We start from the raw sequence: 72,089 nt of genomic DNA on the forward strand, positions 1-72,089 counted from the left end.
CCTCAAAGCATATCACCATCAAAGGATGCTAGAAACACATTTGACACCTATATTATTCCTATGGCCATCAAATGTTTTGCTTGACAAAGTCTTAGTGAAGAGATTTATCAAGTTCACTACAAAAGGTAGTATATCACTCCAATACACTATCTCATGAATCAAATGGTACTTTCCCACATTATGTTCACCCTTTTGATGTTTTCTTAATTCTTTAGACTATGCCACTATTCCACTATTTTCATAAAACAATGTCATGGGTGATAAAACCAAGTATACTACCCTAAGTCCTATGAGGAACTTCATAAGTCAAACGACTTCCTTTGCTACTTTAGAAGTTGCAACGTACTCAACTTCCATAGTAGAGTCAATAATGCAAGATTGTTTCACACTCCTCTAACTAATGGTCACACCACCTAAAGTAAATATAAAACCAGAGGTAGACTAATGAGGATCCTTATTAAATTGAAAGGCTAAATTTGTGTACCCAATGGATACTAACTCGTCACTTTGGAACCCATGCATATAATATCTAGTTTTCCTAAGATACTTGAGTATATGATTGACAACCATCCAATTTTCTAGGCCTAAATTAGATCAATATCTACTCACCATACCTACCACAAAGCAAATGTCCAGTTTAGTATATAACATTGCATAATGAGGCTACCCACTACTAATACATGAGGTACTACTTGCATGCGCTCTTTCTTCTCATGTGCCTAATCTTAAGAAAGAGGAACTCCATGTTGGAAGGATAGGAAACCCTTCTTAGAATCCTAAATCACATGCTTAACCAAAAGCTTGTCAACGTAGGTAGCTTGAAATAGTAAAATTTTCCTATTCTTGCGGTCCCTTAAGACCTTAATCCCAAGAATATATTGCATTTCTCCCAAATCTTTCATTTGGAATTGAGTAGAAAATCATATCTTGACTAATAACAATAACTTTACATCATTCACAGTCAGTAGAATGTCATCAACATATAAGACCATGAAGACCACCATGTTTCGCTGCTCTTTCTTGTACACAAGGTTCATCCTTGATTTTAATTAAATTCAAAGATCTTGACTACATGATCAAAACATCTATTCCATGAGCGAGATACTAGCTTTAATCTATAAATGGATTTATGCGATTTTCATACCAAATGTTATTAGCCTTTTATTATGAAACCATCCAATTGCATCATGTGGATGCTCTCGTCAAAATTGGCATTCAAGAATATTATCTTGATATCCATTTACCATATCTCATAATCGAGATGTATCACAATGGATAGGAGCATAGCTATTGGCAAGGTCTCCTCATAGTCAAAGCCAAGTTTTTTACTATAACCCTTCGCTACAACCTAGCCTTCTATGTCTCAACCTTTCTATTTGTTCCGCTCTTTTTCTTCTAGACTCACTTGCACCCTATGGATTTTATCCTTTTAGGTACTTCTACAAGCTCCCAAACTTTGTTGGAATGCATAGATTCTAACTCTACCTCTATAACTTCTTGTTGAAGATGTGCATCGACATTGCTCATTGCTTCATCGAAATCCATGAGATTGATCTTATTTTCCTATGGAATTGTCTTTTTTTTTTTAATTAAAAAAAAAAAAACTCTTCCAAATACATGAATCAGTTTAGTTACACAATCTTCCCATTACAACAAGGCATTGATGTACTAGAATAGTCAAGAATGGTTAGTATTGGACCCATAGTATTATATGCTATGATGAGAGTGTCAATTAGTATGTTTCAATCAATATTACTCCTAACCTTATTACTTATCATATAGTTATCTTTCACAAATATGACATTTGTATTGATAAACACCTTTTACATCTTATTATAAAAGTGGTAACCCCTTGTTCCTTTTAGACAACCTACAAAATCTTTTGACCTCGATTCCTGAAAAAGCAAAAGTCCAATAAAGAACACCTGAAAAGGGATGGGGATGGGGAGGAGGAGGGGAGAGGGGTGGTTAATGGGTGATTTAAAAATTTCAATAAAAATTTATATGTTATACCCAATTCTTTTACCCTACAAGATGTTAGGGATAATCTGTTCAATTAATTATAGGCAATTCAAACATAAAAGATATAAACAATGAGGCACAAGATTTTTTACGTGGAAAACCCCCACACTAACCATGGAGATAAAAAACCATAAGGTCTAAGACATACTAATCTAAATCCACTATTCAAAATCAAGTTACATGGATTTACCTAACGCTATTTTTCTTTAAAGACTTACTCTCCAATACCTACAGCTTGATTCATGTCCGCATCACAACTGTTAACATATTATATCTAAGCAATGGAAACAACACCATTTTTTTTTACATGATCTTTTAGGGTCAAAGTAGTAACCTTTAGGTTTGGATGTTCCCAAACCTTAAATTCCAAGTGTTGAAGACGACCTTGAAGTTGTTGGAAGTCTCGTAAACCCACAATCTTCCGCCTAATGACTCAATCTTGTTCTTAGCACACTTCCCATGGGAAGGAAAAAAAGTGGAGGTTATGATTCTCTTTCTCTCTAGATGGTGGAAGACAAAAGTTAAAAAAAAACCCTAACCCCTAAGGGGTATATATAGAAATCCGAATTGGGCTTAAGTCACTTAATCTACCCTAAAATGGGTCATAATTGATTAATTAATATAATATGGTATACTAATTAATCAATTAACCCAATCCAAAGACTTTGTTCACTTATCCCTATGCAACCTTGCATAATTATCAAAATGCCCTTATCCACAAAAGTGAACGTAGAGCTAATCCAACCCTCATAATTCATGCTAACAAGGTATATGACTTAGAGCGGAGATCATTGGGACCCATTGGAATACTGGCTTCCTCATAATCCAATTTTGAAGTTGATTCAACATCCCATTATAAAAAATCAACAGAACTCCAGTATCTTATATAAATAACAACGAGACACTAAGTAGTTTGGTTTGTGACCTACTATCCACTGCATGCAAACCCCCTATGAATTGGTGTTTGTAATCTAACAAGGTAGTGCTATCACTTATCAAAATTACCTCCCAAATCCTTGAGTTTTAGATCTCACGTATGTCAAGTTCCATTAAAGGAATTACAGTGGCCACAAATTTCATGATCACATGTCCTTTGGATCACCCAAAGGGACACACTATCTCAATCCTATGAGATATCATGGTACCTATATTGAGAATATCTATTGTCACTAGTCTCCATGAATAGTGACCCAATCCATAAGGATATATGACCACTTTAGGTCTCACCCAAAGGTCAAAGCCTTCTATTGATTTTGACACACATTCAATATTCTCTCAAGGTTGAGAGCCCATGCAGTATAGTAGCTTGGTGAATCATGACAATTGATAGCCTTGCGACATGATTCACCGTAGCTCTTGTCTAGTGTGCATCACATACACTAGTGCATCCACCATGGGAAACCCATCCCAACGACCAAGACAAGTCATCCCTCCAATTAGGAAGTGATGCACTACAATCTCTACTAGATTGCCCAAATCCATGAACTAACTGTTGATAACTTATCAATTACAAAGAACCCATGACTTGTATCTTTTGTGTAACTCCTAATGCACCCAAGTCATGTACAATATAAAAGACATGGACTAGATTCTCAAATCAATGTCAATACACCAAACGGATAGTAGAGGGATAGTTTAGTCTAACTTTGTTACATCACGTCTTGCTTTTAGGGGCTTAATCCCAATAACAACAACCTCTTGTTTCTCTCAAGTAAATCCTTCAGCCACTCTAAAGGGACAATGGTCTTCAACCTAAGATTTAAAGAATAATCCTTGAATGAGAGATCAAGAATGGTGTGACACTTTAGGTTTTCTCTCTAGGAGACCTTCTCTAAAGAAGTAAAGGTCTCTCAACAATCTATCTCCAATCTCATTAAGATCTCTGACCCTCTAGGGGTTATTAGGGAGGTATTTATAAGCAAAAGCCTAAAGAGTTTTGGTTTTGGAAGGTTTCTCAATTAAGATTGTGAAAAACTTGGTAGAAATTGCATGATCACTTGAACCAACTCATGGATTGCTTGAGCACATCGAGTGCTTGAGCGACATGGCTTACTTAAGTGATCCTGAGCGCTTGAGAGCTTTAGGATGATTAAGTGGTCCTGCTATTTTTTAAAAACCAAATTTAAATCATTTTAAGTTCAAAACAAAAATTGCCCTCTTAATACCTCAACATAGCCCAATTTTCCACAAGCCAAACCTCTTTAGACGTAACTGTGACTTCCCGATTGGATGAACAACAACCTTTGTTCTTCAACGGAAATCAAGTCACTATCTAAAAAGACTTCTATGACCAAATATAAGAAGGAACAAAATTGCTAACAACTATATAAGACTTACTATCCCAATAATCTCTTATTTTGGCAATTTTGAGACAAAACATCGTTACATAAACCCACCCGAACTCTCATATGGGCCAAGTGTGTCTAAATATGCCATATATCCCTAGATGGGTCGAGGTGTGTCTAAATGGGCCAAATGTGTTTACATGGGCTAACATATGTCTATATGGGCCAAATGTGCCTAGAAGTATACCTAAATGAACTATCCTAAAAAGAAAAAAGAAAAATTCTAGATCTAACTCAGAGTTTCCAAGGGTCACAATAAAGGGCCAGATAAATCTCTCAACCATAGTCTCCAAGGTGGCTCAAAAAGATAAGTTGTATCATTAGCAATGTGCCACCAGGGAACTATTATGGAGCACTAAAAAAGCACTCAATAGGACATGTGCCAAGGGGAAAAAATAGAGGGTCTACATCTATATGATGCAACTAGACGAATTCATAGCAAAAGGCCAAGAGCAACCAAGGACAAAAATATATAGATATATTGGCGATATATCAACGATGTATCATTGATATATTGTGTATTGAAGAATATGAATATGATATATAGGTAAGATATATCGACTAATGGAAATATAAAAAAATATCAAAAAATATCGACTATATATCAATGATATACCAATGCTTTCTAATATATCGATGATACAAGCAAAAAAATCGTCTTTGAATGGAAAAAAAATTGTATAAATTTTTTATGATATATCGGAGATATATCAATGAAAAAATGGTGATGTCTAATGCCCAAAATTTTTAATTTTATCCAATGGGTTAATGTTGGATCAACCCAACTAGTCTGTATATGATGACTTTTTAATATTCTCTAATGGGCCAAAAGATGGATGAGATCTAACGACTTAATATATGTCAATTTTTAACTTTAGTATTGGCCAAATGTAGACTTAGGCCTAACCTGCCCGTCTATTGTGGCCAACTGTTGTATAAGGCAACATCTTATGCTCTTATTTACACAAAATGAAAAAATCACACATAAGATAAGGTTTAAAACAAATGGGTTATGTCATTAAGCCAAACTTATTTTATAGTATATATGTGCTTAGAATTGTTTATAAATATGATTATTATACGTATATTTTTATATATTATAATATATTTTATAAATTAATTAAAATAAAATTATTATAAATAATTTAATTTTAATTATCTTGTAATCTATTTTGTATACTAATTAAATATAGGACAAATATAAAATCATAAATAAAATTATCAATATTTTTAAATAAAAATATTTTGTTTCAAAATGTACCAATATTTTTAAATAAAAATCATAAATACATTTGAATCACATAATTAGTACATTTGCAATAATTTAGTTTTAAATTAATGATTTAATTTTATTTTGATACTCAAGTGTAATAATAGCCTATTGAGAATAAATGAACTTAGTACATTTTTAAATTGAATTTAAATTATTACATTTTTATAATTGATTAATATATTTTCAATAGATGTAAGGAAATTAACTTAGCATTAGTAATACATTTGAATCACATAATTAGTACATTTGTAATCATTTAGCTTCATAATGAGTGTACACTTACAAAATTCATATTTCTTATCGACCGACATGATATAATTAAATTTAATATCACAAATCATATCATACACATATCAATTTCGTCAACAAAACAACTTTAAAATATCTGTTATACTTCTAATTTCATTTCTAAGAGTATTTGTTTACATTTCCATGAGTTTTGATTAATTTTTTGTCCACCGATATTTTATGTCAAAATATTCGTCAATATATCTCCCATATATCCATAAAATTCAAGTATTGATATATTCGTGATTACCGATATTTTCATCATTGAGAGCAACTTGTGTGCAAGTTGCTTAAATTCATTTATGGATTAAAGCAAGCATCTCGTTCATAGAATAGAGGTTTTGATCAAGTTATCAAGACTCTTGGTTTTGACCAAAACAAATATGAGCCTTGTGTATACAAGAAGACGCAAAGAAGCATGGTAGTGTTTTTGGTCTTATACATTAATAGCATTCTACTCATTAGGAATGATGTAGGGTTATTATTATCAGTCATGATCTGACTATCTACTCAATTCCAAATGAAAGATTGGGGTAAGACGCAATGCATTTTTGGGATTAAAGTCCTTCAGGATCACAAGAACAGGAAGATTGTGTTGACATAAGCTACCTATATTAACAAGCTTTTAGTCAACTATGAGATGCAGGACTCGAAGAAGAGTCTACTACCCTTCAAGCATGGAGTGTCTCTTCTCAGTATTAGTGTCCTAAGACAGTTAAGGAAAAAGATCGTATAAAGGTAGTACTCTATGCTTCAATAGTGGGTAGCCTTATGTATGTGATGTTATGCACTAGATTGGATATTTGCTTTACTATAGGGATTGTGAGTAAATATAAGTCCAATATAAGCATGGAGCATTGAATGATTGTCAAGCATACACTCAAGTATCTTCAGAGAACGAGATATTATATGTTGATGTATCATTGTAATGAGTTGTTACCCCTTGGGTACATGGATTCAGACTTTTAGTCTGATAGAGACTCTTACAAATCTATCTTTGAATTTGCATTTACACTAGGTGGTGAGGCTATTAGTTGGAGGAGTGTGAAGCAATTCTATATTGTTAACTCAACTACAAAAGTTGAATATGGTGTTGCTTCTGAAGTAGCAAAGGAAGTCATTTGACTTCGGAAGTTCCTGATGGAACTTAAGGTAGTACCCTTGGATGTATCACCCTTGGTACATTTTTGTGACAACCATAAGGCAGTGGCATAGTCTAAAAAACAAAGAAACCATCAGAAAGGTAAACACATTGAGAGGAAGTATCACTTAATACGTGAGATAGTATTTAGATGAGCTATGGTTGTGGAAAATATCGATTTTGTGGAGAACTTGGCAAATCTCATCATGAAGACTTTGTCTTCTAGTGTCTTTAATGGTTACAAGGATAACTTAGGTGTCAAATATGTTTTAAGCATGCTTTAGGGCTAATGGGAATTTGTTGGGATTAAACATTTGAAAGCATAACATGATGTAACAGATTAAGATTCAATTATCAATTATTTTTTTCTGTATTTCTCAGTTTCCCATTTATTATCCTATTTGCATTAATTGGTTGTCTAAGTATACATGCCCTTATTGCTTACATTATACATCACTTAGGGGCATTATGAGTTATACAGAGGATATAAGTCATGGGTTCCTTGTAAAAAGATAAGTTGTCCATAGTCATTCATGGATTTATGCAATGTAGTAAAGACTGTAGTTCACTATTTTCTAATTGGAGAGATAGCTTATCTTGGGCGTTGGGATGGTTTTCTCGTGGTAAGTGCACTAGCATATGTGATGTACACTAAATAAGACCTTCGGTGAATCATGACGTAAGGCTATCGATTGTCATGATTCACTAGGCTACTATATTGCATAGACTCTCAACCTTGAGAAGATATTAAGCTTATGTCAAATTAAAAAACAAGAGACTTTGACTTATGGGTGAGACCCTAAGGTGGTCACATATCCCTAAAGATTGGGTCACTATTGATGGAGGCCGGTGATGATAGGTATTCTCAATAAAGGCATCATGATATCTTATGTGATTGAGACAATGTGTCTCCTTGGGTGATCCAAAGGACATGCGATTTAGAAGACTATGGCTATAGCGTTTGCTTGAATAGAAACTTGACATATGCTCCTTAGAGCTAGGGTATGTTAATTAATCATATAATAAGTGGGATATGTAAATTAAGGATTGGAGAGGTAATCTTAAAAGGTGATAACATTACCTTATTATATTATAGACACTAGTTCATGGGGAGTTTGCATCGTGACATTGGCCTATTGATCTAAAAGTCAATTGTCAAGATCCAAGGAAGAAATATTAGACAAAAGATCTTTAGGCCTTCAAGGTCATCTTCAATACTTGGAACTTAATTGGGAACATCAAAATCTAAAAGTTAGTATTTTAACTCTAATAATCAATTTTTAAAATTGGAATTGTTTCCTTTATACATAGATCTAAGATGTCAACACAAACTTGATGAGTCTCATAAGGGATGAGATAGTTATGAAAAATTTACATTTCTAATAATTATCTCATGTGATAATAAGGTAATTAGACTTATCAAAGTATAATCACTTATCCCATTGGTTCTATAACTAGAGTTCACCCTTCATCTCTCAACGTATCAATAGATTCAGAGTGGTTATAGTATTTCTATGAAGTGTCTTTCTCTCCCTTTCTTTTATATTAGTCTTTAGAGTTTTACAGGTTCTAGGATGTGGAATTGGGTGGTTGCTCTCATAGCACTACTCTCTTGAATATCAACATCTTAAGAAGGAAACACACAAAGGATCCACTTTTCACTTCCATTTATGCACATCAAATATTTATGTTTGATTCAAATTTATGTTGTTGTAACCTAATATCCTAAAATTTAGTTAAATTTACATAAGCTATGAATTTGAGCCACGTTAAAATTTGGGTTATAGAATAAAATTATAAACATATGGAGTGGGCTATAAACAAATGAATCAAGGTACAAGCAAATCACGTCAAGAAACAAATAAATGAATATTAATGAATAATGAGATGGGATAAAAGTATAAAAAAGAATGAGACAGGTAAACGGACCTTAGTAACGGCACGGTCCACTTGGGTGGTGTAGCTGGACCCCAAGGCAAGGCAGCAGTATTCCAGCGAGCGAGCGAATAGGGTGCGAGGTGGTCATCGGAAGGAAAAGGCGCTTGTCTGCATGTACTAAAAAAGTAATTTTCTGGCATTTTAGTTCCATTCAAACCCACCACCCAATTCCCAAAATGCACACTAACCCACCACTCTCCGCTTCTCTAAAACCCTCCATCACCAACACCACCCCACCGATCTCTGCCTCTTTGAAATCCTCCTCCGCCCCTGCCAGCTCCACCACTCCATGGGAGTTGTTTGACGCTTGAGCCAACACCACCCACCACCCATAAGGCCATAACCCACCCCCACCACTACTTCGACCGCCCATCAAACCACCACCCACTAAGGCCACCGCCACTTGAGATTAGACTCCACCACCACCACCACCACCACCCGTCACCCATCTCCACCACCACAGCGCATCGATCATCTGTACCATCGCCAGCCTTCACCACATTTTCTTCTACTCTCCCATTCAGCCTGCTGGTCTTCTCTTCTCTTCTCTGCTTCTTCATTCTCAAGGTGATCCTTTGTTTAAACTACTAGTATTCATTATTATGATTTTCTGCTTGCTCGATCTCATGCATGTAGAAAACTGTGGCCAGATATGTACATGTAAATTGACCCCACCGCCCCCCTTTATTTTGTTTTCTTTCTTTCTTTCTTGTATGTGTTTTGCTGCCTGTCGAAACATTTTGCTTCTTGTTTGCTCTCTTGCTTTTACCTTAGATCCTGAAGAGTGTATAGCTGGGGTAATCCCAAAAGAGGGTTTCTTCTTGTGGGTCATTTCCCTTTTGTCTACTGTTTAAATTTAAATTAAATATAAATGATTTTTTTTTCTCCTGTCTTAGTCATTTGGGGAGAAGAAGGACAATTACTGAAAATTGCTTGAGAAATGAACTAAGTTTTAGTATGCCATTTTGATGTAGCAAAGGAAAAAGGGAAAGGACAGAAAAGGAAATGAAAATAAAAGACGAAGTGTGAGCTAATTAAATCTTTTAAATAAGGAATGAAGAGTTTGAAAACGTTATAAATTTTTATGCTTGTTAGATTCCATTTATGTTACATTTTCCATCTCAACCAAACAAGAGAACATGAAAGTCCTTATGATTTTTTTGCTTTTGCCTATTTGTTTCTGAAATCCAAATGGAGTATGAATAAACTTTCATTACATCACATTTTATTTTGCACTCTAAACATTCTTTGCTTGATCCATAGAAAGCTTTGCACTTACTGGTTTTACAGTGGAAAAAGAAACACCAAACATGAAGTTCTTGATTTATGGATATAAAAAGAAACATTAACTTATAATGCCTTTTTATTTAAAATGGCCACATTGAGGAAATAGGATAAGGCAGTTCTATCCATTGCAACATCAGCACACCACTGACTACCGTTTATTTGTGATGTTTAATCTAATTCCTTACTTGGAAAAAATCGAAATTATCACTCAAGATTTCAATAAATGGTATGATGATTTCAAAAATATCAGATTATTCCTTTGGATTATGCCAACCATCAAGACATAGATTGATTGGACCTCCCAAGCTCTGATGTCACCATTGGGGTTGTAATAGTGGTATCTTGGATTGTATTGATAAGTGAAAAGGAATTAGAACAAAAAAAACTGAATGCAATAGGAAACAGGGTAATATACTAGAATTTTTGTATGGTTCATCCCACAAAAAGGCTGTCTACAAGCAAAGACGCTCTAACAAGCTTCCCTAAATCAATAGACACTGCAAAAATATGAAGTTTCTTCAGGAAAAATAAAGAAGGAAAGGAAAAATTGAAAGAATAAAGAACCACCAAAGAGGATCATTAGAACTTCATGATAGGGAGTTGGAAATGGTGGATTCTTTCATGGAGAGCAACCTTAGCAAAGGCTAGAGAGAATGGGGAGGATGAAACTGATTTAGAGACTAGGGGTATGGGGGTTGTTTTCATTTTTCTCTTAAATCCTATTGCAAGGCACTTTCTAGAAGTGTAATTACCCTTTTTTTAGCAGCGGAAGTTTGGGGTTATAATGTACCCTCGAAAGTTTATTTCTTCATTTTCACAGCTATGGGGAGAAACACCTTAACCATAGCAGGGAAAGATATGAGTGAATTGATGTTGCATGTGTAAAACGAGAACAGAGATATCCAACTGCCTGCTTATCCATTTTGTGCTCTTCAATGTTTGCCCTGTTTGGGGTTGTTTGGCTTTTGCTTTAGTATGCAAACATTGGCTGATTCGAATGGGAATTTTATAAAGGAAAGAAGGAAAGTATGGATGATGGCCGCTGTTTCTCTATCTGGATAACTAAGGAGTGAGGGATTGCCAAATCCCATGCCATTTAGTGCTGAGATTAAAGTATGTCTTCTAAATCATTTTATATATTTGGTCATTGGATTCTTTGGTGTGCATCTGGGTGGAGTGGGTGAGGGAGGAAGATTGTCCTTTATGGAACTCATAGGTAGTTTTGGGGAGGTTTAGTGCCATTTATTCAAGTTTTTTTTTTTTCTCTTTTTCTTTTTCCTCTTGACTGTTGCTTGTATATCCCCATGTAAATAGGGTGGCATTGCTTTTTGAGTTCCTTTTGATCATCTTATTTCAATCACTAATGCATTTTGTTTTTAGCTCTTTAATTGGATTGCAACTACAAATTGTACATTCTGTGAGCCCATGATGAGTACAACTCATGTGACATTTTAGCTGTGTTTTAACCATAAAGGCATCATAAAATTTAATTTAGTTATACCTCTTCTTTTTGTGTGTACTATTCACAGTTTTTTAGTTAAATGTGGTATTACCCCATCAGATGTATACTGGCTGTACTGGATTGACAAATCTAATCATTCAAACTGTCACACAGTTTATTCTATAACCGTGGTAAAATTTTATGCTTATTTATTATAATTGAATTTTTTACCCTTTTCCAAGAAATGTCCTGAGCTTATTGTTGTGGATTTGCAGGTCAAAATGAATGCAAATGAAGTTTCTGCTAATGTTCATGATCATGGTAAGGTTGTCGATCAACAAAAGAATAGAGTTCAATGTAACTACTGTGCTAAATCAATGAGTGGGTTCAGCCGGCTTAGATACCACTTAGGATGTGTAAAAGGGGATGTAACCCCTTGTGGAGAAGTACCTGAAAATGTGAAGGAACTGATGAAAACCAAGTTGCTTGAACTGAAAAGAGGCAGTCTCGGCAAGGAAGTGGGGACCTTGGAATACCCAGATCTTCCTTGGAAGAGGAAATGGTATCCTAGCCCAAGTGCCATTGAGCATAGAAAGCTCCAAACCACCCAAAAAGCTGGTTCAGATAGCAGAAAGGATGTACAGAAGGACACAGTGTCAGAAAATGGAGTGACCAAAGAGGTTTCATTACCCAATGGAAGAAGAGGTTCACAAAAAGTTGAGGATCATAAAGAAAGAGAGGATTCATCATCAAGGCAAGCCAAGAAATGCATTGGTAGATTTTTTTATGAATTGGGTACTGATCTCAGTGCTGCAACATCTCCTAGCTTCCAAAGAATGATAACTGCTGCTCTCGGTTGTGATCAGATTGGGTATAAGCTTCCTAGCTGTCAGGAATTAAAAGGCTGGATCCTAAAAGAGGAAGTGAAAGAGATGCAGCAGTATGTGAAGGATGTTAGAAACTCATGGGCAAACACAGGGTGTAGTATCTTATTGGATGGGTGGATGGATGAAAAGGGCAGGAACCTTATTAATGTTCTAGCAGATTGCCCAAAGGGCACAATTTATATCCGGTCATGTGATATTTCAGCCTTTATTGCTGATGTTGATGCCTTACAGTTTTTATTGAACAAATTATTGAGGAGGTTGGGGTTGAAAATGTTGTTCAAATTATCACATATTCAATCTCAGACTGTATGGCAGCTGCAGGCCAGAGATTAATGGAGAAGTTCCGGACGGTGTTTTGGACAGTTAGTGCATCTTATTGCATAGAACTCATGTTAGAAAAGATTGGGATGATGGATCCCATTAGAGGAATATTGGATAAGGCCAAGGCCATTACAAAGTTCATTCACAGTCATGCAACAGTTTTGAAGCTCATGAGAAATTATACTTCTGCTAATACCCTGGTAAAACCATCAAAAATTAAATTGGCAAAACCCTTCTTGACTTTAGAGAATATAGTCTCAGAGAAAGACAACCTGCAAAATATGTTTGTCTCATCTGGGTGGAACTCCTTGATCTGGGCATCTAGGGAAGAGGGGAAGAGGGTAGCTGACTTAGTGGTGGATCCCGCTTTCTGGACTGGGGCCATAATGGTCTTAAAGGCAACTATTCCTCTGGTGCGAGTTTTGAGTTGGATCAATGGGAGTGATAAACCCCAAATGGGTTACATATACGACACGATGGACCAAGCAAAAGAAGCTATTGCAAAGGAATTTAAAGATAAGAAATCTCAGTACATGCCATTCTGGGAAGTGATTGATGAGATTTGGAACAAACATCTATATAGCCCTCTCCATTCTACAGGTTACTATTTAAACCCGCATTTCTTCTATTCAAGTGACTTCCATTGTGATGCAGAGGTTGCCAGTGGTATCCTGTGTTGTATCGTCCGTATGGTACCAGATCTGCATGTTCAAGACGTGATAGGTCTACAGCTTGATAAGTACTTATGGACTGAAGGTGCTTTTGCCCAAGGAAGTGCCTTTGACCAAAGAACTAATATTCCTCCAGGTTAGAAAAATGCATTTCCTTCTGATTCTTTGCATATTCCATTAGTTTGATTTAACTACAAACCGATTCTTATGATTTGTATTTGCTATCAATTTAATTATAGTCTTATGGTGGTCTCATTATGGCCGACAACATCCTGAGTTCCAAAGATTTGCCACTCGGATTCTAAGCCAGACATGCGATGGTGCCTCGAGATATGAGCTGAAAAAGAGCTTGGCTGAGAAGCTGCTGATGAAAGGAAGGAATCCTATAGAGCAACAACGATTGAGTGATCTGATATTTCTTCACTATAATCTGCACTTGCAGGGTTTTAAGTCAAGATTAAACGCAGACATTGTGCTTGAAGAGATTGACCCAATGGATGATTGGATTGTTGAAGAAGCAAAAGAGAGTTCGTCTCAAAATGGTGACACAGCATGGATGGACTTGGATTGTGAAGATAGAACCATCATTGAAGATTTAGTTAATGGAAGGGGACCTTCTAGCATTCGACCAAAGGTAGAGACTCGGTAAGATTAAACAGATGAGTTTTGTTTTGAAGCATGATGTTTTCTCATATATAACAGTATTCTCTTTTTTGATATGTATACGTGTATTTGTGAAGTTACCTACATGCATTGCTAAATTTTTTAATTCCAAGAACATGGATTTTAGTAAGCCATGCTTGTTAGGGATTAAAGTTAATCTCCTCCCTTGCACAATCACTTTCACAACTAAAGGGGACAGAATTTCTTGAACCTAAGTTCTTTGACCTACATAAAATCTGATACGTTTTGCATGTTGCTTGCAGCTAGAAATGATTTCATAGAAGAGGTCTACATGGAATTTCCACATACCCATCCTAGAATTTCCACTTCCAGAATGATTTATTATAACCAAAAATCAATTACCTCTCCTCGCTCCTACTATCTCAGCTTCATGTATATATTTTGCCTTTCTTTCCCAATATGAAGGTTTTATCCATACCTATCTCAAGTTCTAACTCATCAATAACCTTCTAAAAAATCTTTGACTAAATGTGATTTCCAATTAGTTTCCTTCTGACTACTCCTATCTAGAAATCTAAAGCTCCACCTAAGGGCCTTGGCTTGACTAGTGGCCAATAAAAAGGTAAATATTAATGACAACTTGAGAGGATAAGGCCTTTCAAGGCCCTTTACCCCATGCCATGTAATATGTTTAGATAGCATGGAGACCATGTATCACTTCTCTCTTCATTGTTCAATTGCAATGAGGATTATGGCCCAACTTATTTGGGTTAGCTGGTATTGCTTAGGTTCATCAAAACAGATATCTTAAGCCTACAAATCATGCTTTTAAGGGGATTTGTGGGTCAGAGGTAGGGTGCATTTTGGAAAGAGAGGTGTATGGCACTATGCCTGCCATTGTTCAGGTGATTTGTTTGGAAAGGGATGTCAGGAACATTAAGGACTAGTGGAGCTTTTCAGTCTTTGTGAGACCCTATCCGCTATCTCACCTTTGATGGTTGTGCCTAGGTAATCTACAACAACTAGGAATTAGGAGTGTAATTAGAGATTGTTGTGGCAGTGTACTGAGAGCCTTCTCCAAGTTAGTGGAATTCGACTAACCTAGCCATTGAGATCAAGAGTTCAGCAGTGTTAGAAGGCTTGAAAAATGCATGTTCTTTAGGGCCTAGCAATCTTGAAGTGGAAGGGACTTGGTCATTGTTACCTACAAGGTGTCTGAAGGAAAGAGATCCTTTTGGAAACTGAACAGTCACATCCAAAAAATTGTTGACATTTTGAGAGGATTGGACTCTTTCTTGCACTCTTTGCATTGGGATATTAGCTTCCCCCACAATCTTCAAGAGACCTTACCTAGTCCTACCCCTTATCATTGCCCAATAGTTTTAGATACCAAGCCATTCAAGTGGGAACTGGCCTCATTTAGTTTGGAAAATATGTGTTTCCTTCACCCTTATTTCAAGGAGTGTAATGGTACATGGTGGAGGTCCAAGTTGTAGGATGGGAAGGTTATAAATTCATGAAAGAATCACAAGGCATCAAAGCAATTTAATGAGAAGACCTTTGACCAGTTTAATCATTTGATACGTTGGAATCAGCTTTATGAACTGAAGGCTGGAGTTGGTCTGAGAATTAGTAGAAGTTCCATTGAAGGATAAAGCTTGCTTGGTCTTGGAACAGTGTTATAAAAGCATGTATGGGGCACAGTTTAATGGAGAGGACTCCAACGTCTAGGTTAGACATCTATGCTACCTTGTAACTATATTCAATATCATCTAGTGTTGGAGTCTTGAAATTCCACCAAGCACCAATAGAAGGAAATGAGGATGAGAGAAACAAAATTGACAGTATGAAGATGAAGCCACAACAGAAGAAGATCGATTGCTCATAACCGCTTTTGAATATGACTTTCACCAACCGCACCATCACTGTTATCATCACGTAATCCTTTGGGAGAAAGAAAAAGAAAAGAGAGATACTTGACAACCATTCCATGTAGAATGTTCAACATGTATAAAGGATCTGTTTATTACCTCAAGTAAGAACTGTTCTCTGTTTCCAGAAAGTAGTGAGTAAGTAGCTGGAACAAGGAAGTGTTTTACGTTGCTGCTTGGTAGCATAGTCATATATAATGAGCAGGGTCTTGACCTTGGTCTTTTTCATCTTTAGATGACTGTTTGCTCTGGCTATGGTTTTCGTCCCCTTAGTTGTTTACATGGAATTAGTATGTAATTCAATTCCTGTTTTCATGTGTTAATCTGCTCCTCTGATACCAGGTCTTGACTTTTTGAGGGCTGGGTTTTGTGCTCTGTGGAGTAGCATCCGGCTTTTTTTTATGGAGGATGACTTGGTAATGGGGGGGTGAAGTTTTTTGGTATGTAATCATATCATCACAAGCTCTTCGGGCGTTATTCGCATTTCTATCCATAAGATTTTTTTCAACCCTTGATTGTAAATACTAACTTGGGATCAGCTTTTATTCAACAGATTATGATGACTATTATAGAATTTTACTGTTTTTACTTTTACCACCTTTATCAAAATATTATTAGAAAAAAGAAAGTACTAAAAAAACAAGCCATTTTGAACTTCATAGGAAGAAATATAATCATTATTAGTGGTAATTGGACGCACTCTCAGTAATATAAAAATTTATTAAGAGGATTTTATTTGAATTTCACCTTTCTGTCTTCTAACCCCGAAATTCCCAAAAGGGAAATGCAAAATATCTTATAAAAATCAAGGATAAACAAGATGTATAAAATATAAGAGAGAGAGAGAGAGGGAGATTAGGGGATAAGCTAATATAAAAATGCTAAAAGCTCCATTAAACTTATAATCCAAACTAAGGTGTTATTTGTCCACTCGTTTGTCAATAATTTAAACTTCAGACAAACAAAGAATTCATAGGATGCCTCGTATATTTAAAATCTCTGAAGCAACACTAAAGGAAGGAAAAATTCAAAACACCCAAGGCATTACTCCCTATCATGTAATGGCATTGAATGCTTATAATATACCTTTAATCGGTACTCATATAGTGACCAAAAATATCCAAATCAGCTTTATTGTAAAGAATATAGATCGCTTGGTATAACAAATAGTTTTGGAGACCAAACGTTCTCTTGTTGGTTGTATCAGATGTATAGCTTAGAATGCAGAACCAGTTCCCTTAGCTCTCCCCATTAAGACATCCTTGGCTTCATTTATCTTGGAAGCCAGATAATGGCTTCCACCGCTATCAGGGTGGTTTGCCACCATCACTCTCCTGTGAGCCTCCTTGATCTTCTCCATCACAGCATGTTCTCTGATAAGTAATAAAATTAAAGGGTTTTCCACAACTCAGTATACATGTGCAAAAAGAAGAGGATAATCAAAGAGTTGATGACTTTCTACTGCAGTTTTTAATCAGAACAAGATTTCATTGCATCATAACTCAAAAAAAGTATAAAAGCAACCCCAAAGGAAAAATTCACTATAATAAACATGGTTGAGGTCAGAGACTAGGTCCATTAGGAGCGGACAGATTTAATGTGTGAAGCCACCGAATGAAAACAGAGTTAAACGGCATGAATAAACAAGAAAAATGAGCTTTTCATTTAAACGATTTAGCATGTATACCAAAATAAGTGTTGGGATCACCCAACTGGTCAATTTGGACTGGCAGATTGATCCCAACCTATGGCAAGGAATGCAAAGTGCAATGACTTGTTACAATTATCTGACCCCGATGCAAGTAACCCAGAAAAGACTTAAGGAGTAAACTGAGCAAATACCTGACACCGAGAATTAATGCTGCCTCACGCCTTGTCATGGAATGCTGAAAACCACCCTCATAAAATCTTCGAATATGAGGAACTGAAGGGCGAGCTTTGAATGCTTGCCACGCTCTAATCATATATCTACCTCCCAAGGCAGCAGTTGCCACAGTAACACCTAGAACTAAAGGAGACTCCTGGCCAGGGAAAGATGAACAATTGAAGATAAGACTTCAATAAAATTGAAATACACCCTAAACCGATTATCCTCTTGACTGCATGCAAGACTTAAAAGATTTGCAAAATCATTCTGCTGTCATAGATTATCGAATTCAACTCCAAGCCAACCACCTAAGAAATGCTTTCTTTTATCTTTTTATCTTTTTTTTTTTTGATTTGTGACTGTCTGCCATGGGTTATACAGCTTTTTTAAATGGTTAGCAGAAACATTGAAATCAATACAACAATAAGTCAAAAACAACAATGAAGCCTTACATTTATACAATTTAGATTTTCCAACATAAGTTAACGTCTGTCATACTTGAGCTCTTTCATGGTCATGTCATCCTCTTTAAAAGTTGCTGTCTTTTCTTACACATGACACCTGCATCCTACTTCTTATTAGTCTTTTTCTCACCTTAGATCCAAATCAAATCTCATGCAACCTGAATTCTTTTAAAGCCCTACATTTCCATCCTCACACAGGTTCTCCCCATGAGTATATTGTCAACTCTGCCTAATAATGTAAAAACCCTTTGCTGCGAAGGAATCCAATGCTAGGCAGACCCCACTTGGCATCTATATTTTGAAAACTATTATAATGTTGCTTTAAATGTATCTAATACATCTTGCTTCTAGGATAGGATGAAAGATGAGATAAACTTATAGAGAAAATTGGCACCTTAGTTCTCATAACAATCCAATGTGAGGCACAAGCTTGTATTTTCCAACCATGCAAAACTTGGAAAATGACAGCACCTCATCAAAGTTCTCATAACTCACTGGATTATTGTGGCAAATACAGATAGCTAAATCAAAGTTTTCCCCGTGCGCACCAAAGGCCAACAGTATATGAAAGACATTTTTACTTGGGGTCATTTTTAAAAAGTTTATCTTTGGGAATCCAAACATAATGTTTATCTGAACATACATTTTATATTACACAACTTTATATTGGGAATTACAACCGTGGCTTCAAGGTATGAATCTGGAAATTAAGAGAAAAGGGCAACCCCCCTCTTCATTGATTTTACATTTTAAAAATTACAAGCACAGAGAGAGAAAGAGGCCTAGGATGAAGGAGAAAAGAAGAGAGGATAGAAGACGACAAGAGAAAAGGTGGTACTACTTGCACCCATCACTTCAGACTGAATATTTAGTACTCAACAAGCCTCAAAAGCCTGATTATTTTTTCCGAAAAGTAGTATTAAAAAGAAACTGTTCTTTAAAAACATCTTCTCTAAAATTTTGCTTTGTTATTTGGCTTTAATCAGAGTCTACTAAAATCAAAACACTTCAAATATCCCTCACAAAACAACTAGTAAAGAGTAAATATGTCTAGCTACTAATCAATTAAAAAAGACAAGATAACCTAAATATCTGTAAATTCCAAGATGCCTCACTAAATTCTAAATATTAAATATTTAAATATATTCTTAAAATAATATATAAAAAAAAAAAAACCGAAGCCACATGCACCTTGGTGACAAGAACCTGAAGAAGTTTTCCATGAACCTTCAAACTAAGTCCACAGCGCCTTTGATGATTATTGCATTTAAAGGTTTGGGAATTCAATTAGAGGCAAGACACTTTGGCAAATCGCTTGCCTAACTTTAGTATGGATGGTGTGGCAAGATTAGGATTTTTGAGGATCAGGGGAGAATGGAAGAGATGTTATGGGATTTACTTCATTTCTATTCCTCTCTTTGGGCCTCTTGTACTGCAGCTTTTAGAGGAGTTCCTCTTAGCGTTTTACAACTCAACTAGACTGAGGTTTGTGATTCAAAAGTTTGAGATAGTTGGGGTTTTTTCTTTGTATATAGTTTTCTAAAGTTGGGTGTTTTCTCTTTTGATCAATTTTTCTTTTTGTGGGAAGGACCTCTCATCCTTCTCTTGTATCTTTTCTTCTATTAATACTTTTCTCTTCGTTTCTGATCAAAAAAAAATTATACTCCCTTAATTTTGCCCTGCTCATCCTCAAGATATACGTCCTCACACTTTCTGGGGACCTCTATAGAATGGCTGAATAATCACTACTATAATGAGAATTTGTTATCTTAATGATGCACCTTAACACTAATAATCGAGCTAACTCCCAAATCAAATGAGTCCTGAAACAATATCCTTTAGCATTACATTTTGGAAACCTTACTAAATTTTCAAAACACCCAAGGACTGAACAGGGTAGTTCTTCCATCTTAGTCTCCTTTAATATGGCATAACAAATTATCTCATCCATTTCAAACCCTTTTTCCTTGTAGGAGCAAAATTCATTTTTCCTTGGGATTGACCACAGTAATTGCAGTTGCACTGACCAATCATTGAAAGTTCTTGCTAAAAACCTTTTTCTAATTAGCATAGGATTCATTAGAGATTTGGCATCACAGTTTTTTATTTTATTGATGGTTGGGGACGATGTTAGTATGGACAGGCCTTTGTTAGATGGTGCATCTGAAGGGTATTAGCATGGCCTTACCTCGCAAAGAACCCAATGTCAAGTTTCACCACAAAGTCATCCTGCAACTGTCACAATCAAATTTGTTTGTGCTTCAGCCTTAAAGTGGAAAATTTTGAGCTACCTTGTAGATAAGTTGGGCCACAAGATTGACGGCTTTCAATTTACAGTCTTGCACAGCTGTAGCCCAAGGAACTCTACCTAGCACCCTTTACATAGTTATATGGTGCTAGCATCTATCATTGCAGGGGTCACCTTTAAAAATTAGCAAATCCACATATATTAGGCACTGCAGAAGATCCTTGGTTTCTTCAACTTACCTTTCACCACCCGCCAAGCATATGTAAAGCACCCATCCAATTCAGATCTTCATCCTCTTCTGCAACTAATTCAATCCAAATCTAATAGTGTAGCTAAGGCATTGTGGGCTGCCTTGGCAGTCAACTACACACTAGCATGTGACCTGCTGTAAAGCAAGGAGACCAATTGCTTGTCACAAATCATGGAAGTTCAATCTTTTGATTATGATAATTCTCACATTTCCCTTGTCTATCCTTTTGCCACATGCATTCCCATGGTTGTCATTGACAGGGTGGTAAATAGACTTCACACCACCATCTAATCGAATTTCATATTCCACCCCCAACCTGTGTAAGGCTTATGCTCAAGCAAGGTTGACTTCAGCCTATGACTTCCAGCCCTCCACAAACATGATAGATCTCATATGCTAATATAGGAGTGCAGAATTGTTTCATATATTCTCTCACTGATACAGAACTTCCTCAAGAAAGAATTGGGCTGTAATTTTCCTGCATAATATCCTTCCAGGTGGTAATTGCACAATAATTTTCCAAGATATTCACTTACTTTGTGCACCACAATTTAGCATACTAAAAGTACTGCAATGATTATTAGAGAACTTGGTCCCAGGTTTGATTTAACACTGCAAAAAAAGATACTGCATCATATTGTGCTGAAATGTCCCCTTTGCATCATGTGTACCACCTTAAGTTCATGCCTTGGACCTTTTGCCCTTTTTTGGTCAGCTCATGGACCCAAAGCTGCTGGCCACACCTACAGTGAGCACATTCAATTACCTGAATTTATCTCCTCAAGGCTTGAACCCATAGCACAAATGTCTTCTCCAAGCCTCTAGAAGGTGCTACTAATGTTCTCCAACTCAAACTATTTCCATCCCATCATACAGTGTGGAAATGCCCTGAATGTTGCTATTCAGTTGAGAAGTTGCAAACACTAGGTCTTGGAGGTGTTCCTTGTTGGTGAGTTTGCATGGAGGCACAGCTTCCCACCACTTTTAAGATCAAGTATTTTCCAGTTAGATACAATCACAGCCCAACCAATTTTCTAATAGTAGACTGTCCAGCACTTACCACCAGCTAGCAAGCTAAGCCTTGAATCATGCTCAACTAGTTTTCCAAATGTTAAGTGTAAACTATGCAGCACTTGAAAATAGCCATAAAGTTAAAACCCTTAATCAAGTAAATATGCAAAGCACTGGACACAAGCAATAACACAATTAGACAACAGGGGAATATGCAATAGTTAAAAGGCTATTTTAAAACAGCAATTTTTGTTCTCAAAATTAGCTAGTTTCACCTTCCATGAAGAGCTATTACAACCTTTAGTGGAGTTGCAAGAGGAAACATCACCCTGATTTGAGGAATCATATTAGTCCTGACAAATTCCTCTCATGAATTCTCAGCAAGCTACTTTTTCCATCATGTATCTAAAATTTTATACATCCTATATGAGCAGGCTCAACATAGCACCCTTCCTTAGTAGGTCTCATGTTACAAATTAAGATCCCTTACTTGTGGCTCCCAGATTAATACAACAAAAATGCAACATTAACTCTACTGAAATGCTAATTATATCAACCAAAAGAAAGTAAGCCCACCATGAAACAGCACCAAGTGATACCAACATTCTAATACCTTCAATGTCGAGCACCTTTGTGGTTTGCCCTATGTCAACCTAGCATGTGAGAATTTTCAGCTAGAATGACCATAACTCAATAAAAGTTTACTTCTGACAGTAGGAGACTTGAGGGCAACAATAAATAACTACATAAAGAAAACAAGACAAGGAAGTAGTATCAGAGTAGAAAGGATACATCAAATCTTTTGTAAGGTAAAGGTAAGCCTCTTGTAAGGCAGAGGTACATATTCTAGTGACTCTGAATAAAAATGGGCAATAGTAGGGTTTCATGAGTTGTTTACTGTTTGTTAGCATGAAATGTCACTTATATGTGCATGTTTTGCACTTGTATGTACAGCTGATTATATGAATTGTTATAGGTGGGTTTCACACATGTACAAACAGAACCCACTTCTAAATCAGCACCATAGCCCCATTTGCAGTAGGAGTCTCAGAAAATGCATTCAGACAGTCAATTGTATGAGATGCCTTCACAAACTGGAGATTTCTCATAGAGCTATCCAACTAGGGTGATTCTCAGTCTTTTGACAACTAGGGTGATTCTCAGTCTTTTGACAACTAGGGTGATTCTCAGTCTTTTGACAACTTGCATGCAAGTGTTGAAGAGATGAAGAGATTGCTTCACTCATCCATTATGATGGAGGCATCTACCATCCACCCCTGCACTTGCCCCACAGACAGACAGTGCAACCCGAGTATTCACAAGAAAGGAAGGACCTCATTAGCCATTGATTTTCTATTTTCTTTTGTGCTAAGTAATTAACTATTCTGTGCAATATGCAGAATATAATTGAAGTTGAGTTATAAGTAATAGCAAAGACTCTTCTTACATAATTAATTGAAGTTAGGGGCATAAATTTTTTTTTATCGAAAGGAAAACTTCCCCCTATTTGCAACTGAAATTAATTGGTGCAAACAGAAGCTCAAACCAAAACATGAGAACATTATCAACAGCAAATGCAAGCATCTACAACATGGTATCCATAATTTCTCAGTCTAAGCTACCCGATTTGAACAATGAAAACTAAAACAAAACATATGAAGAATAAAAGCAATGCCTTGAGTAGGTGAAGCGGTTATCTTACCATTGCAAAATGGCAGAGCTCTGAATTCCAACACCAATTATCTCCACTGCATAAAAAAAATTAAATTGTTGTCAGCAAAAACCACACAAACGAGAAGAAACTTACAACATGGCAACCCCAAGATTCAAAATAAACAATTTCTTCATTTCTTTTCTCTTTTAACAAGCCCTAATGCTTCGTTTGGTTGCTGAGAAAACCGAGGAAAACACCAGAAAAAAATAAATCCAAAAGGTACGTCAAAATAGAGAAAATAGAATTTTCTTTTCTTTTCTTTTCCTTTCCTCCAAGCAACTTTCCGGAAAACCACACAATCAGGGAGAGAACTAGATAACCGAAATCCCAAACTTACATATTCGGATCGTGGAGAATCAAAACACCAGCTTCTTATTCTGTTTCTTTCTAAGAAACAATATTGCTACGTTTGGTTGCAGAGAAAGCAAGGAACAATGGAAGAAATATAGAAACCCACAGACTTGCAAAAACAGAGAGATGAAATTTTCTTTCTGTCTTTTTTTCTTTCTCTCCAAGCAGTTTTCTAATAATAATAACTTGCCGCCTAAGAAAGAAACACGACGGCGATGGTTTTCTGGGGGATTCTGGATTTCGGATCCAAAGAGTTAGTGTGGTCCGGCCCGTTTGAGTCAACTCAGTCGGTTGGCCGAACTTGAAGCTAACTCAACCTCGTTCCGGACCTCTGATTTTCGATCAACGGCCAGTCAATTTGGTGGGGTAGCTTTCCAGCTGTTCGAGTTGAATAAATAACTAATCCCTTAAAAGGGTTTAATACACTTTATCCCTCGTTAAATTACGAGCACAACACATGATATTTCTGTTCAATCAAATTAATATCGTTCCATAAAAAAAAGCATAATGCTAGTTTTTAAGAAGTCTGAAAGACAATTTATTCAATTTAAATTTAAAAAAATAATGTGCAAAACACATAATATGTCGAGGAGTAAAGTATATTAAACCCTTTTTAAAATTTATAAAATTTTAAATTCATTAGTATGTTAGTTCTATAATTAAATGATACCTATGCTATAAAAATTAATTATGTAAAAAATGTTATATTCATGGGAATATGCTAAAATATTTTATAAAATATATAAAAACTTAGGATAAAGATAGAATTTCTCATAAAAAAAAATCAAAATCAATATAAATTGAAATTTATTACGATATTATTTGTAATTATTGAAGAATGTTTGAATTAAATTCACTCCCAAAATACTTTTTCAAAACTAGCATGAAATAATTATTTTCATGTTTCTTACAATATTTTCAAAATCGGATAAGATATTGAACCAAAAAAACTACCGATTCACAGTTCATTAGTTGGACTGGTGGTTGAACCGGTGACGTTATAAATATATATTTATATTTTATTAAAATTAAAATATTTAAAATATGTAATTAAAATTTAAATAATATTTATAATATTATTTATTCATTTTTATATAAATGTATTAATGGTTTAAATTTATTAAACAAAATATATACAATATTTAAATATGAAAATATATTCAAAATGGTAAAAAGAATAAAAAGTTGTATTTAAATATGAAAACAAATTGAAATGAAAAAAATAAGATATATATATATATATATATATTAAATAGCCTATGTAGTTGTTTTTGGTTAAATATTAACACAAACAATGATGGAGCACAATAGAGTAGTTATGCTCATTATGAGCTTGTGGTTCACGGTTCAACCCTCTTGTTGCAGCCTGTAAGAACAAAGTTGATTTTTGCTTTTAAATCTCTTTACCTTATCCCACATCGGAAGTAAGAGGAAAAATAAAGTGCTTTATAAAGCAATTAACGACCGCCGGTTCGATTCGTTTTTTAAAACACTGGTTTCTTATATAGTTGATCAATGATGGGGGTAAAAGAGTATGTTGTCTGATCAATTGGATGATGGTAATTTAGAGCAACAAATGGATAGCAACTAATAAATAAGGTGCAGTTAAAGTTGAATCATTGGTATAAAAATATCATATCAAAATTCTTTACTATTAAATAGATTTTTAATTGTAGTTAATTTAATATCCTTTTATTTTTTATGATGTGATATTTTTAATTGCTAATTTATATGATATTTTATATAAATTATAAAATATAGGACTAAAACTATAAAGGACTAAACTCAAGGTCCTGCGATAACAACTGAAATCATGTTTTCTCAGTGCTAACAGTTTGTGCAGACCATTGTCTCTGCTTCCCTGCAATCTGCACATGACTAATAGACCATCTAACATGGACAGACATTTTTTAGGCTATAAAACTTAAATTGCTCTGTAAGAGGAGCAGAAGCACAGGGCCAGGGTGCTGTTATCTACCACCAACCTCTATCTTTTCCTTCTTTCGGTAAGAATTAGGAAAGAGATAGATGATGATTGAACCTGTGATGATAATGCTCTGTTTGGTTGCTCAAAGAAATATGGACATTTGTTGTCTTCTTTTTTTATGAGAATCTCTATACTTGGAATCTTCTCTAGCAGAGTATATTTTCAAGTAGACAAGTTACAGAGTTGTTCCTTGGGGGATAAGGATTAGCATGTTCTTCACAATTGTCTTTTCAGTTGATGTTCTCCAATGGAGTAAAAGCTGACAGATATGTAGGGACCCATCCCTGATGACACGTAGCACACGTTCCCTGACGACACGTGGCACATGACCCTACCCGGAGTATCCACATCCGGATTTCCCCAAGAGTACACGTGGCGCGCTTCCCTATCCGGACCACCGCCATCACTCATCCGGCGACCTTTCATATCCCACCCGGATATGTCCATCCCGGACCACCGCCATTACTCATCCGGCGACCTTTCATATTCCACCCGGATATGTTCATCCGGATCACTGGCCAAATTAAGCGTGCCTCACTACGTCATTCTGACATCCTGTCACAAATCATATTCCGATACCTGCAGAGCGAAAAGACAGAAGTGACAGCTAGTCACTTCCCACGATCTCTGACAGCCGTTCGTAGGATGAGGATGTCCCTGCCACCACCTAGTGGCAATCATGGTAAACCAAAAAGCCTTCCATCATTTATGGAGGAGAGAGAGTTTCTAAATGGTATATATATGAACCTTCGCGCAAAGCTGAAGGTAAGCTTCTCCATACCTAGTAAAAGGCCAACGGTGCCATCTGCTTTTATCTCTCTCTCTGTGGCTGACAAAACCATCGGAGGGTGCGTCCGGACACCCTGTCCGGACGCCTTTTGCAGGAGTAGCTGAATCAGGAATTCGTATTCGTTGGGATCGTATATTTATCCATTTGGCAACTACGTGGATTGCGAGAGATACGAGGCCTCAACATTGGCGCCGTCTGTGGGAACCTTTTTCACTGATTCAGTAACTGGCAAAAATGGCTACGCCTTCCCAAAGCCATTCATCTGATAGAAGAGAGGAAGATAATTCTGAATGGCGCCAAGCCATCGAAAGAAGGCAGTTAGCGAGCGAGCGCCAACTACAAACTCTCTTCCAGGAGACGACGAGGTTAAGAGAAGAAAACGCAATATTACGTATCCAGGCATCGTCGACAGGAATTCCCCGTCATCAGCACTCCAGAGGCCAAGTGGCCAACTCAAGGCCTCATCTGGAGTCAATCTACCCTGGAACAGCGGGAGCAATCCCTGGAACGCGCAGCGATAGGCCGTATGAGCCACACACACCTATGCCTCGAGCCCCTCGTGAAGAGAGCTCAGATTCCACCCACTTCTCGTCAAAAAGACGACGTGACAGAAGATCCCAGTTGTCGGGCGCCATGCGTGCGAGACTGGGTCCCCAGCAAACTGGCAGGCCCAAGCCACCGCTGACCACCACGGGGGGAGTGCACCATGACCCTACGGTCACCCCCATGCCACAGAACGTTCTCTCGCACCGTGACCCCTTGGTCACCCCCATGATGCAGAACGTTCCACCGCATCAAGCGGTACGAACCATCGGGAAAAATCTCCTGAGCGAGCCACCCATGGGCTCCATCAGCAAAAGGCTGGATGACATGCTCTCCACGCCTTTCTGCTCTCATATCATTCATTACGAGCCCCCAAGGGGGTTTCTCGTGCCAAAGTTCTCCACATACGATGGGTGTAGTGACCCCTTCGACCATATTATGCATTATCGACAGCTCATGACCCTTGATATAGGCAACGACCCGCTGTTGTGCAAAGTATTCCCTGCCAGTCTACAAGGACAAGCTCTTTCATGGTTCCATCGCCTACCTCCTAACTCGGTGGATAATTTCAGAGACCTTTCAGAGGCTTTCGTGGGACAGTACCTATGTTCCGCTCGGCATAAGCAAAACATCAACACCTTGCAAAATATAAAAATGAAGGATAATGAATCCTTGAGGGAATTCGTGAAGCGATTTGGCCAAGCTGTCCTACAAGTGGAAGCTTGCAGCATGGATGCTGTCCTACAGATCTTCAAGCGGTGCATCTGTCCAGGCACTCCATTTTTTGAGTCACTAGCTAAAAAGCCTCCCATGACGATGGACGACTTGTTTCGACGTGCAAACAAATACTCAATGCTTGAAGATGACGTACGGGCAGCTATACAGCAAGTATTGGTTGCCGGACAATCGTCCAAGGGTAGCACAGAGGGGAGCACTAAACCTCCGGACAGGCCAAGGCCATCCGATCGAAGGCAAGAAGGGCCAAGCCGCCCGGAAATGCCACCCCTCACACCACTCTCTATAACTTATGAGAAGCTTCTCCCTATGATCCAGAGCATGTCCGATTTCAGGTGGCCCAGACCCCTCGGATCGGATCCATCCAGGAGAGATCATAGCAAAAGATGCGCTTACCATAAGGAGCATGGCCATACAACGGAAACGTGTAGAAGCCTCCAATATTTGGTGGAAAGGCTTATAAAGGCGGGTCATTTAAGGCAATACCTCCGTTCAGAAGCTAGAGATGGAGATGCCTCCCGGGGCCGCGACTCTGGGGCCCCCATGGCTCCAGCCGCCCCCAAAGCCGTTATAAACTACATTAATGGAGGCCCGTCGGATGAAGAGCTCAATTCCAAGCGAAAAAGACAGAAATTGTTGCGGGAAGCGATGGTGCGTGAGCGTATCAATTCCATCCGGCCTGGGATAACCGAAGGGGGCCCTCGCCCCATAGACGGGACAATCACTTTTCCTCCAGTAGACCCTACGCGGATATTACGTCCGCACCGTGATGCCCTCGTTCTATCCTTGGGAATAGACAAATTCGACGTAAGACGCATCCTAATTGACCCAGGCAGCTCAGCCGATCTGGTGCAAGCATCAGTTATAAGCCACATGGGACACAACTTAGTCGGTCTCGAAAACCCTGGAAGGATTTTATCTGGATTCAATGGGGCATCAACTATCTCATTGGGAGACATTGTGCTGCCAGTCCAAGCTGGCCCAGTCACTCTCAACGTTCAGTTTTCGGTAGTACAAGACCTATCACCCTTCAATGTTATCTTGGGGCGCACATGGCTACACTGCATGAAAGCCATCCCCTCCACGTATCATCAGATGGTAAGCTTTCTCACGGAAGATGGGCAAATCAACCTGTATGGCAGCCAGCTAGCCGCTCGTCAATGCTACCAAATAGCAAGAGAAGCAGAGACTAGTCGGGAGAATGAACCCCTCCCCGAGTCCACTCATGCACTCGACCAATAGCAATCACTGTGTACGGCGGACAGAGATCCCCGGTAGCAGATCCCTTACAAACAATCCAAATTTCGGAAGAAGATACTCATCTCACTCATATCAGTTCCCTCTTAACGCCCAAAGAAATCCAGAACATCCAAGACGTCCTCCGGCAAAACCGCGACGTTTTCGCATGGGCACACTCTGATATGAAGGGAATTCACCCCTCGATAGTCTCGCATAAGCTTAATGTTTTACCAATGGTAAAACCCGTCCGGCAAAAGGTTAGACGTTTTCACCCGGATAGACAAAAAATCATCCGGACGGAGATCGACAAATTGCTGGGGGCCGGATTCATCAAAGAGGTGGAATATCCGGACTGGCTGGCAAATGTAGTAGTGGTACCCAAAAAAGAAGGCAAATGGCGGGTTTGCGTCGACTACACCAACCTCAATAAAGCATGCCCAAAAGACAGTTTCCCTTTGCCACGAATAGATCAGATTGTGGATTCCACCGCTGGGCAAGGGATGCTCTCCTTCCTGGACGCTTTCTCCGGATATCACCAAATCCCCATGGCCCCAGAAGATCAAGAAAAAACAGCCTTCATAACGCCACACGGACTTTACTGTTATAAAGTCATGCCATTTGGTCTCAAAAACGCTGGTGCCACTTATCAAAGATTGATGACAAAGATATTCAAACCTCTAATTGGCCGCACAGTAGAGGTATACATTGATGATATCGTGGTTAAAAGCAAAAATCGTGAAGAGCATGTTCTCCACTTACAAGAAGTTTTTCACCTCTTAAGGAAGTTCGACATGAAGTTGAATCCTTCCAAATGCGCCTTCGGCGTGAGTGCTGGAAAATTCCTGGGCTTCATGGTCAGTCAAAGAGGGATAGAGGTGAGCCCAGAACAAGTCAAAGCAGTAGTAGAAACCTCACCCCCCAGGAACAAGAAGGAATTGCAGCGCCTCACAGGCAAGCTCGTCGCCCTAGGGCGTTTCATAGCCCGTTTATGAGAAGCTTCTACCGATGAGTTGCAACCCTTCTTCCTGGCAATCCGCAAAGCAGGACCAAGCGGATGGACAGACAGCTGTCAAAGCGCTTTTGAAAAAATCAAACAGCGCCTCATGCAACCACCCATCCTAAGCAGCCCCATCCCCAGAGAAAAATTGTATATGTACCTGGCTGTCTCAGAGTGGGCAATCAGCGCTGTCTTATTCCGCTACCCATCGCCCAAAGAACAGAAACCCATCTACTACATCAGCAGAGCGTTAGCAGATGTAGAAACCAGATATTCAAAAATGGAGTTAACTGCCTTAGCTCTTCGAAGTGCCGCCCAAAAGCTCCGCCCCTATTTCCAAGCACACCCAGTGGTCGTATTAACTGACCAAACCCTTCGCAATATCTTACACAAGCCGAACCTAACCGGAAGGATGCTTCAATGGGCCATAGAATTGAGTGAATTTGGAATCGAGTTTCAGCCCAGATTATCCATCAAAGGCCAGGTAATGGCTGACTTCGTATTGGAATATTCTCGAAGGCCCGTCCAACATGACGAACCAAGTGAAAAACAATGGTGGACATTGCGGGTTGATGGAGCCTCACGGTCATCCGGCTCCGGAGTAGGGCTCCTGCTGCAATCCCCAACCGGAGAGCAGCTGGAGCAAGCCATCCGGTTGGGGTTCCACGCCTCCAACAATGAAGCAGAATATGAGGTCATCCTATCCGGATTGGATCTCGCCCTGGCTCTATCCGTCTCCAGGCTTCGAATCTATAGTGATTCCCAACTTGTGGTAAGACACGTTCAAAACGAATACGAAGCCAAAGATGAGCGCATGGCACAATACTTAAACAAAGTAAAAGATACTTTGCAGCGGTTCACCGAGTGGACAATTGAAAAAATCAGGCGGACCGAAAATGCGCGTGCCGACGCCCTGGCAGGTATAGCTGCCTCCCTTCCCACCAAGGAAGCAATACTACTGCCTATATATGTACAAGCCAAACCTTCCATCACGGAAGCCTCCACTTGCAACACCATTAAGGCAGACGAAACGGATGACGAGGGTTGGATGAAAGATATCATTGAATACCTCCGGACGGGCACCCTGCCCGAAGAATCTAAGCAAGCACACAAGGTTCGGGTGCAAGCCGCCCGCTTCACCCTGGTTAAAGGGCACTTGTACAAGCGATCCTTTACAGGCCCCTACCTCAGATGTCTGAAACATTCAGAGGTACTTTATGTATTAGCTGAGTTGCACGAGGGAGTATGTGGAAATCATGCTGGAGGGCGATCACTGGCACATAGAGCCCATTCGCAAGGTTATTACTGGCCTACGATGAAAAAAGACGCGGCAGCATACGTCAAAAAATGCGACAAATGTCAAAGGCACGCCCCCATACCACACATGCCATCGGGAGAGTTGAAAACGATCTCAGGACCATGGCCCTTTGCACAGTGGGGCATGGACATAGTAGGACCTCTACCAGCCGCACCTGCCCAGAAGAAATTCCTGCTTATCGCCACAGACTACTTCAGTAAGTGGGTGGAAGCCGAAGCATATGCTAGCATCAAAGACAAAGATGTCACCAAATTCGTATGGAAGAACATCGTTTGTCGCTTCGGAATTCCCCAAACAATCATAGCAGATAACGGTCCACAGTTTGATAGCAAGATTTTCCGAAATTTCTGTTCAGAACTCAATATTCGGAACTCATATTCTACACCACGCTATCCTTAAAGTAATGGGCAAGCAGAGGCCACAAACAAGACTCTAGTCACTGCCTTGAAGAAAAGACTCGAACAAGCCAAAGGGAAATGGGTGGAGGAGCTACCCGGCGTCCTGTGGGCTTATCGAACCACACCCGGACGTCCAACAGGAAATACTCCCTTCGCCCTGGCATACGGAATGGACGCAATCATTCCCACCGAAATTGGGCTGCCCACTATCCGAACCGAAGCAGGAAGGCAGGATGATGCAAATGCAGAATTAGGAAGAAATTTGGACTGGGCGGATGAAATAAGAGAAACTGCAGCCATCCGGATGGCAGACTATCAGCAAAGGGCATCAGCTCACTACAATCGCAAAGTAAAGCCCAGAAGCTTCAAAAATGGTACGCTAGTTCTTAGAAAAGTTTTTGAAAATACTGCTGACATAGGGGCAGGAAAGTTCCAAGCCAATTGGGAAGGCCCCTACATAGTATCTAAAACAAGTGAAAGTGGAGCCTATCATCTACAGAAGTTAGATGGAACCCCATTACAGCGACCATGGAATGTATCTAATTTAAAGCAGTATTACCAATGAAAGATGAGGCAAAAGATAGAAATACAAAATGAACAAATGTATTTTTATTGATGTTTGTGGAATAAATCATACACAAAAAGGCCTCCGGACTACAAAGGTATAGAAAGAAGATAGCAGATTTTCTTTACAAAAGGAAAAGGCTGTCATTGAGCAGGTTTGCTGTGCAGCTTCTCCAATTCACCCGGAGGAATTGAAGGAACGTCCTGTTTGATGCCATGTTTCTTCATACAGCAGCGGTAGCCGAACAAGTACATTTCATCAACTTGCTTCTGGTACTCCGCTTCAAGTTCCCCCCTCTCCGCAGCAAACTCACCCTCCAGCTCTTCCTTTTGCGTTGACAAACGCAACTGCAACTCTTCCCTCTGCCGTCTCTCAATAGACACCTCTGTCCGGAGGTGCCTCACCTCCCTCCTCAAAAGAGCCATTTCATCCTCCGCCTCAAACAGGCGAACTTCCATAGAATCCTCCCGGCTCTTTGCCTCAGCAACCTCCTCTCGAAGAACCTCGTTCTCCTCTCGAAGAACCTTGTTCTCCTCTCGAGCAGTAGAGGAACTGGCTTCAGCCTGCTCCAGTCTCGAACGCAACTTCTCCTCATCACCTTTTCGCTGAGACACGAAGGATTTTGTATACTCAGCAGTCTCCAACAGGTGAGAGAGAAGATTGCGTTGAAGAGCCATACCGCGAAGGCCACTCACCAGCTGCAGGAAAATACTCAAACAAAGAAAAATCAAGTTACAAATCATGTCACAATCGCATCAGTATGACAAAGGAATCAAAACGCAAATTATACCATCTCTACTGTCTCGAACATCAGGGCAGAAGGTACTCCAGCGTCTGAGCCAGGAGGAATCTGATTTAACTTCTCTTCCATCTCCGCGTAGCTGAAAGGGCTAGCAGGGATGAAAGTGGCATCATCAAAATGACCCTCTCCCAAGGAAGCATTGGAGACTGATTCCTCCTCTGGAGCCGCACCTTCAGCATTCTCAACCGGCTGGGCTTCTTTGGGTGGAGCCTCAGCCGGCACCAGCACTGGGGTGGCTGGGCTCTCTTCCGCCATCTCCACTGCATCGCCTCCCGGATGACCCTCCGGGACGGATGAACAGCTGACTTCCATGCCTTCTGTGAACCGGTCCTGAAGCCGCCCAGAGAGGCCAGACTTCAAGTCGCGTACCAAACGCAACCTTCTTCTGGTTGGCCCCCTCGCAGGCACAAGGGCACGAGGGCTTGGATCAGGCAAAGGCAACTCCTGGCTATCTGCCCCCATTTCTCCTGTTGGGGGTGTCACAGGAGGCAGATTAGCAACACCAGGGGCCCGGGCTTCACCCTCATCCGGGTGGGCTGATCCGGGTTGATTTATTGAAGCCGCTTCCTCGGCCAGGAGAGCCACCCGGACGTCTGGCGCCACCGAAGGCCCTGAAAGATTAAGGCCCCTAATAAATTCAAAAGTGGTTGAGACAGAGCCCGGGAGAGGATTTTCCGGCTCTTGAATATAGCATTCCTTTTCATAACCAATGGGAGGCGGTACAAACACCTTTGGGGGAGTTGGGATTTTGACTGCCTTACCCTTACTTTTCTTACTCAGCTTCTTCTTCTTCTTCGCTGGAGCACCAGTAGGTGGAGAGGGTGCGGACCGTTTCCCACCCGGAGCCTTCCGCAGAAGCCCTTCTTGTCTCTTCTTCTCCCGTTTGTTGAGACGGGCCTTGCGTGTCCGGGCATCCTCCTTTCGCACCCCCTTGTAGAAGGGAAGATCTTCCAGAATGAAATGCTCCCCAACTACCACTTCTTCAGGCAGCCGCCTGGGAAGTATGTTCAGCACGTATGACTGAGGCTGCTGGACGACCAAGCGGAGGTTCTGCGCAGAAAGAAGCAGTTCGCATCTCCGCTCGGCCGAAGTTATTTCAAACAGCTTGTTCAAACGGTCGAACGAAGCCTTCTCCACCCACTCCACCAGTTTCCCTCTCTTATCCTGGTCTGTACCCAAACAAGCAAAATAAGTCAGCCGCCTAAAAACAATGCTGACTTACAAACTATGCAAAGACAGAAGGTAGCTTAGATATACCTGGAATCTCCAGTGACTGATTAGGAGCAAAGGGCCTATCCGGATGCTCAGACAAGCCTGCCCATACGCCCTCGACCAGCACCTGTCCCTTGGCGGCCTTCTTATTCGAATCCGGTAGGTTTGTCACCAGTTGCAGAGATGGAAGGCTGGCGACGAAGCTAAAGATATTACTCTTCACCTTCTTGATCGAATAAACGAAGAGAACCTCCAGTAGTGAGAGGTCCAAGTTAAACAGCATACTCAGGATGCTGCACCCCATCAGCACCCGAATCATATTGGGATGTATATACACTGGAGGAATCTGGGTGAAGTGCAGAAATTCCTTGAGCAGCGACGGGAGAGGGAACCGGAGCCCAGCATTAAACTGCTCCTTGGTAAAAAGCATCGCGTTATTTTCCAGTTTTTTAGGCAACACGCCCTCTCCATCAAACAGTTCCACAGACACACCATGAGGAACGCAAAACCGGTCGCAAAATTCCTTCGCATTCAACTTTTCCACAGACTTTTCAGCGCGAGCGTCACCAGACGGGCGAGATGAGGCAATTTCCTTAGTAGCAGACATTTTCTAGCCCAAAGACAAAGCAGAATCTGCATGAAAGGAATCCAACAAGTCAAACAAACAGAATCGACCCCACAAAACCTCAAACCCTACCCCACAGGAGATTCGATGCCCCACCAAAAAGCAAAAAGCGCAGGGGGGCAACAGAAACCCCAAACACACCCAAAACGCAGAAAAAGCTAGCACCGCACAGTCAAATCGCCCAAAAAGCTTCCTCAAGCAAACCAAAGGCAAACCAAGAAAAGAGGAAATGAGAAGGAAAGAAATCAGAATAGAGTTGCGTACCAAATGTAAACTCGAAAGCAAGGTCGGAAACCGCAAATACAGTCACCGTCACCACCTGAATGCTGCCGGTGCACTCACAAGCGAAGATAAACAGCAGGCAAATGAAGCGATTGCAAAGAAAATGCAGTAAGAAAAATGCACAGGGAGGCCACAGGCTGCTATTTATAACAGACAGCCCCTCGGTATTCCAAGCGTTCAGCAAAACGCTATCATTAAACCGACACATTGCCTAGGGAATACCCAGAGACGGCGGCTCGCCATAAATGCTCTCCTGTCTCTTCGCCCCCGCTCGCCACGTGGCCCAGTGAGAACAAAAAGCAAACTTCGGTTTTCAAAAAGCAATCATTCTTTTTTAACCCGCCCATTTTGCTAAGGCAAAATCGGCAAGTTAAAAAGGGGGCATTGTAGGGACCCATCCCTGATGACACGTAGCACACGTTCCCTGACGACACGTGGCACATGACCCTACCCGGAGTATCCACATCCGGATTTCCCCAAGAGTACACGTGGCGCGCTTCCCTATCCGGACCACCGCCATCACTCATCCGGCGACCTTTCATATCCCACCCGGATATGTCCATCCCGGACCACCGCCATTACTCATCCGGCGACCTTTCATATTCCACCCGGATATGTTCATCCGGATCACTGGCCAAATTAAGCGTGCCTCACTACGTCATTCTGACATCCTGTCACAAATCATATTCCGATACCTGCAGAGCGAAAAGACAGAAGTGACAGCTAGTCACTTCCCACGATCTCTGACAGCCATTCGTAGGATGAGGATGTCCCTGCCACCACCTAGTGGCAATCATGGTAAACCAAAAAGCCTTCCATCATTTATGGAGGAGAGAGAGTTTCTAAATGGTATATATATGAACCTTCGCGCAAAGCTGAAGGTAAGCTTCTCCATACCTAGTAAAAGGCCAACGGTGCCATCTGCTTTTATCTCTCTCTCTGTGGCTGACAAAACCATCGGAGGGTGCGTCCGGACACCCTGTCCGGACGCCTTTTGCAGGAGTAGCTGAATCAGGAATTCGTATTCGTTGGGATCGTATATTTATCCATTTGGCAACTACGTGGATTGCGAGAGATACGAGGCCTCAACAAGATAGACAATGTTTTTTAAACAAGAGGCACATATTGGGTGGTTAATGACCATAATATATGTATATAAAACAAGAAGCACATGTGCTGGAACTGGGATAGTTAGAGGAAGCAATTCATCTTTAGACTGGGAGGAGCTGGAGCTCAAGATATCTCAGGTGTTCATTTTTTGTTTTTTAAAGAAAAGAAAATTTAAAGATGTGCATGTAGGCATGTGTATCTCAGGTCCCTTTTTCCTCTTCTATTTAGATATACATGTATGCATGTGAATGGAACTCTATCTTATAGTTTATAAAACACAATCATATGCAAAATGTAAAAGGGTGTGAAGAATTGATCACTTTACATCATTCATGTTTATGATGAACAACAATAATGGATGCTAAAACCCATTCTATGTGTGTTGGTGCCTCTTGCAGTTCACAAAGCCAATAAAAGTTGAGGTGCCTGTCTCCTGATACAAGACATGATAACACAGGCAGAGTCACCTGAAAGGTTAGTGTTTCTAACGGAAAGATTTCTGGTTTGTGGGATCTCTTTAAACTTTGTTTTTGGATGGTCAACCGAAAAAGCGCCATTTCCGTTTTAGGTGTTGGTATGCTAAGAAATTTGATTGAGAATCCTTATCATGTTTGGGTTTACCACCAAATATCTTCTGAATTCTGCATCTCGTGTGTTTGACACGTAACACAAAACTTCTCTTTATGCTGTTCCTCATATTAGTCCCTCAATTCCTTCATATGCTTTGTTATTGCATAAGTCTTGCATTAATTATCCTGTAATGAAGTAAAATATAATATTGACAAGAGGCAACACTGGTGATATTAAACTTTAGAATCCTCAGGATTGCCAGAATTCCTTGCATCCAGAAACCAGAATCATGAATCGATCTTCATAATTATTTTGTTCAAAATATATTCACTGAACTGGTTCTGGTTTGCTTGAGCTATTTTCAAATAGTCTGGTGGAGTCACTAGTGCAATGCCCAATTTATTCTTGAAAATATTTATAGGGGACCCTTTAACTCCTAAAGACCATGATGACTGCTATAATGGAATTCCTTTAAACCAAGGTCAATTGGTGGTGCATATAATAACAGGAATTGGCCAACCTTATCAACAGTAAAATTGAATAGACTTATCTCTTTTTTTTGTCACTAACAAGATTTTAGGTTGTTCAGCGTGATCGTTATGTCATTAAGCTACCCCAATTCATGAAATTTCCATGAAAATCACCAGCTGGGAAGTATATTTTTTCTTTTACTAAAATGAAAACAAGTATGAGACTTTGTCCGATGATCCAATGATGCTTCTGGGATATTCATTTGCATTTATGCATATCTTTGCTTCTAATTAGAGGTTGGAAGAATAGAGATAAGATGAATACTGTTTGAAAAGTTTTCCAAAAAGAAATAATAGTAATAGTTGGAGAAGAGAATGAAGGATAGCTATTCACTTATTCTTTCAATAAGTGAACTCTTAAGAAGTAGGGTGAAAATCCAATAGAGAAATCACCCAGATCAATATGGGAAAACACAGTTGGATAGATTCTGGTAAAAAAACCAAATGAGGATTAGTCTGAAAATAATACAGGAAAGTGTGGGGTGGGGGGGAATGCCTCAGCTTTCAGTCTGGAGAAAGAGCCCCCACACAATTGGTGAGAATCACATGTCATAACCCCATATTTGGATATTGATGGAATTGCCTGGAAACAATGCAGGAAGTCAATTGATGGTAGGGTTTGCTGAAACCCCACTTTCACATCCTATACTTTGTTTGAACATGCAATGGGATTGATCAATGCATAATGCATTTCTAGTTGTATATTGTGATTTCTTTAATATCTGTAGTTGTACTTCATGACTTTCATTTTCTTCATGATTTTTCCTTTCTTTCATTTGTCAACCCTTGCTGCAGAAGTTTCTGTAGTTCCACCATCATGATTAATGGCTCTTATTGGTCAGGCTCTGAAATGGAAACAACATCAAGGTTAACATTTTATTGTAATGTTGCAGTTATTATGATAGTACATCCTATTTTGGTACCTTGGAGAAATGGGAAAGAAAGGTTGACTGAATTGTTTCCAACAACTGCAAGATTAGGAAACTATGTGGACACACTTACGCTTTTCTTCCTCATTCAGGCCAACATTGCAAAAAAGGAAAACATCAAGATCCATGGTTTTTGAGCCCTGTTAGCATAAACAAATCTCCATATGCAAATTATCTATTGTTGGGGGCCAGTAACTACTTGTATAATGTGAAAGAGTTATATGTGGTCAAAACTGTTTGAAATTACAGTACATCTTTGGTGTGTGTTTTTCTTCTTAATATGTAATGTGAAAGGATTATGGGTTGTTTAGAAACATCCACCTTTAGTTGGATTAATCATTTCCTCTTTGATCATAGGATGTTTGCAATATAGAGGCCATTGAAAGGGGAGCTGTTAGAAATTAAAAAATTGATTTAACTAAACTATTGTTGATAAGAATTGAAAGTGGTATATGATTTAAACAGAAAAATATTTTTTAAATAGGCTATAACCAAGACCAACTTATTTAATTGAGTAAAATTGCAGTAGCAAGAGCTATAGTACCGGCTAAGAAAAGGCCCCATCCATGGCCCACTTTGTAGTAGCGACCAAGAAAAGGCCTTCATCCATAACCCACCTTATAGTAGCGGCCAAGAAAAGGCCCCATCCATAGCCCACCTTATAGTAGCAGCCAATAAAAGCCCCCATCCATAACCTACCTTATAGTATCGGTTGGACTTGAAGATTTTGGATATGATTGGATAAGATGTTATCTTGGGAATGGATTGGTTGACAGTGTATAAAGCGTTTATTGATTGTCATCGAAACAGGATAATATTTTGTTTGTTAGATGGATTTAAGATTTGTTTTGTTGGGGGGAAGTGTGTTAGTTTGCCATTTACGCAAGTCCAATTTGTGCTATCAGTATGTGTTGAGGAAGGGATTAATAAATTTCCTAATTTGCCTCCACAGTACGAAAAAAGACCAAAAAGATATAGAAATTCCAGTGGTGAGAAAGTTTCAGGATGTATTTCCAAATGAGCTACCAGGTTTACCATCACATAGAGAGTTTGATTTCTCTATTGAAGTATATCCAAGAACGGATCCTATTTCAGTGGCCCCCTATAGGATGACCCCATTTGAGTTGAAGGAGTTGAAATCTCAGTTGGAGGACTTGTTGAGTAAGGGATTTATTTGTCCTAGTACATTGCCATGGGAAGCCCCAATGTTGTTTGTGAAGAAGAAAGATGGCATGTTGAGGTTGTGTATTGACTATAGGAAGTTGAATTGAGTCACTATGAAGAATAAGTATGCTCTTCCAAGGATAGATGATTTGTTTGGTCAGTTGAAGGGTGCAAAGTATTTTAGTAAGATTAACTTGAAAACTGGGTATCATCGACTTAGGGTTAGAGAGAAGAAGATGTCCCAAGAATGCTTTTAGAACGAGATATGGACATTACGAATTTTTAATCATGCCTTTTGGATTAATTAATGCCCCCATTGCTTTTATGGATTTAATGAATAGAATATTTCATGCTTACTTGGATCAATTTGTGATTGTCTTTGTGGATGACATCTTGATTTACTCGAGGAGTTTGGAGGAGCATAAGCAACATTTGGTGACCACTCTTAGAACTTTGAGAAGACACTAATTGTATGGAAAGCTAGACAAAAGTGAATTTTGTGTCACTAAAGTGAATTTCTTAGGCCATGTGGTTTCTGAGGCAAGAATAGCAGTGGACCATTCCAAGGTGGAAGCTATGCAGGATTGATAGAGACCTATTAATCTATTTGAGGTTAAGAGTTTCTTGGGTCTGGTTGGATACTATAAGAGGTTTGTGGATGGTTTCTCTAGAATTGTAGCATCGATGATTCAATTGACTAGGAAAGGAGTCAAATTCAAATGGAATGAGGAGTGTGAGAATTCTTTCCAGGAGTTGAAACAAAAATTGACCACTGCTCTAGTGCTAACGACCCCCATTAATGGAGAGTTTACGATTTATTGTGATGCTTTTACAGTTGGGCTAGGGTGTGTGCTAATGCAGCAAGGCAAGGTGATGGCTTATGCCTCAAGGTAATTAAGGCCGCATGAACAAAACTATCCAACATATGATTTGGAGCTTGCAGCAATGGTGTTTGCCCTCAAGACTTGGAGACACTATTTGTATGGAGAGAAGTTTAAGGTGTATTCTAATCATAAGAGTTTGAACTTCATCTTCACTCAAAAGGATTTGAACTCTAGGCAAAGAAGATGGATGGAGGCGTTAGAAGATTATGATTTTGCTCTTCACTACCATCTTGGAAAGATGAATGTTGTAGTAGACGCCCCGAGTAGAAAGAACTATAGCCAGTTGTCTAGCTTATGATTGAGAGAGTTCGAGATGTATGTAGTTATTGAAGATTTTAAGTTATGTCTTGGTTGGGAAGGATAAGGCCCATGCTTGTATAGTATGCCAGCTAGACCAATGATTATCCAAAGAATAGTGGAGGCCTAAGTTCATAATGAGCTTTTAGAGAAGGTTAAAGCCCAGTTGGTTGAAGGTGAAGTAGATGAAAATTGGTCTATGCATGTAGATGGGAGTGTGAGATTTAAAGGAAGATTGTGTGTTCCAAGGGATGTGGAATTGAGGAATTAACTTTTAGCAGATGCTCATAAAGCAAGGTATACCATTTACCCTGGGAGTACCAAAATGTACCAAGACTTAAAGAGACAATTATGGTGGAGTGGGATGAAGAAAGACATTGCTCAATATGTAGCTAATTGTCAAATTTGTTAGCAAGTGAAAGATGAGCACTAGAAGCCTGTAGAGCTGTTGCAACCATTACTTATACTTGAGTGGAAGTGGGATCATGTCACTATGGACTTTGTGATAGGGTTGCCAAAAACTAGAAGTAAGAAAAATGGAGTTTGGGTGATTGTAAACCGCCTTACTAAGTCAACTCATTTTCTAGCCATGAAGACTACTGACTCCATGAACTCTTTGGCTAAGTTGTATATACAGGAGATTGTGAGGCTGCATGGAATACCATTGTCTATAGTGTCGAACAGGGACCCTAAGTTTACTTCTCAGTTTTGGCAGAGTTTACAAAAGGCCATGAGCACCCAGTTGAATTTTAGCACTGCATTTCACCACCAAACAAATGGTCAGTGAGAGAGAGTAATCCAGATTTTAGAAGATGTTGAGGGCTTGTGTCTTGGAATTTAAAGGGAATTGACCAAACTATTTACCTTTGGCAAAGTTTGCTTATAACAACAATTACCAATCTAGCATTGACATGACGCCTTATGAAGCACTCTATGGGAGACCTTGTAGATCACCCTTGTGTTAGATAGAGTTGGGTGAGAGTCATTTGTTAGAACCTGAAATTGTCAAAGAGACTTAAAAAAAGATGTAACTCATCAAAGAAAACTCAAGACTGCTCAAGATAGGCAAAAAAGTTATGTAGACCAAATGAGAAGGCCTTGGAGTTTGAAGAAGAGGATTAGGTTTTTGTAAATGTGTCACCTCGAAGAGGTGTATTTCGATTTGGAAAAAAAAAAAAGAAGCTAGCCCCTAAATTTGTGGGACCATTTCAGATTGATAAAAGAGTTAGCTCGGTAGCATGCAAGTTAATATTGCCTCAATAGCTATCTCACGTACATGATGTCTTCCATGTATCAATGCTAAGGAAGTGTACTCCAAATCTGACTTAGGTAGTTGACTTGTAAGATGTTTAGAATTTCAAGTTTAGACCACACTTTAACGAATATACATCTTATTCGAAGGGAAACTTTTCAAATTTTGGAAGTTGAGAAACATAGGTTCAAGAACAAGGTGATCCCCATAGTCAAAGTGTGGTGGCAACATCATGGGATATGAGAAGCCACTTCAAAACCCGAGGAAGAAATGAGGGAACACTATCTGCAACTCTTCTATAATTTTTTGGGTAAGTTCATTTAAATTTTGGGATGAAATTTCTTTTAGGAGGGTAGGATGTAATAATGGGGTAATTTAGGCCACGTCGAAATTTCAAGTTTCAAAACACTTCTAATTAGTGATGATTAAAAAGTTAAAAAAATAAAAAATAAAAAATTGAGAACATGTGTCAAATTTGGATTGATGAAATTTGAAGAATCTTAGTAGTCTACCAAGGGAGTTGAATTTTGTATCACGTCAACTTTAACCTAGGAAAGTTCTTAGGATTGTAGAAATCGAAATTTGCCTAAAAATAAGAATATATATATATATATATATAAACACACTAAAGTTCATCCAACCATTTTAAGTGGCTTTGTTGTTTAAAAAAGAAGAAGAAGAAGAAGAAATGGGAGAAAAAAGAAAAAAACAAAGGGGGAGACGTTGCAGGGCTTTGGAAGTGGGGAGAACATCGCTTGCCTTCGACCGGTCATTTAACCCATCAAACGACCTCCGTTTCGCGTGGAATTTTAAGACACTATTCAACACAAGGAACATTTGTACAAAGCCGAATTTTGATTTTGCCGATTGGATTTTCCGATTTATAATAGGATGGTTTAACCCTAAAACTTTGATTTAGTATATTTCTTGGGGAAAAAAATTATATATTGTGTTGTTGGGAGATAAATAGATATTATTTGTGTTATTTGAAATATGATTATTGTTATGGATATTTTTCTTTGTGATTTACGAATTCTTTTGGAATTTTTGTAATGTTTGGGATAATTTAAATGTAAAAAAATTGTTGTGTTGAGTGTCAGAAATTTTTGAGCTTGTTGGGAATAAACAAAATTTATATTATTAGGGTATAAATTATGTATCTGTTGATATATAGGTTATTGAGAACTATTCATGACATTTGTGGTGATTTAATTGTAGAAAAATTGTTGTGTTGGGTTTTGGAATTTTTGAGCATGTTTGGATTAAATAAAAATTATGTCTTGGAAAAATTGTGGATGATTATATGTAAAGTTGTTGCATTTCATACGCATCATGATTATGTAAAGGAAAATAAAAATTGTTGAAAGGTTGCATGAAATGGAAAAAGAAAAAAAAAATGAAAAATGATAATGAAAAGTAAAGGTCCGTGAGAGGCGAATTAAGAAGAGAGTGAGATTACTAGTGTGAAAGACACAAAAGTTTACCCCAAGAAGACTCCGAATGAGGAGTGTATTTGGGTATGAACGCGTATCCTTTGGTGAAAACTTGATAACAAAAATGCATTGTATAACTGTGTGTTACATTCTCACATCATTTTATTTAATTGTTAAGAATTATTGAAGTGGTATGATTAGATCAAATAAAATATTTGGGATGTTAATTTTATGGGTGAATGTTTATGTTGTGTATTCTTGAACTATAGTGATACCAATTAACCCTTTTAGGTGTAAGACACCCTACTAAGCAATGTGAAAATGCTTATCTATTCCTTCTTACAACTTTTTAGATGCAAATATTACTCTTGAGGACCAGCAGGTAGAGCAGGGAGGGCTCTAGAATGCCCTAGGAGGTTTTGGAGCAGCTTAGAAGGCTTTTAGTATTTATGTTTTGTTTATTTGGGACTTGTACTATTGAGACTATTAAATTATATATTTGTACCAAGACTTTACTTTGATTAAACTTGCTTAAACTGATGTATTATTTTTCTAGACTTGGATTAGAGACTTTGTTGATATTTCCTTTCTCAAGTTGCACTTTAGTATTAATTATTACATTGGTGAATTGGAACCTTAGTTGGAAGAAGATTTATGTGATTTATTTATAAATAAAAAAATAAAAAAATCAAGGTGCTTTGGTTGACTGTCAGCTTGGATTCGGAGAAACTCTTAGGGTCAAACCTTTGACCTGAGGTCACGAGTCAAGTTTTAGGTTGCCCGGAATTTGGGTTGTGACACACATTCTTTGGAATTGGTAACACCCTTCTCTGAGACACCTATCTTTCACCCTTTTACCATCCTTAAGATGCTCAACCTTATCAAGAACAACCTTGGATTCCTGGGCTTCTCAATAGAAGCAAGAGCTGTATCTTTGACCCGATTCATAGGAAGTGCATCTCCTAATGTCATTTCTTTCTCGGTCTGAGCTTTTTGAAGGCACCACTGACATAGTAGAGCAATGCCTACCACTACCACTAATAGCACCCTGTTGAGGCCTCGTATCCTCCGCGATCCACGTAGTTGCCAAATGGATATATATACGATCTCAACGAATACAAATTCCTGATTCAGCTGTTCCTGCAAAAGGCGTCCGGACAGGGTGTCCGGACACACCCTCCGATGGTTTTGTCAGCCATGGAAAGAGAGATAAAAGCAGATGGCACAATTGGCCTTTTACTAGGTATTGAGAAGCTTACCCCCTTCTTTGTGCGAAGGTTCATATATATATACCATTTAGAAACTCTCTCTCCTCTATAAATGATGGAAGGCTTTTTGGTTTACCATGATTGCCACTAGGTGGTGTCAGGGACATCCTCATCCTACGAACGGCTGTCAGAGATCGTGGGAAGTGACTAGCTGTCACTTCTGTCTTTTCACTTTGCAGGTATCGGAATATGATTTGTGACAGGATGTCAGAATGACGTAGTGAGGCACGCTTAGTTTGGCCAGTGATCCGGATGAACATATCCGGGTGGAATATGAAAGGTCGCCGGATGAGTGATGGCGGTGGTCCGGATAGGAAAGCGCGCCACGTGTACTCTTGGGGAAATCCGGATGTGGATACTCCGGGTAGGATCACGTGCCACGTGTCGTCAGGGGACGTGTGCCACGTGTCATCAGGGATGGGTCCCTACACACCCCACCAGCCATATCACTAACAGCCATCCCCTGATGCAGTCTCCCAAACTCATTTCCCAGAAACAAAGAGTAGAACGAAATGTATGGTTAACAAAAAAAACAAAACAAAAGAAGCCCTTCAAACCAAGCACCATTTCATGAATAATCCATGTGCTTAAAAGGGCGGGTGGAGAGAAATCAAGACTAGATTTAAAAGAAGAGAACAAAAATATGATCACAAAGGCATAAAATGAAGCTAAAACATATAAAGATTATTTTTGAGACAAAATCAAAGTAAATCAATGACAACACATCCGTGAACAGCTCAAAAATCCAATAAAAACAAGCATATAATCTGGTCAAACAAATAATCCCCAGATATAGTAAGAAAAGAGAAAGAAAAAGCAGAGAGGAGCGAGCCATGGCAGTCATATCTGAGGGTGCTCCTTATGGGCAATGTTGGTTTGACTGTAAGTAAACCTTCTCTTCCTTCAGCTCAAGTAAGATTCACCAGCTCCTCTCTTATTCAATTGACCTGAAGCTCTTTCCTCTCTCAAAACGAAAACTTACTCTCAGGTGACTAGCAGCGAAAGGCTGTGCCTCCTCAAACGTGTCTCATTCTCAGAGGTGGCCCAAAAAGTGTCGTTCCTCCACTTTCCCAGGAGAAGCTGCTAAAAAACTACCCCCCTTTTCTCAACAAACTGTAACCAGAAAATAAAAATGCTTTCTCCATGCCACGTGGTCCCAAAGGTGAGCTCGCCTAGCCTGCCCAAGTGTGTCTCCTACAAGTGGCAAAAAGTGACGAAAAATAGGGGTCTACACTATTATTTTTTTTTAACATCTTGAATAAATTGTGCATTAATGATCCTGAAAAATATATTCGTCACCATAAAAGTTTGGATTATTTAGTGTGCTTTTTGACACTTTTTATTATTGTTTTTAAAAATAGAAAGTTGGGTTAGATATACTTTTCATTTATCGTTTTTAAAAATAGATATAATGATAAATTTTGTATAAAAAAAAAAAAAAACTTTAAACTTCTCATGCAAAAATAAAAAATAAATTATATTCTATCCTTAAAAAAAATTTAATTTGAAATAATAAATTCTTTTAAAAATTTCAATATAAGTTTTTAACATTTTCTTATTTCATTTAAGAAATGTTATTAATTTTTATTTAAAAAACAAACCATAGAGAGCATATCCAATTTACCAATTAGTATGAATGTGACAAATTGATATCTATTTAGTGTAAAAAGAATCTTAATTCTTAAACCCAAGTCCTACCCAGCCAGTCTTAAGTCTGATTGAGAGGGAGAGGAAGCAATTTCTTTATTGAAATAGATTATTATTTATTATGCATGCAGGTATGATAATAATAATAATAAATACTTAATTAATTCGTATTTACAATTGAATGGCGGTTTCAAGAAGGGGGCTTATTTAAGACAGTGCCAACTGCACCCTTGACCAGTTCAAGTAAATGACAGTCAAGTCTGTACTATTAGAACAAAAATATTTAATTCTGCTACTAGTTATGAGTCCATGAAGTTGACAGAGCCTACGTGGCAGTGAATTTTCTTTGTCAAAATAATAATAATAATAATAATTGTGACGTATAAAAAGTATTACGATTATTTTAATATTTAAGTATTTATTTTTATTTTTCAAAATTGGCTTTGGCGGAGGGAGAGGAAGACCAAGGGTAGTTTATATAATTTTCATATTTAAATTTCTTTTTTTTTAAAATATATGTACAAAAAGTGGTGGTTACACTGACACAAGTATATATTAATCTTTAATAAATATGAAATTAATTAAAAGGTCTTTAATAAATATACTTAAAAAAAAAAAAATCTTTTCTTTTAGCATCCAATCAGACACTGCCGAGGAATGAATCCAAAGCAGGAGAGCCGAGTGACCAAGAAAGAAGGGGGGATTTGAATTCATAAATGAGATGACAAGAAAGAAAAACTAAAAGTAAACGATACTTAATGTTATTGCAGTGTTGTCGACTTGTAGTCACTCATCATCTGCCCCCGGGTCAGCTTCCAGGCAAAAGCCTCCAAATGTAAACTCCCTTTTCCCCTCTTCTTTCACAAATTATTCTCTTTCACACTTCATTATCCTCGTCTTCATCTCCTTCTTCTTCTCAACAATTTAAAAACCCCATCAGAAGAAGAAGCAGAGCTTATTCAGTGGGATTTCCATCTCTGGGTTGCTGCTGCTTTTGCAACCTGCATTCACTTCGATGGACAACAGGTTTGCTACCAGTTTTTTCTTTTTTCCTTTTTTTCAACTTGAATTATGGGTTTGATCTCTACATTCATTTTGAGAGCTATGGACCCATTACGTATTTCTTCTTCTTAGCAAATTTCACAGCAGAGAAGAAGAAGAGCTTAGGTCCTGTGGTCTCCATGTCTGAATTCATGCTTTTCTAGGCTGCATGTTTTCCTCCTTCAATTTTCAGCTTCTTTTCTTTCTTCCTCTCTTCTGATTTTATACTAAAATCAACCCATTTCCAGGCGTTTTTTTAGTTCAATTATGGTTCTTGATTATGAATTTTGTCTGTGTATGCTCTATAATTGCTTTGAAGTCAAGTGAATTATGGGTTTGATCTCTATATACATTATAATTGCTTTTAGAGCATGGAGTTTGCTTATGTTTAGATATTTTGTTCCATTCTTCTACAAATGATGCTTTCCAACTTTTGCGGGTTAGTTTTTCATCATTTTTCTCCTATCAGATTATGGTAAAATCTAACCTATTCTATTTTCAATCTGAATTATGGGTTTGGTCTGTATATGCCTTGATGCTTCTGAAGCACAGTGAATTCTGGATTTGATCTCTATATATATTATTATTGCTTCTAAAATGTGGAATTTGCTTGTGTCTATATGTTTTTTTTGTCTGAATTAGGGGTTTCATTTTTCAGATACTTTTGTCTCATTTTCTTTTTCCTTCTGAACAGGAGCAGTAGTAAAATCGAACCCATTTTGATTATGGGGTTGATTTATACATCCATGATAATTGCTTCTAAAGCATAGTTTATGGGTTTGATTCGTATTCCAATTTTAATTGCTGGTAAAAAGTGTGGTGATTGGTTTGATCTCTATTTATATGGTAATTGCTTTTAAGTATTGTGAATTATGGGGTCGATATATATAGATGTTATAATTGCTTTTGAAGCATTATGAAATGTGAATTTTCTGTCAGCTCAGCATGCACTTCTTCCAAACAAATTTCAGAGCAAAGAAAAAGAACTTGTGGATTTCCATGTCTGGGTCGCTGCTTTCTAGCGTCATTCAGTAGTATGGAAAACAGTTTTTTGTTCTTTTTCCCCTTTCAAGAAACATTGACATTTCCTTGTTTTCTTTCTTCAATTTGTATCTTTTATCTCATTATGTCCTTGTAAATAGGTTTCTATTTCCATTTTTCAACTTGAATTATAGGTATTGATCTGTACACGTGTTACACTTGCTTTTATAGAATGGACTTTCCTTGCCTCAAGGCAAGTGTTCTGTAGTATTAGCAATAATTTTAAGAAGAATGGTAGCATGAATGATGTAGGCTTTACAATGCTTAGCTTATCTGGACTTGTAACTAATTTATGAGCTTGAATTTTTTCTTAATTTTCTTATTTTATTAAGCTTTCAAGTACTTCTAATATGCATTTGTGCTTGTAGATTGTTTTATTTTTATTTTTGTTTTGTAGGTCAAAAGTATTAGAAATGAGTGATCTTGAAAAAGATGAGACGCCAATGCTTTCAGATGCTCATTCACAATATTTGGATAAACCTAGGGTTTCTCACTCGGATAGACTTACCTCTAGAAATCGGAGTGCATCCAGTTCCATTCCTATGAACTCCATGGAGTCCTATCAAACTGAAAGCAACCTTGTAAATCATACTGGTCCCTTGAGGAATGAAAAGAAAACTCCGTTCATACCAATGAGTGGCCCACTGTTAAAATCTGAGGGCTTTTTTCCTCCTACTCCTGGTGTACGGGGCCACAGAAAGGCAGAGCCAAGGGCAGAAAATTTTCCTTCATTTAATGGAATGGAATGGAATAATTGGCCCCATAACAACTATGCTGGAAAAAATGAACATCTTCTGAGGTCTGGACAGTTGGGAGTATGTAATGATCCTTACTGCACAATATGCCCAACACATTTCATTGACTCTAGACAGCAAAGGAACTCAAAGGTCTCTTTCTTTCCTAAGCTTCTGGCTGCCTATGCTATATTTTCATGTCACCTTCTTTTTACGCTCAAAGAATTTCAGATTCTTAGTTGCATTGAATGTGGAATCTTCAATCTGGATAGGTATCATGTTGTGTAAGTTTCATGATGGAATTTTAATTATATTTGCTCATTTGGCTTCCACTGAATGCAAGTAAAATATGAGCCTAATTGCATATCAATGCTCCAAATTATGGCTTCCTCGCTAAATGAATTTTAAGTCCTTTGATTTAGTTTATATTGCGTTACTCTATAAAGTATATGCATTAATAATTAATTATTGCACTTGTAATATCTCATAGAACATCTTGAGAATATGATGGCATGTATGGATTGATCCAGAGAATGTTGATTTTCACTTTATTGAACTTTATGGCCTAAACATTTGACATGTGATGCAAATTAGTGCCCTAGTGTTTCCTATTTACGTAGGTTGCTAATTGAAGAGTTTCTTGTGGAGCTGACATTACTATAACATGGTCAAGCTAATGATCCTTGCAGTGATGATAAAGCTATTGTTGTCATAAAAGGGAGTTCTGGACAGCCTATATTTGGAATGAAATTTAAAATTTTTGTTATATGCTTGAATGCTTATTTTTTGAATGATCATCTTATCTTTTGATAGAGTCCAAATATTGATGTCACCCTTACTGCATGTGCATGCACAACACTATATAATAATGCAAAAGGTTAATATACCTTATGGATGTTTGGAAAGCTGAGATGATTTTTATTAGAGATTGAGCTGTCCAATTTTTCAGTGGATTACTCCAAGACTACTGTAACTGTGGCAGTTCATGTGCTGTAATACCATACTAAAGAGAACCAAAAAACATATAAATCAGCTATCGAAATGCTTCCGTTGGACTTTTACTTTTTGAGATGAGGATCATAAAGGAAACTTTTTGCACAAGGATCTCGAGGGGGACCAACTTGTTCAACAGAAGGGCCACAGTTATCTATCACTTATTAATGGATGAGAGCATTCAAGTTCACGGGAAGGAATGTGTATGTATCAAGTAACATATGTTTTTTTTTCCAAAGGGTGCCTATTTGTCACTGTAATTGTAAGTGTTTAAGTAAAGATAGGTGGATCAATCAAGTTTAAAAGAGAGTAAATGATTAATATTTCAGAGAGCTATGGTTTGAGGAAGGGTTGAAGTCGAAATTGAAATTGGAGAGAAGTAGAGAGGAAGAGGTCTGTTGAAGAAGCTGATGTGAGTGAAAACCTAGAGAGCATAAGTGTGTAAACATTTTCTTCAATTTAATATTGAGGAATGACCCTTTTATTACTATTGATATCAGTACAATTTGGTTAAACAAATAAAGGAATGGATGTGTACAATTCTTGCAGATAAGTACTGTTGAAAGAGAGAGAGAGAAAACCTTAATTCTCATTTATATGTTAACTTCGTACAATAGAGAAATATATATACAAGGCTAGGTTGAACTAACTACCATATATGTGACCTATATTAAGAAAGGAAAGAAAGATTGTACACTATAAATACATTATATTCAACACTCCCCCTCAAGTTGGAGCATATATGTCATATGCACCAAGCTTGTTACAAATGTATTTAATCCTAGGACCTCTGAGAGATTTAGTGAAGATGTCTGCTAGTTGATCATTTGAATTAACAAAACTTGTAGCAACACACCCTGATGCGATCTTCTCTCTAATGAAGTGACAGTCAACTTCAATATGCTTGGTTCTTTCATGAAAGACTGGATTGAATGCAATATGTAATGCGGCCTGAGTGTCACAGACTAGCTTTATCTGTTCATCTTTTCCAAATCTCAATTCCTGAAGGAGTTGCCTCAACCATATGAGTTCACATGTTGCCAAAGCCATAGCTCAATACTCAGCTTCGGCGCTTGATCTGACCACTACATCTTGTTTCTTACTTTTCTAGGATATTAAGTTACCTCCAATAAAAACACAATGCCCTGAGGTGGAACGCCTATATGAGGGTGAACCAGCCCAGTCTGCATCTGTGTAACCAACAATTTGGGTATGACCCCTGTCTTCATACAACATACCTTGACCTGGTGTTCCTTTAATATATCGAAGAATGTGGATCACAACATCCCAATGGTTGTCACATGGTGACTGTAGAAATTGACTAACCACACTCACAAGAAAAGAGATGTCTGGCCGAGTGATGGTGAGGTAGTTCAGTTTGCCTACAAGTTGTCGATATCTCCCAGGATCTCTTAGAGGCTCCCCCTGTCCTGGTACAAGTTTGACATTTGAATCCATAGGAGTGTCAACATGTTTACATTCTAACATTCCCGTTTCTTCCAAGATGTCTAAGGCATACTTCCTTTGTGACATAACCACACCTGAACTGGATTGAGCTATTTCAAGTCCCTGAAAGTACTTGAGTTTGCCTAAGTCTTTGGTTTGAAAGTGGTTGAAAATGTGTTGCTTTAGTCTTTGGATACCCTCCTGATCACTGCCTGTAATGACAATGTCATCCACATAAACTACCAAATAGATGCACTGGCTCAAAGAGTTATGATGATAGAAAACTGAATGATTTGCTTCACTCCGAAGCATTCCAAACTCTTGAACAACTGAACTAAAACGCCCAAACCATGCCCAAGGAGACTGTTTCAAGCCATATAGAGAGCGGTGTAACTTGCACACTAAACCAGACTCCCCCTGAGCAACAAAACTAGGTGGTTGCTCCTTATACACTTCCTCGAGAAGTTCACCATGAAGGAAAACATTCTTAATATCCAACTAATAAAGAGGCCAATGACACATAGCTGCCATGGAGAGAAATAAGCGAATAGAAGCAATCTTGGCAACAGGAGAGAAGGTGTCACCATAGTCACAATCATAAATCTGAGTATAACCTTTAGCAACCAAGCGGCCCTTAAGGCGATCAACCTGACCATCAGGACCAACTTTAACAGTGTAGACCCAACGACATCCAACTGTAGATTTACCAGGAGGTAAAGAAACAAGATCCCATGTGCCATTGGAGTGTAGAGCAGCCATTTCATCAACCATTGCCTATTGCCACCCAGGATGAGAAAGTGCCTCACTAGCGCTCTTAGGAAGAGAAACAGAGGATAAAGTAGAGACAAAGGCAGAATATGATGATCCTCGATGGTAGCTCAAAAAATTATAAATAGGATGAGGATTACGAGTAGATCGATTACCTTTTCGAAGAGCAATAGGCAAATGGTCAGTAGATGACAGGGCCGGGGTAGGAGAAATCGGTGGGACTAGATTTTCTGAGAGCAATAGGTAAATCTAGATCATCAAACAAGGGTTGAGGAGTTGGATTTACCTGAGTGTTCGGCTCTGTCTCCGGAGTTGAAGATTGACCCTCTATAGGAGGAGATGGATTTCTTCCTCTTTTCCTAGAATATGTAATGCACTCCTTCTCCTTCTCAATTTTTTCTTCTGGCTCTCTTCCTTCCTTTTTTCTTCTTCAACTGAAATATTTTCAAGAATTCCTCCAATTTCTCCTATCTCTTCCCCCAACTCCTTTCCTTGGGATACTTCCCAAAAATTCTCTTCTCCTCTAATCTCCCCCTGAAGAGAATTTTGGGTGTTGTAAGGCTGATTTTCAAAGAAAGATACATCCATAGACGTAAAATACTTTTGTGATCGTGGGTGATAACATTTATAGCCTTTTATGGGTTGGGTGATATCCAAGGAAAATGCATATATGTGCCCTAGGATCAAACTTGCTACGATTGTGGCCATGGATATGGACAAAACTGTGCAACCAAAAACCTTAGGAGTTAGGGATGAAAACAAATGATGAGAGGCTGGAAAACATTGTTTTAGGGTATTTATGGGAGTTTCATATTTTAGGACACGGGTTGACATTCTATTGATCAAATATGATGTTGTCAAAACAGCTCCTCCTTAGAACAATTTTGGAATGTTCATTTGGAACATCATGGCACGGGCAACTTCAAGAAGGTGACGATTTTTCTTTCTGACACTCCATTTTGTTGTGGAGTGTCAATACATGATGAATGATGAATGATTCCTTCTTTTTGTAGATACTCTCCTAGAATATTTGAGTAATACTCTCTCCCATTATCTTTGCGAAGGATCTTAATACTGGTTTTAAATTGATTTAAGATCATCTTGTGAAATTGTTTAAACACACCAGCAGCTTCTAACTTTTCTTTCAACAAATATACCCAACATAGTCTTGTGTGATCATCAATGAATGTTATGAACCAATGAACTCCAGTATTAGTTTTAACATGAGAGGGTTCCCAAATATCACTATGAATTAACACGAAAGGACAAAATTTGAATGGGAAAAGAAGCTTTATGGTGTTTGGCATACTCATAGTTCTCACATTTAAATTGAGAATTCTTTATTCTTGAATAAACTAGGAAACAACAATTTTAGATAAGAGAAACAAGGGTGTCCTAGTCTACAATGCCACAACCAGACTTCTTTATTCTCTGCTATACTACTTTCAGCTTGATACACCTTTTTTATTTCAGCACCTTGCATTTTTTCTTCTAAGAGAAATAGTTCATCAACCTCCTTAGCACTGCCAATCTTCTTCCCCGTACACAGATCCTGAAAAACGCAATGGTTTGGGTGAAAATTAGCAATGCAGTTCAAGTCTTTGGTAAGTTTGCTAATGGAAACAAGATTGCAAGACAAGTTAAGCACATGTGATACAAATTGCAAGACAAGTTAGGCACATGTGATACAGATTGAAGACTCCAGCTCTCAGAAATTTGAACAATGCCTATTCCTTTTACTTTAGTTAAGGAACCATCAGGAATTTTTACCATTTGAGTCCCATTACAAGGAGTGTTAAGAACAACAGACTTGAATTCCCAGTCATATGATCGGTTGCTCCTGAATCCAAGATCCAGGAGTCAGATTTCAAGTACTTAGTAGAAAGGGCTGTACTAAAATTACCTGACTGGGCCAAATTTGCAGAGGTAAGATTTTGGGAATTTTGGAATATAAACTTATAGAATTGCTCAAGTTGCTCCTTGGTAGGGTTTGGAACTCCAGTATCTCCTTGCTTGGGTTGTTTTGAAAAATCTGCTACTGCTTGGAAGCCTCGGCCCCCACCTGATGCTGGGTTCCAGCCTCGTCTTCCACCACCATTATTCCATCCACGACCTTTTCCAAAGTTTTGGGGTAAATTCGCTGGTCTCCCATGAATTTTCAGGCAGCTATCTCTTGTGTGTCGTGGTTTTTGGCAATGGTCGCACCATAGACTATCTTTGTCATCCTTCTTCCCCGCATTTTTCCCTGCAACATAGACCGAATTTGCTCCAATATTTTTGTTTCCTGCAGTTGGCTGATTTGCTGTTGATAATGCAGATGTTTCAGCTGTTGTTGATTTCAGTCCACTCATCATAAAGCCTATGCGACTCTCTTCTCTCCTTATCAAGTTGAAAACCTCCCGAAGAGATGGAATGGGCGAGCTACTCAAAATCCTGCCCCTTTCTTGATCAAATTCATATCGCAAACCAGAAAGAAATTTCAAGACTCTTTCCTTTTCAATCAACTTTAGATAAGTGGCATGATCCTCCAGGTTTTTCCACACAATATCCTGGTACAAATCAATTTCTTGATACAGAATATTTAAAGAATTGAAATAGGCCATTACCAACAAGTCTCCTTGCTGAATTGTCCTTGCCTTCTCACTCAACTCATAGAGTTTAGAGTCGTTTCCCAGATTTGAGTACATTAGATTAGCTGCAACCCAAATATCCTTTGTTGTGTTGTAAAGTATATACCCTTGGCTGATTTCTGGCTCCATAGAATTGATCAACCAAGCCATCACCATTGAGTTTTCAACAAACCAGGTTTGATACCCAGCTTTTTCGGGCAAAACAGGCTTGTGTGTGTCATCCAAATACCCCATCTTGCCTCTACCACTTATGAAGAATCTTACTGATTATGCCCATTGGAGAAAATTTTCTCCGTTCAGTTTATGGGCTGTTATCTGAATTGTTGGGTTTTCAGTCGAAGAGGGATTGGAACTGGTCACCAGCTTCTCTCCTACCTCAGATCCTTTCTCTGCCATCTCTCTTTCAGGAAGATGACAATATCACTCACTCTTTGGCCAAATATTTCGCTCTGATACCATGTGGTTTTCTTAGGAAAAGATTTCCAAATTTTCATACATTAAAATTGGTATACAGGGCTGAATATATACACAGTATTGTTAAGAATAAAAAAGGGAAATTGAGACTACCAGCTAGACTATGAGGACTAATGTATATCTACAGCTAATACACCTAATTTCCTATAATATCCTGACTAAAAATCAAATCAGCCAGCTAATATACAATTATAACCAAAACTCTAATTAAGGAAAAAAGATTCTTGACCGATTCTCTACAAATACATACATCTTATTTATACACAATTGGGGACTGGATTCCCTTAAAATTTCTCCATAAATCAGAGATCTTATTCACCTACTATCTATTATCCTATAATCTTTCACATAAATCATACTTTACCAAAGAAAGAAAAGGAAAGAAATAAATACAAAATTATTTAGAATTTGCTAGCACTCTCCTTAAGCTGGAGAACAGATGTTGTCCATTCTCAGCTTGCATGTAATTATTTGAAATTGGTGACTGGTCAATCCTTTGGTCAACACATCTGCAAGTTACCCTTTTGTTGAAACATAGGGTGTGCATATGAAACCACTATTGAGTTTCTCCTTGATGAAGTGTTGATCTACTTCTACATGTTTCGTTTGATCATGTTGTATTAGATTGTGAGCAATATTGATTGTTGATTTGTTGTCACAGTATAACTTGATTGTCATTTCCCACTTGATTCCTAGATTATCAAGAACATTTTTTTATTCATAATAATTCATAAAATTTCATGTGCCATAGCTTTGAACTCTACTTTTGCACTTGATTGAGCTACCACAAATTGCTTCTTACTTTTGCATGTCACTAAGTTGCCACCTAAGAATGTTCAGTAACCAAAGGTAGAACGTTGATCTACCACTGATCTTGCCCAATTTGCATTGGTGTACGCCTTTAGGCTTAGCTCTTCATTTTTCTTAAAGAAAATTCCCTTTCTTGGAGTAGACTTTAAGTAACATAGAATCTTGTATATCGCCTCTAGATGAACTTCACTGGGAGAATGCATGAATTGGCTTATAACGCTGACATCATCGACTATATTTGGCTTGGTGTATGATAAGTAGATTAACTTCCCAACTAGACATTGATACATTCGACATTCTACTATTGCATTTTCTCGAGCTTCCCCTAGCTTATGATTTTGTTCAATAGGGGTGTCAGTAGCCTTAGAACCAGCATGCCAGTTTCCTTAAGAAGATCCAAAATGTACGAACTTCCCTAGGAGAATGCATGAATTTGCTTATAACGCTGACAACATAGGCTATATTTGGCCTAGTGTATGATAAGTAGATTAACTTTCCAACTAGACGTTGATACATTCGACATTCTACTACTACATTTTCTCAAGTTTCCCCTAGCGTATGATTTTATTTAATAGGGGTGTCAGTAGGCTTACAACCAAGCATGCCTGTTTCCTTAAGAAGATCCAAAATGTACTTCTACTGAGAGATAAAAATACCCTTCCTTGAATGAGCCACTTCAATCCCCAAAAAATACTTGAGTCTTCCCATGTCTTTTATCTCAAATTCTTTAGCTAGTTTCTTCTCAAGTCTTTCTGTCTTTTCAAAGTCATCTCCTTAAGCTAGTTTCAACCAAGAATTCAATTTTTTTTTCTCGAATTCTTTGTCTAGTTTCTTCTTAATCCTAGTAGCCACACCATTTTGTTGTAGGGAATTTGGTGGATGAAGATTGGTGTATAATCCCATCTTTTCCAAGAAAAGGAGATAACACTTGATTAAAATACTCTTTCCTATTATTAGATCTAATGACTTTTATTTTAACTCCGAACTGTGTGCTAACCATTTTGTGAAGGATGGAAAACACAAAACTAATGTTTGATTTGTTTTTCATGAGGTATAACCAATTCACCCTGGTACAATCATCGATAAACGACATACACCACATTTCTCTAGAAAGACTCGGGATTTGAGAGGGACCCCAAACATTAGTATGAATTAATAAGAAAGGGAATGTTGATTTGGTATTACTTAAAGGAAACAGAACACGATGATGTTCAGCTAATTGACAAACCTCATAATGAAAACTGTTAACATCCTATTTATTGAATAATAAAGGAAACATTTTTTTTTTCGGCAAAGAAAAATATGGATGTCCTAAACGAAGGTGATGCAATCATATTTGGGTTTTGATCAATGAGAATTTTTCTGGAAAATGAGAGAGTGGCATACGATCACCATTGCCAAAACTGGATCCAAGTAGATACAAACCCTCTTGTTCCTTAACATGCCCAATTGTCCTCCCCATGGCTTGGTCTTGGATCACACAATGAGATGGGAAAAAGGTGATTGTACAATTCAAATCTTTAGTAATTTGATGTATTGACAAGAGGTTAGCTGAAAGTTTTGGAACATATAACACGGATTTTAACGTGAGATCTGAAGTCAAAGCAATTTTCCCTTGGGCGGCCATAGTTGCTAGTGTGCCATCAACAACTTTATGTGTATTTTTTTAATCCCCAGAACATGGATTATAAGAAGAAAAACAGTGTGAGGAAAAGGTCATATAATCAGTAGCATCTGAGTCAAGGACCAAAGTACTTGGAAAATAGTACTTTGAAACACCAAGAACATGAGAAATGGGATACTTACCTGCTTAGGCGAGAGAGCATGAAGCAATAGAGTTATCCATTGAAGTTAAAAGGCTACGGAGTCTCTCAATCTCTTCTTTATTCAATCTACCATCATTTGAATCATTAGAGGCTGAGATTTCTGGTTGGGAATTCTCTTCAGATTGGGTAATATGGGCTTAACCATTCCGCTGTCCAGATTGTGCATATTGATTTCCATTTCTTCTACTAAATGATTGCGGCTTTCCATGGGGTTTCCAACAAGTCTCTTTGGTATTCCTTGGTTTTTTACAATAGACATACCACAAGGCATCTTTGTTGACTGGTGATCTGAACACTTCACTTCCTCCATAATTGTTGTTTGGCGGCGTGGAGTTTGGCTTCATAGTGACAAGAGCTGAACCTTCTGTTGTTGGAGTGTCAATCATAACACTCCTCCTTCCTTCCTCTGCTCTTATAATGGAGAAGACTTCATTTAGGGGAGGGAGATCTTTCTTTCCAAGGACTTGAACCTTGACTTTATCATATTCCACATTAAGACCCGTCAAGAAATCAAATATCCTTTCCCTTTTAACAAATTTGAGCATCATGGTCGTATCTTTGTTGCACTTCATCTTAATATTCTGATAGTAATCTAATTCCATCTACAAGCTTTTCATGATATTATAATATTCGATAACAGAAGAAGTACCTTGCTTGGTAGCACTAATCTTAGTCTTTATTTCGTAGATGTGGACAACATCCCTCACTTTAGAGTATGCTTGTCGAATAGTCTCCTAAATATCTCTAGCTGTTGTCAAGAACATGCACATCCCACTGATCTCTAGTTGCATTGAATTCCACAACCATGGCATAATCATTGAGTCATCTTCATCCCATGTAATGAACATTGGATTGTCTCCACTTGGAACAGGTCCAATTAGATGACTCAGTTTTCCTTTTCCTTTAAAAAATGTTTGCAACAATTGAGACCACATCAACTAATTGTAGCCATTGAGTTTGAATGGATTTTGCAAATTTTGATATTCTGTATAAGGGCTATTGCTAGTCAGGTTGGGAGCAAAGTTTGGAGATATGGATGATTTCTGATCCGTCGCACATATTGGTGCAAATTAGAAATAATTTTTGTAAATCTGAGAGGGGAAAATTTTATGAGGCTATGTAGACCAAAAATTTCAGAGGAAGGAGATGGGCATGAACAATTACTGCTGCTAGCAATGAGAAGGCTGTACAAGTGTAGCAAAATTCTCAGCAATTAAGGCTAAGAATAGAAAAGACTTAAGGTGCAAAAGAGAGCTCTAACTCTGATACCATGAAATAAATTTGAAACAAATTCTGCTCTCCTTAAATTTGTATTAGAATATAATATGTACATCCTATTTATGCACAATCGGGGATGAGATTCTCCTAAAATCTCTCCAATAAATCAGGGATCTTTTTCACCTACCATCTATTATCCTATAATCTCTCACATAAATCATATTTTACCAAAGAAAGAAAAGGAAATAAATAAATACAAAATTATTTAGAATTTGCCAGCAGCTATAATGAGGATATTGAGATATCTAAAAGCTACTTCAAGCATGGGATTGTTATTCTCTAAAAATAGTTACATGCAAGTAGAGCTTACACTAATGCCGGATCCATAATGTATAGGAGATCTAGTTAGGAGTATTGCACCTTTGTAGGGGGCAACTTGGTGACTTAGAGGAGTAAAAAATAACCGATAGTTGCTAGATCGTGCTGAGGCTAATTACTAAGCTATGACCCTAGGTATTTGTGACTCATGTGGATCAAAACTCTATTAAAGGAATTACAAGTAGATGTTGAAGAGCCTATGAGGCTATATTACGACAATAAGGTGGCCATAAGCATCTTACATAATCTAGTTCAACACAACTAAACTAAACATGTTGAAATGGATAGACACTTCATCAAAGAAAAGATTGATAACGGTTTCTTTTGCACTCCTTTTGTTTCATCTAAATTGCAGTTGGTTGATATATGAAGAAAATATTCTTCTTTTTTCTGTGTCAAAATTGAATACAAAGTGACCTATATATATACAAGTGGGATTCCTAATTTAAGCCATATAATATGCACAATCACTATCTCTAAGGAAACAATAACTAATTAGAAGAGATTCTCTCATCCATAAAATAGAAAGTATCCTAACACAATACCTATAATCTTGGCACTTAATTACAAATCATAATCCCATATTTCCACACTCTCCCTCAAGTTGGGTAGTAGATGTCTAGCATTCCCAACTTGCTTTTCATGTTTTCGTAGGTGGTCTTTGGAAGTGCCTTTGTCAGAATGTCTGCTGTTTGACGACTTGAAGGAATATACATAAGTCTAATTATTCCCCCTTCAAGTTTCTCCTTGATGAAGTGACGGTCTATCTCTACGTGCTTGGTTCTGTCGTGTTGAACTGGATTCTTTGCAATACTTATGGTAGCCTTGTTATCACACAAAACCGTCATAGTGGAGTTTGATATAATTCCAAGTTCCTTGAGTATTCTTTGGAGCCACATTCCTTCACATATCCCATGAGCCATTGCCCTGAATTCTGCCTCTGCACTGCTTCTCGCCACTACGGACTGCTTCTTGCTTCTCCAAGTCACCAAGTTTCCCCACACATAGGAACAATACCCAGTAGTTGACCTCCGATCTGTCAAGGATCCTACCCAATCAGCATCTGTGAATACCTCAACTTCCCTACTTGAGGTTTTCTTGAAGTAGAGTCCTCTACCTGGGCTCTTTTTAAGGTACTGTAAAATTCTGTATACAGCTTTCATGTGTCTTTCAGTGGGATTGTTCATGTAGCGGCTTACCATGCTCACAGCGAAACCAATATCGGGCCTTGTGTGAGTTAAGTAGATTAACTTTCCTACTAACCTCTGGTACCTGTCTTTGTCAGTTGGATGACTGTCATTATCTTTATCAATCTTACCAATAGGATCCATAGGCATGTCCACTGGCTTACAACCTAGCATTCCAGTCTCCTGAAGTAGATCAAGGACATACTTCCTTTGCGTGACCACAATTCCCTCCTTAGTTCTGCCAACTTCCATGCCAAGAAAGTATCTGAGTTGTCCAAGATCTTTGATTTCAAATTCTCTTGCTAGCAACTTCTTGAGATTCCCTATCCCTTCTTCATCGTCTCCGGTAATTATAACATCATCAACATAGACAATGAACAAAGTCATTTCACCTTCCTTAGAGTGGTTCATAAACAGTGTGTGATCTGCTTGACATTGGATGAACCCATGTTTTTTCACAACTCTAGTCAGTCGATCAAACCAAGCCCTAGGTGACTGTTTTAGATCGTATAGGGACTTTCTCAGTTTACACACTTTTCCTGAATTTTCTGGAGTTTCCATACTATGTGGAATCTTCATGTAGACTTCCTCTTCTAGTTCTCCGTTGAGAAATGCATTTTTGACATCAAGTTGGTGCAGATTCCAGTCCAAATTTACTGCAATTGACAATAACACTCTGATGGAGTTGAGCTTTGCTACTGGTGCAAATGTCTCTTCATAATCAATGCCATAGGATTGAGTAAATCCTTTAGCTACTAGTCGAGCCTTTAACCTGTTTATACTTCCATCCGGATTGTGCTTCACGGTAAATATCCACTTGCATCCAACAGGCCTCTTACCCTCTGGTAATTCTGAGATTTCCCATGTCCCATTTTTCTCCAATGCTTGTATTTCTTCCTGAACAGTAGTCTTCCATTCAGGTTGTTGAAGTGCTTCTTGGATGTTGGATGGGATACGATCATCTTCAAGAGAAGTGATGAATGCTTGGAAATTCTGTGAAAGCTTTCCATAGGACACATGATTACTGATTGGATGCTGAGTGCAGGATCTTACACCTTTCCTTAAAGCAATGGGTTGATCAAGATCATCAAGGTCATTACTGGAATTTAGATCATAAATTATGTTACCTGGTTGTGAGTTTGGGTTGCTTGGATCCTGGTCCAATTCTTGGTTCTGCTCAGGTGGAGTGCTGTCCTCGGGCTCCTTTTGAGGAGGTTTCTCGGGCTTTTCCTTTAAATTTTTTCTAGAATAAACTATTACCTCTTTACTACCTTGTGTAGTTGACTCGGGTGTGATAGAAAGGACATCCAAGGAATTGTTTTCGGGAACAGAAAGAGTAGTATATGTTTGAGGAGGCAGTGATGAACTCAAAGGAGAAGTAGTGTTGATTTCGGTTTCCCAAAATTGGAATTCATCTGTGGACCAGTTCTCCCCCTGAATTGCAGTTTTGGGGTAGAAGGGTTGATTTTCGAAGAAAGTGACATCCATGGAAGTGTAGAATTTCTTGGTTGTTGGAGAGTAGCACTTGTATCCTTTTTGGTTTGGTGAGTACCCGAGAAAGATGCATTTAGTGGCTGTCGGATCAAGTTTACTACGTTGGGACTTATGGATGTGAACGAAAGCAGTACAACCAAAGACTTTGATTGGGATAGACGAGATTATTCGAGCGGATGGATATGCAGCGAGGAGGATTTGACACGGGGTTTTAAATTGAAGAATCCTAGAAGGCATTCGGTTGATCAAGTAGGTTGCTGTGAGTACAGCTTCACCCCATAATTGTTTAGGCACGTTTGAAGCTATCATGAGGGATCGTGCAACCTCCATCAAATGTCTATTTTTCCTTTCTGCAACTCCATTTTGCTGTGGAGTATCAATGCACGAGCTTTGATGTACGATGCCATTCTCCAGAAGATATGACCCAAGAGTGATAGTATTCTTGAGCATTATCTGTCCGAAGGACTTGAATTTTTGCCTGAAACTGCGTCTGAACCATGTTATTGAAGTTTTCAAATATTTCCCTCACTTCTGATTTCTTCTTCATAAGGAATACCCAAGTCACTCGAGTGTGGTCATCAACAAAGGTGACAAACCATCTAGAACCTGTAATGTTGTTGATTCTAGAGGCCCCCCAAACATCACTGTGAATCAAGGAAAAAGGATGAGATGGTTTGTATGGTTGAATGGAATAGGAGTTGCGAGTATGTTTGGACAATTGACATATTTCGCATTGAAAATTTTTGGAATTTTTATTGAATAATGATGGATATAGTTTTTCAAGATAGGAAAAATTTGGGTGACCTAATCAGTAGTGCCATAACATAACAACATTATCCGTCTTGGTACTAGGGTTGGAAACTACACAAGCAGTCTTCATTGGTAGCCTTCGAATTTCCTCAGCTCTCAGAAGGTAAAGTCCAGCACACACCTCAGCATTGCCAATCCTCTTCCCAGAGTTCAAGGCCTGAAATTCACACATGTGAGGAAGGAATTTAGTAACACAATTAAGATCCTGTGTTAGTCTACTTATAGACAATAGGTTGCAATCCAATTTCGGAACATAGAGCACGGAGTGAAGAGTAATATCCTTGGAAATAATAACTGAACCTGTGCCGAATACCCTAGAAAGGGTTCCATCGGCAATTCGAACAGAGGAATTGTTATGGCAAGGAGTATATTCATGAAAAACCATGAGATTCCCAGTCATGTGATCTGAAGCTCCTGAGTCCACTATCCATGTAGTGTGATTTTCCTATCTAACATTTAGGGCATGGGAAAAAATACCTTTCTAGGCTACAGATGCGGTACCAATAGTTGTTCCAGTTGATTGAAGAGTTTGTTGGAACATTTTCTGTAGTGCCTCCAATTGCTCTTTGCTAAACGGTCTAGGATTTGAGCTAGTGCCAGATGTGTCTTCTTCGGCTGCAGCGGTGTAACCCCGGCCTTCTCTGTTTTGCTGTGGCCGAGAAGGTTTCCAATCAGCAGGTTTACCGTGTAGATGCCAGCAAGTCTCTTTCGTGTGTCCAGATTTTCTACAATGGTCGCACCATGGACGATTCTTCTTCGTTTGGTGGTTGTTGTTGTTGGATTGGGTTCCTCGTGCAACTAGGGCTGAGTTCTCAAGATTTTTGGAGGAATTTTGGGTTCCCAACATCACTTTTTGTCTGCTTTCCTCTCTGCGAATTTCAGAAAAAACTTCTTTAACACTAGGTAATGGCTTAATACTTAGAACTCTTCCACGTACCTCATCTAAATTCTTATTAAGGCCAAGTAAAAATTTGTAGATGCGTTCCTTTTCAATGACCTTCTTGTATAGGAGTCCATCTTCGGGACACTTCCAAACCAATTCTTCATAAATATCTAGTTGTTGCCAATACCGTGTAAGGATATTAAAATATTCGGTAACAGTTGAATCTCCTTGTCGAAGATCTTGGAGAATACTCTTGATTTCGAAAATCGCCGAGGTATTATCGATGTTGGAGTAGGTCTTTCTAGCTGCATCCCATATCTCCTTTGCTGTGCCATAATACATGAAGTTTTCTCCTATGTCATTGGTCATAGAGTTAATTAACCAAGACATCACCATACTATTTTCCAACTTCCAGGTTTGGTATCCTGGATCATCTTCCTTCGGCTGAACAATGGCTCCCGTAAGGTATTCTTCCTTACCTTTCCCGCAGATGAAGATCCGAACAGACTGAGCCCATTGAATAAAATTCTGCCCATTGAGTTTATGACCTGTTATGGGAAGAATGATGTCGTCTGTGGTGCTGGCACTGCCGGAGTGAACTGCTTCAGGTCTGGACATCACCTCCGAGTTTAATCCTTCCGTTCTGCTCTCCATGGAAAAAGATGATTTTTTTTTTTTTTTATACGTGGTTTAGATCTGAATGCTCTGATACCATGAAGAAAATATTCTTCTTTTTTCTGTGTCAAAACTAAATACAAAGTGACCTATATATATACAAGTGGGATTCCTAATTTAAGCCATATAATATGCACAATCACTATCTCTAAGGAAACAATAACTAATTAGGAGAGATTCTCTCATCCATAAAATAGAAAGTATCCTAACACAATCCCTATAATCTTGGCACTTAATTACAAATCATAATCCCTTATTTCCACAATATATTCACCAAAGGAGTGTCTAATCCAAGCTTCAACTTGGTGCCATGCAAGCCAGAAATGAAGAATATCTTCAACCCAACTTGAGGGGAGTGTAGGAAATCAATAGAATCCCCTAATCTTAGGTCCCGATTAGTTCTAAAGGAGCTATATTTGGTGTATATAAGCTGGTAGAGTTGTTCAGTCAATGTAAAAATTAGGATAATTGTAACAATCAACAATTGACTAGGATGGTTGTAAATCAGTGATTAAAACAGCTGTAAATTGTGTGTTAGACTCTTAGACACTATTATATATATGTGAACTATTTTTAAATCAAAGAATGAATTGGTTTTTCCAACCAATGGTTAGTTAGCAAAAAGTTCTTGAACATTCCCTTTAGCATCATTTTATGAGATTGAAATCTAGTCTGCATTCCAATTAGGAGAATGCAAACATACAAGTTGCATGGTTTGTCAATTTGTATTTTAAGTTTAATTTCAATGGATTTTCTTGATGATCTCAAAGTTACAAGAGAGTTTATTGTCACCAATTTACTAGTGGAGGGGAATCTAATGACAATTTGTTTGAGTTGTTAATGGTAACATAGGATGTTGGAGATATGACTATTGGATGCAGAGGATTGTGGACAATGGTAGTGGGCTGGGTTGCTTTTTCTTGTGGAAGCCTAGATTGGCTAATAAGAAAGAGCTAATAGGCTGGTCAAGAAAGGAGCTTTGTCTCCCCCACCACCCGCCACCCCACCCCCCAAACTGCCAAAAAGAAAACAAACCCCCCTCATCCTTTGTTCTTTTGTACAAGTTCTTATTTTTATTAAATTCAATACAACCATAGTTTCTTATTAAAAAATGTTTTTTCCTTTGTACTAGTAAAATGGAGTTATTTTAATGCATGAAAGATGCTAGAATAGAGGGGATAAGTATGAACATTTCAAGTATGAGAAGATTTACTTTTATATTTTGATAGATTAACTTTGACATATCTTGATAAAGCATACTCATGCGTTCTGAATTATTTTGTTTGTCTACAGTTTCATAGTGCTTTCTATGGAGATGCTAGAGGATGGGCAAGGAGATTTTTTTCTTCTCTACAATCATATGTTCCTGGAATCATGAACCCTCATACTAAAGTTGTTCAACAATGGAATAGATTTTTTGTCATTTCTTGCTTGTTGGCAATTTTTGTAGACCCTTTATTTTTCCTCTTGCTGTCTGTGCAACAGGTATGGTTTTGCTTCTTTCTTGATATGGAAGTGTTATGTGGATTGGCTTTTAAGGATTATGGGCACTGCACTTGAATTGAACTTTAAATGTTAAAAATGGCTTTGACAAGGTTTATATTTTTGCTAGTATTGGGATTGTTATTCTTCAATTATTGAAATTGGAAAGTACATAACGCATGATATCTTAGAAGTCCTTAATAACATCTGTGCTTCCAAAAGCGTGCTCAAATTTGCTTTCTTTTCTTGGAAAATAAAGAAAGTTATTGAAAGTTCAAAGGAAGATGAAGGATGAAATGCGTAGGGAGCGAGTGGTTTCCTCTTTAAGGATAGGAGAATTGGGAAAAGTGGAAGAACTGTTACCCTATCTGTTAAGTAACAACTATCAAAAGCCTCATGTCCTGTACAACTTGAACCAATGGAAAACCAGAGGAGAAAAATGTTAATAAGTTCTGATTGCTTTAAGTCCTCTTCTAATATATTCTGAAGTTTTACAAAGTTCAAACTGCTCCATCCTTCAAGATTTCTGGAATACAGAGAATGTTAACATGGAAGTATAATTACAAGGAAACTTATGCTTAGCATTAAGATAATATGCTGAAGTTCTAAGGGTGGATAGCTGCATTTTCTTCTTCCCATGCTACAATACCCATGCTATGAAGTTTGTGGTCCAAGTATTAAGTCACTCCTTGTGCCTGTGTGATGCAAGTAGCATCCCTACATCTGTAGTACAACAATCCTTCTCCATGATTGCTGGTATGTGAGATGTGTTTTCAGATGTATCAGTGGTTGTGCTGTGTTATGCAAGTACGGGACAAGTTTTTATCAATGTTGAAGTTGCTTAACATCCGTTTGCTTCAATAGTTCTTGTTTTCTTCCTTTAATAATTAAAAGTGTTTAGAAGTGATGAGAAATCTGGAGATGGTGTTGGAATTCATGTTGCTCTAGTGAAACTAAAAGGACCTACTTATTTGCTGTGGGCTAAAGCCATGAAGATGTAAGTTAGGGAAAAGGGGAAACGAAAACATCTCGTTGAAGATTCTCATCTCCATAATCTATGAGTTTTGATAAGTGGCAAGAGGATGACTTCATGACAATAATATGGTTGTGGAATAATATGGATCCATATATTAGTTCTAACTTAATGTTTTTAAACCGTAAAGGAGATGTGGGAAACAATTAGAGAGGCATACTCCAATGAAAAATTATTTCTAGAATCTATCGGTTGCATAAGGATATTTTTAGTGTGAAGCAGACCAGGAAACCTCTAAGTGAACATCGTGCATCCCTTAAAGGGTTGTGGGAAGAATTGAGTGTGGATCAACCGTTGTTTGTTGGTATTGATATTTAGAAAAGGAAAAGGGAAGTGTTTTAGGTTGCTAAATTTTGTTTGTAACCTTAATCTTGAAATATGTGGAGGTTAAAGATTCTCTTCTTCATTGAAATCCTTCACTCTAGCTTTATTTTGTCTCTATCCCTGAAACTTATCAAGAAGCTCTCTTCACCCTGGCTGCAAGTAAGCTATGAAAGAACAGATGAGTGTCCTCATCAGTGGTGGTATGTGAGAGCTCATTGATTTGCTACAAGCTAAAAAACACTTTTGGTTCCTGGTGGGGTCTATGTTATACAGTACCATCTTGATGGAACCATTGAAAGACTTGAGGCTAAATTAGTGGCAAAGGACATATTCAATATGGGGTAGATTTTTTTTTTTTTTTTTTGATTGGAAACGACACAAAGATATATTGATAGAAAAAGAAGTACAATAAGAAGGATGAGAAATCCTCCCGCCAAAGACAACTAAAATACAGGAAAATACACAGAAAACAAACGAACTCTCTATAAAGGACTAATCCTTGTGGAGTACACACCGCTAACCAATCAAGTTGAATCACATTAAGGGGAGTCCCCTTAAATGCCTTGGAACAGAAAGCCCACAGAGAAGCAAGGAAAACAATAGTCTTAAAGAAACTCTAAATTCCTTGCTTTATCCTCGAAAATCCTCGCGTTTCTTTCCCACCACACAACCCGAATTAGAGCGATGCTCGTAGCTTGCCACAAAACTATCCCCCTCTTAGAAGTACCAAAACCTTTAAATTTGATGGACATCATGTCAGATATGCTCCTCGGGGGAGCCCAATCCATCTTAGCTAACTGAAATAACCTGTGCCACAACCCAATCGTCAAGGAACAATGAAGAAGAAGATGATCTGCTGATTCCCCATGCTTCATGCACATAATACAAATATCAGGACTAAGGGCTTTGTAGGGTCTTCTCACTTGTAGCATGTCATTAGTATTCACCTTCTTGTGTACCACTAATCAAACAAAGGACTTCACTTTGAAAGGAACTTGAGAATTCCAAACAAACTTTGAAGGGAAGTCCTGAGGAGATCCAGAAAATTGAGATAATGCTAGAAAGAAGGATTTGACTGAAAAAAGCCCTGAAGAGGATAATGGCCAAAATCTGGCATTTGGGACCGAAGGAGATAGATGCAATGCATCAAGTGACCGCATGAGGCCTTCTAAGTCCTCTATCTCAGAATCTGACAGGTTACGGCGGAAATTTAAATTCCAAGAAAAAGGACGAGTAGGACCGAGAACTGAAGAAATAGGAATGTTTTTATCCACGACTACTCTAAATAGTCTTGGATATTGGGTTCCCAAAGGTTGGTCCCCCCACCACAAATCTTCCTAGAAACGAATTCTTTCCCCGTTTCCTACCACATACCGAGTAAACAAGGAAAACTCCTGAAAGACTTGTGCAATAGCCTTCTAAGGACAGCGATGTGACCATTTGACTAAAGTGTTAGCATCCCAACCATTGGAGTGTGAACCATAAATGCTTAAAATGACCTGATGCCAAAGAGCTGAACCCTCTCTAGGATACCTCCACAGCCATTTACCCTAGAAGAGCGAGATTCCTCAAAGAAATATTCCCAAAACCCAAACCCCCTATTGCCTTCGGTTTGCACACAACATCCCACCTCACTAAATGATCTCTTTTGCCTTCCCAATCCCTGATCATAAAAAATCCCTTTGCAACCTCTCGATTTTTGCAGCCACTGAAGCGGGTAGCTTAAATAAGGAAAGGAAGTAACATGGCATATGGGTAAGGCAAGATTGGATAAGAGTTATTCTTCCTCCAAAGGATAAGTAGGCCTTTTGCCACCCATTTAATATACTTGAGATTCTCTCAATCACTGGATCCCAAAAGCCACACGCCTTAGGGTTCCCACCCAAAGGAAGACCCAGATAGAGTATAGGCCATCCGGACACCTTGCAATCAAGCATCATAGCCAATCTTGAAAGATGAGCCTGATCAAGATTGATGCCATAAATACTGCTCTTGTCAAGGTTGACCTTGAGCCCAAAAATGTGCCCAAACACTAACAAAAGACTCTTGAGAGTCTGCAGCTCTTCCTCCCTTGTGTTAGAAAAGAAGATGGTATCATCAGCAAATTGCAAATGGGACACCCTAGTTTTGTTTGTACCCACTCTGAAACCCTCCAACATATTTCTTTCCTCTGCTCTCATAAGCATCCTACTCAGTACATCTGCGACTAAAGTAAACAAAAAAGGGGATAAAGGGTCGTCTTGTCTTAAACCTCTCGATGCCTTAACCCACCCTTTAGCGCTACCATTCACCAAGATGGCATAAGATACCGAGGATAAACATCCACTCATCCATTTCCTCCATCTAGGACTAAACCCCTTCTTCTCTAACACATGATCCAAAAAATCCCACTTCACGTGATCATATTCCTTTTCAAAGTCTATTTTGAAGACAACGCCTTCCTCCCCTGATCGTCTTCTCTCGTCCACTATCTCATTCGCTATGAGAAACGCATCCAATGTTTGTCTCCCTTGAACAAAAGCGCCTTGAGTATAGTGGATGGTCTCATGTAGAACCCCTCTTAGACGCCCTGGGAGCACTTTGGCTACTATCTTGTAAAGACTAGTGATCAAACTAATGGGTCTAAAATCTGATATTTTCTTTGTCAAACTCTTTTTGGGTAATAGAACAATGAAAGAGGCATTAGTGCTTTGATTGATAATTCCACTCCTATGAAATTCTGCGAACACTCTCACCAAATCCTCCTTAAACACATCCCAACAGTCTTGGAATACTGCAATAGTAAAGCCATCAGGCCCCGGAGCCTTGTGCCTATCCAGCTGAAAAATGACCTTAGAAATCTCTTCTTCAGTGAAAGGGGAATCCAACCTTAACGCGCTCTTTTCCGAAATAGGGGACCAATCTAATCCTTCAACACCCCAAGACTCTCCTGTAGGGCTCGTGTAAATTTGGTAGGAAACTATATCAGCTGGATGTGAAAAATGCATTCTTGTATGAAGATTTGAATAAATGTATATGAAATAGCCAACTGGGGTTGTTGCTTTGGGGTAGGCTTCTGTCAGGGTTTACAAACTTAAAAAATGGCAATTTATGCCCCCTGGTTTGATAAGTTGAAAAATTTTCTAATCCTTTGTATCTTAGAGTTGTCATTCTATTGAAGAGAAAAGCTAATACTATAGTTCTTCTTCCTGTCTATGTGGATGACAGTGTATTCTGGAATTGACTGCACATATTGAGCAGCTAAAATAGTATTACAAGGAAAATTTCAAACTAAGGATCTTTTACTTTTGTGGTGTTTCTCTGATTGAAGTTGCTCGTGGAAAGATGATATTGATTTTCCTTGGAGGAAGTATATACATTATTTACACACTGAAACCTGTATGTTAAGCTCTAAACCTGCAGGAACTCCTTCAGAAATAATGTCAAACTTGAAGGTGATTTGGTGCAAAACTAATTTATTGACAATATCAGGCCTGATTTCTGTTTCTTTGTGAGTGCTATAAGTCAATTTATGAATCCTAAGTGGATTCATCAGCAGGCTGGGTGCAGAATCTTGAGGTACTTAAAAGGTGCAATAGGTTTAGATTTTCTGTAGATTAAAACATCTAAAGTTGGATGTTATTAGCTTTTCAGATAATAATCAGACAAACTCTACTATTGATAAAAGCTCTACTACTAGTGAGTGTTATGCATTTGTTGGTGGAAACTTGATTACATGGACAAGTCAAAAACAAAATGCAGTGACAAGGTCTAGTACATAGAGCTATGGCTCATATGGTTCAAGAATCTTCTGCAGGAGCTTGTTTCTCACCTGACAAGCCTCACTGCTGTGATCATCAAGCTACCATTGATGTAACTAGTAAACCCAGTTTCATTATAGAACTAAGGATATTGAAGCACATTGCCATTAGAACATTGTTATGAGTAAGAATATGGTGACCCTTATATCAAGTGAAAAGATCAAGTTGGAGATATATTTGCTAAAGCCTCAGGAAAATTAATCTCTCTAATGTGTGTTCTAAGCTAGGTGTTTGAAATATCTTTGCTCTATCTACTAGAGTAGGAGTTAAAGTATAATATTGAAGGTATTTATGTCTTATATTAGTTAAAGGGTAACTTTAGAACTTACGGTTTCATGTTCTATTTCACTCCCCGTAGTCTCTGAAAGATGAGAACCAACTATGTAGCATC

The 72,089-nt window shown here is 38.4% G+C and overlaps 4 protein-coding genes and 1 pseudogene across 6 annotated transcripts in view; 4 read left to right on the forward strand and 1 right to left on the reverse strand.

Annotated features, from left to right (window-relative positions):
• Positions 1 to 9,098: 9,098 nt before the first annotated feature.
• Positions 9,099 to 16,677, forward strand: LOC117904251. Of its 2 annotated transcripts, XM_034816769.1 has the most exons (5): positions 9,099 to 9,574; positions 11,824 to 11,926; positions 12,011 to 13,750; positions 13,854 to 14,259; positions 16,512 to 16,677. In XM_034816769.1, exons 3-5 carry the CDS (start codon positions 12,931 to 12,933, stop codon positions 16,516 to 16,518), a joined length of 1,233 nt encoding a protein of 410 aa, XP_034672660.1. In that variant the 5' UTR covers positions 9,099 to 9,574; positions 11,824 to 11,926; positions 12,011 to 12,930; the 3' UTR covers positions 16,519 to 16,677. The 2 variants fall into 2 exon arrangements, with proteins under 2 accessions (XP_034672660.1, XP_034672659.1); XM_034816768.1 differs by lacking the exon at positions 11,824 to 11,926.
• A 686-nt stretch (positions 16,678 to 17,363) lies between these two features.
• Positions 17,364 to 24,401, reverse strand: LOC117904238 (mitochondrial import inner membrane translocase subunit TIM14-3-like). 2 transcript variants are annotated; one of them, XM_034816756.1, is made up of 5 exons: positions 24,061 to 24,401; positions 23,712 to 23,757; positions 22,586 to 22,662; positions 18,012 to 18,190; positions 17,364 to 17,542 (listed from the first exon to the last, which is right to left on the reverse strand). In XM_034816756.1, the coding sequence occupies exons 3-5, from the start codon at positions 22,586 to 22,588 to the stop codon at positions 17,386 to 17,388; spliced, it is 339 nt and encodes a 112-aa protein (XP_034672647.1). In that variant the 5' UTR covers positions 22,589 to 22,662; positions 23,712 to 23,757; positions 24,061 to 24,401; the 3' UTR covers positions 17,364 to 17,385. The 2 variants fall into 2 exon arrangements, with proteins under 2 accessions (XP_034672647.1, XP_034672646.1); XM_034816755.1 differs by lacking the exon at positions 22,586 to 22,662 and having other exon boundaries at positions 24,061 to 24,394.
• Positions 24,402 to 27,721: 3,320 nt separating this feature from the next.
• LOC117905101 lies at positions 27,722 to 29,371 on the forward strand. Its single transcript, XM_034818004.1, has one exon. The coding sequence runs from the start codon at positions 27,722 to 27,724 to the stop codon at positions 29,369 to 29,371; it is 1,650 nt and encodes a 549-aa protein (XP_034673895.1).
• Positions 29,372 to 29,550: 179 nt separating this feature from the next.
• Positions 29,551 to 32,750, forward strand: LOC117905100 (annotated as a pseudogene).
• Positions 32,751 to 47,397: 14,647 nt separating this feature from the next.
• The window catches only part of LOC117904743 (probable cyclic nucleotide-gated ion channel 20, chloroplastic), a 42,533-nt gene continuing 17,841 nt past the window's right edge, over positions 47,398 to 72,089 (forward strand). The window contains exons 1-3 of the mRNA XM_034817500.1: positions 47,398 to 47,677; positions 49,131 to 49,620; positions 66,353 to 66,544. Coding sequence (XP_034673391.1) covers positions 47,667 to 47,677; positions 49,131 to 49,620; positions 66,353 to 66,544 — 693 coding nt within the window. The 5' untranslated portion in view covers positions 47,398 to 47,666. The remainder of the gene's footprint in view (positions 47,678 to 49,130; positions 49,621 to 66,352; positions 66,545 to 72,089) is intronic.

This window comes from Vitis riparia, chromosome 17 (assembly GCF_004353265.1).
Source record: "Vitis riparia cultivar Riparia Gloire de Montpellier isolate 1030 chromosome 17, EGFV_Vit.rip_1.0, whole genome shotgun sequence".
NCBI lineage: Eukaryota > Viridiplantae > Streptophyta > Magnoliopsida > Vitales > Vitaceae > Vitis > Vitis riparia.

Coding starts and splice junctions, on each gene's coding strand:
- LOC117904251 (XM_034816769.1), top strand. CDS start 12,931: ATGGCAGCTGCAGGCCAGAGATTAATGGAGAAGTTCCGGACGGTGTTT. Junction 13,751..13,853: donor AAGAACTAATATTCCTCCAG/GTTAGAAAAATG, acceptor ATTTAATTATAG/TCTTATGGTGGTCTCATTAT.
- LOC117904238 (XM_034816756.1), bottom strand. Junction 17,543..18,011: donor GCATTAATTCTCGGTGTCAG/GTATTTGCTCAG, acceptor ATTACTTATCAG/AGAACATGCTGTGATGGAGA.
- LOC117905101 (XM_034818004.1), top strand. CDS start 27,722: ATGCTCTCCACGCCTTTCTGCTCTCATATCATTCATTACGAGCCCCCA.